We start from the raw sequence: 72,089 nt of genomic DNA on the forward strand, positions 1-72,089 counted from the left end.
TGTCTTTCACTGAGCTGATAGTCTTCCAGCAGCACCGGACGTTTGTTGTGGTATGTATGTCTGTAGATCAGAGAGTTCCCTGTTGCACAGCGGCTTGGGATGAACCTCGACAAGGAAACTGCATCCTTCTCCAGTCCTTCTTCGTAAATGCACAGTCCACAACAATTGTCACATCCTCTTTGCAGTCATCTCAAGGTCAGCGTGTGTTGGGAGTGAGACTCCAACTGTGCAGGAAGGATCTGACGGAGATCATGAGCTGGAGCCAGGCCCCCAGTGCAGGACACTGGCAGAAACAGCAGGAGCAGACAGGGTGCTGATATGAGGGTCAGTGTAAGGGATGTCCCATCGTGTTCCAGTACACCGAGTGCCAGGGATGAGATCCGGAGACAATGGGTTCCTTATTACTCATGCCCCAAGTGTTGTCATTATCTATTCACACTGCCTTAGCCTGTGAGTTTGATCATACATCTGAGGGACTGTCAAAGTCTCCAGCTGATTCAATTTGCCTTTCACAATTTACTCACCGGATTCACTCTCACGGTCTCTGAGTCTGTTTCTCGGTGACATGATCTCATCTATAACCATGAACCATGGATCCACAAAATCACAGTCAAGACTAGCGGTTCAATGCATTCCCAGAATTACATATGAAGCAAATAGAAATGTTTTTTCTGCTGAGTAATTTGTTCTCTAAGCATTAAATTCATCCCGCACTATTGACGTTGTCTCTGCGGTGTCTTACGTCAAACTTCAAAGATCATTCCTTGACTTGCTGAGAGGGCTTTGTTACTACCTACTTAAGGATAGTTTTTGTCCAGGAAACTTACTTCTAATTTTCAATCCATCTGGATACAAAACTCTTGAAACCATCATCTGAGTCAGGGTCAAATCAATATTGGCCGAACCTATTGTGACCCCAAAGTGCGCATGTGCAATGTTTCTGCTCTGAGAATAAGAGGGATCAAAGATGCAAACGTCTTACAGCATCTCTGCCAAACTTTCCAACGTCTGTGAAATCTTTGGACACTGTGATATCCTCCCTTCGAATTTCAGGGCAACGCTACTTTTCCTGTAGATTTGCTGATCTTTAGTGATACTTTTATCTGGTGCTGTTAGTAGAGAGTGATTTCAAGCTTGTTTCCTCTTTTCTATACAAACCTTTTCCTGTCAGAGATTGCAATATTTACACCTTCCTGTGAACAGCAGTGGTGCAGACAATCACAGTAACAGTTACTGCAGCTGCTGCAATTAATTGTGATGTCATTACTGAGTGATTGATCCCGAATCTCACTGAGTATCTCTGCGCCGTGAAACACTCTTAGTTTGGCCATTTATTGACAGGAGGTTGCCACAGGTTGATATTTCAGTAAAGTATTGCCATGTGCAGACAATATCAATGTAAAAATGGAAAAGAGTTATGGGTTGGAAGTGCTTTTTATTTGCCTCAGGATGGACAGGAGGAGCTTATTGCTCATTGTTTACCTGTTGGAATCAAAGCCTTTGTTCTCTCCGTGTGAAGTGTATTTGGGGGAGCACTCAAGCTCTGATCACTGGTCCACATTGATAATTGTACCTGAGAAGTCAGGAAGGATGGCTGATGTGGAGGGGAAGCACATGATTAGAGCCCTGATAACAGCTTTAAGAATTAAATACAATCATAACATTACAGAGCACTGATGTTGCCTGTGACCCTTTCTTCTTGTGCTAGCTTCCTGACATGATTGTCCAGTTCTATCTGTTCCTCTGCTCTTGCTTCCTGTAAAAATATAATGGTCTACTATTGTCACAGGTACCAAGATACAGTGAAAAGCTTTTGTGCTATCTAGACAGATCATTCTGTACATCAGCACATCGAGGTAGTACAAAAAGAAAAAGAATTACAGAATGCAGAATATAGAGTTACAGTTGCAGGGAAAGTTTGGTGCAGGTAGACAAATAAGGTGCAAGGGCCATGACGATTTAGATTGAGAGGTCAAGAGTTCTTTATTGTACCAGACGTCTGTTCAAGAGAACCAACTTCCTTTCAAAACATTTAACTGAATGTGCTTCCACTGACTTACCATGCAGCATGCTCTGCACCACTGCAACTCACTGCATGAAACAGATCTCCTGAACTCATTCTTGGCCTTCCCCCAATTGCCTTAGTTCCATGTGCTCTGGTTACTGAACTGACTCCCAGTGCAATGCCACTGCTGACTACCTATCATTCCTGGGACCTTCCTGGTAAATCTTCAAAACACCCTTGGTAAGGACTTGACATTCTGAAATATAAGACCTAAGTTGGGACAGGCTATCGTGGCCAAGGTCTAACCAGTGAAGAGTGCCACAACTTGTTGCTTTTGTACTTTATTAAGCCCAAGTCCTTTTCTTGAACATCTTTATCAAATTGTCCTGTTTGTTTCAAGGACTGGTGTGCATATTCCCAAGGTCAGTTCATTCCTGTACTATATAAAGTTCCCATTTGTTTTGCTTCTCAGTTGCCCTCCCCAAGTGCAACCGGCTGAGTTTCCCCTTGATTTGGAAATTCTTACAATGGCCCTGGCCCTCGTTTCCATAATGTAAAACTCTCCCTAAAATGGTCCCAAATGCGTAAAGTTCAGTTTGAGGGCAGGAGCACGAATGGGGGACTTCAGTTCCCTGGAGTTCCCAGAGAAGCAATGGATTTCCTTATCACAGAGCAGGTTTTAACAAGTGTAATCACAATGGTGAAGGTTTTTTCCGAGTAGGTTGGAAGATAGTTAGTTCCACTGGTCTAGGGACACACATTTGCAAAAGATGGAGATGAGATATTTTTCCTCAATGTGTTGTGATCGGGAATGTGTTGCCTGAAGGGATGGTGGATGCAGATTGAAATGGAAGAGAAAATTTGCTGGAGCAGGAAAAGATTTGACAGGCTCTTTGGGAAGGCAAGGGGCATGGGATTCACTGGATAACTCTTCCAACAACTGGGCACAGATACGCTGTGTCAAACAACCACATTCTGGACTGCAGAGAAGTCTCTTTTAATTTACTTCAGTTTACTAGATTTTCACTTCAGCATTACAGTTGCTACTTTGGTGTCAAAACATATTGACAATATCATGGTAATTTTATGGTAATGGTTATCCACTACCAATGCCGGCACACGGGCAGTAAATATCTTTCCACTATGTCCCTATGTACACTATTTTAATGGAGGTGTTTATTTAAATGTTTTAGATTGTTTTATGCCAGCACTTACAGAATGTCTTTTGTCCATGTAATACTAAATTCAAAGCCACAAGACATTGACTTTTTTTTAAACTAATGGTAAGCTTTATGGAATGTGACTGATAACATTACTTCACTGAAGGTCAGCATCAATCATTCACTCACAGATATCAGCAGACACTTAGGTGACTCTCAAGCTGTGGTAAATCAGGACTACTCTTGGTGGAATGCACTAAATTAGCACTGTGCTCCTCATAGAACCAGTTTTATTTGGATAAACATTGTTCTGATTGAGGAAGGAACCCTGCATTTTTCAACCAGGGTAGAAATGTTGAATACTAGAGGGCATAGCTTTAAGGTGAGGGGGAACATTTAAAGGGGATGTGAGAGGCAAGTTGTTTTTTTTAAAAAAAAGAGTGGTGGGTGTCTGGAAACAGGCTGCCAGGCTAGTGGTGGAAGCAGATACAATAGTGGCATTTAAGAGGGTTTTAGATAGATACATGAAAATGGAGGGATATGGGAGTAGTTTAATTCAGCATCATGTTAGGCACAGACATGGTGGGCTGAAGGGCTTGTTTCTGTACTGTACTGTAGTGTTCTATGTTCTAACTCTCATTTAGTACATTCCCATTCCAGGTCACACAACACAGTGCTTGAATACCAGCAAAGTCCAATGCAGAGCAAGAGATCTACGAACTTCAAGCCTTAAGCTGGTATACATTAATACAGTATGCATTAATCAGAGCCAAGTTAGCAGTTAACTGTGGCTTCATGGACATACAGAGCTATTGGGCTGTGGATTGCTGCACTATCAAATGTGCCATCCTTCACATGATAAGTTAACCTGGGGTCCTATTATTCCCTCAGGTGATTTGTAGAAGATCACAAGGCTCTATTTGAAGAAGGGGGATGAGAATTCCCCTCTGTATCCTGGGACAAAATGTTGCCCTCAACAAATGTCACCAACAGGTGATCTGTTAACACCCACACTGTACTTTGTGGGATCTCCCTGTGCATAAAGTGGCTGCAGCTGCTGTTGCTACATTACAACAGGGCTACAGGCTACACCAAAAAGTCCTTCATTATCTGTACAGAGCTTTGGGACATCTTTTCATTATACACAAGCAAGCTTTACAGGTTTTGTCAGTTTTTGTTTAAAAGGGTTAGCACTAGCAAAATGTGAGCAAGATTTTACAGACAGGATGCATATGACACTGACAGCCCATTAGTCCTGAAGGAATCAGACCCACAGTAAATCCACAAGTGACTGCTGCACTTCAAAAACAAACATTTCTTTCCCAGAGACCAACTCAGACCTTTGTGAAGATCTTTTGTTACTTGTCATTGTACATGACATCAATGCATTCTATGGCCCAATGTACAAAGCCAAATCCTTGGGGTTATGGATGGACATTACCATCAACATTTCTCCCACAATGTTGGAATGTGGAGGAAAGGAAGTGGATCTCCCAGAACACCACAAACTCTCCCAGTTTTAGTGCAGACTGCTGGCACTGTAATGTTGCACAAAGAGCTGGAAACATGGCAATTTACTGCAGGAGAGCAATGAACAGCTCTCTCCAAAATAAAGGCAGAGAAAACAGTCATGCAAACAAGGGCTGCAAAGCCATTCTAAGCAAATCCAGGTGAACAGTCACTCTATATGTCAAGGTCGAGCAAAGAGCAAGCTCGCAGAGAACCCAAATGCAGCACACCGGTACAAGACTGAAGTCAGGATGCTTCCAAAGAACCAAACACAGGCAGCAACCAGAAGGAATTTTGCCTCAGGGCTCTGAGGCAGAGTCCCAACACAGAAACTGGATATCCAAGGGGAAACAGTGAAACCAGGACTGCTCTAGAGTTGCCAGCTCTAAGCAGTCAGGAGACAAAGTATACCCAAAGGTTGACCAATACTCTGGCAACTAGTGCTAGTGAAACCAGGGTTCTTATGCAAGCCTCCTGATGGGGCTCAGGTGTGTGTCATTATGTGATTAGTAGCGCATGGACTCCACGTGCTGCACAACAAGGCCCCATCAATGGAGCTGAATCAAGGGCCAGCACACGGAACCATGACAGTATAAGCTTGTGGTATACACTGGAATCTGGTTTCACGATACTAGAACTCACCCAGACCTTGAAATCAAAAGTATTCTAGATATGCTTTAGGCTGTAACTGTAATACAGGCATCCACTTCACATATCCAACACAGTGTAAAATGAAACAATATAATAACAAAATAATTCTCACTTTACCTCTCCATTGTGGAGCTTATGGTTGCACTTAAATCTCAGATGGATTCACCTGAACAAGTACCTTAGGATTTTTATTGCATTAGAACTTTCGAACGATGCCCAAAGTTCAAAGGTATATTTGTTCATGGAACAGCAGTGCACATGGGTCGAAGCTAATCAGTGTGTTGCTATCGTGTTAGGGGCACAGAGTACAAGACCAACAAGGCAATGATTCACTTGCAGAGGCAAGGGCCAGCCACAGTTGTAAAGCTGTTTCATGTAACTTATTGCACAGAAGAGGTTAAGGTTTAACAGTCTTCAGGATAGATTTACCGGGATGTAAACAAGGAAGAGAAATTATTGTATGGGGAAAACTTTAAAGTTTAACTTTAACTGGAGGAAAGAAATCAACAAGAACATTTAATGAATCTAATATTGGTGAGGAGTCAGTGATAAGGGGTCAGTAATTTCAAATTGTCACTAAGCTTGAGGAGAAAGTCTTGGAGAAATGCAGAAGATTCGGGTGGTAAGGTTTAGTCAACAGGGATGACTGAGGCGGAGATGATTGCATCTTTGGAGGAAAGGTTGATTTGTCACATTCTTTTTCACAGGGCAGGGGAGACTAGAACCAGAGGGCACAGGTTGAAAGTGAGAAGGGAGACATTTAAAGGGGATCTGAGGGGTACGTTTCTCACACACAGGGTGGTGGTAATCTGGAACGAGCTGTCAGAGGCAGGTACAATTACAATGTTTAAAATAAAATTTACAGGTTCTTCGACAGGAAAATGTTGAGGGTTATGGGCCTAACACAGGCAAATGGGAGGAGATAGGCGTGAAGGTTGGCGTGGGTCAGCTGGGCCAAAGGGCTTATTTTTGTGCAGAATGATTCTATGATTCCGATAATTTTCATTGGCTTAAATGGAAAAGCGAACTAAACCTGGAGAAAAACTTTCTTCACGTACTGTTGTACGTTGTGCTGCTGCCCAAGGTTAGTTACAACCCCAGTCACTTACCAGAACGAGAGAATTCCACCAATCAAGATTCTGTAGGATGTTGTACTGAGTAGTTGTTCTGAATAAATTGAAGCAGCATGAGTATTGGAATGGAGGCTGTATTTACAAATTATTTTTTAAACCTATTTATTCACAAGTTATGGGTATTGCTGCTGAGGCAGAATTCATTGTCCATTCATTCACTTTCACGTACAGCTCAGGTGGATAAGGATGGCTGGTTTCCTTCCCTGAAGGATTTAGTGAAACTCAAGGGTTTTTATGACAAACCAGTAGTCTCATGGACACTCCAACTGAGACTTACTTTTTACCCCATAGTTATTTAATTAACTGAGTTTAAATTTTCTGGTTGCTGTAGTGGATTCAAGCTCAGGTGTAAATGAGTTTTATCAGCTCCACGTATTTCCCTTTATTGCCTGAAGTATTCCTTGTTCTTCCTAACCACATCCGTTCCTAGAGAATTTATTTGAACACAGTTGTTATGGCAATGGAACAAGCTTAGGTCCTGCTCTACAAAAGCCGAGTGCAGCCTTTAGGGGAAACTGCGATGAGAAGGGAGTGGACTCAGCCTAATGAACAATGTTCGCAGGGTTACATGTTGGTTTGCTGACTGAAAGCTGTATTGTAAACCTGGAGCAACTAAGGTGCAAGTGTCCACCAAATGACTGCAAGATTGATTGGATAACAAAATATTCTTCAGCCAGTCAGATCCCACCCTTACAGAATTCTGCCTAGTTCTTAAAAGAGGCAGGTCTCCTGGCTTCAGCCACACTTCCCAGCAACCCATTCCAGCTGTCCTCAGCCTCTGTAACAAAATGTTTCCTGATGTCTGCCCTACATTATTTTTAATCCCATTTTTAATGAAATCGTACATGACATGTTGGAATGATCTGCAGCTGTGCTGCCTTCTGTTTGGCAGGGAGGAGATCCAAGCAGGAAAAGGGAAACTGTCCTGATCATCCATCAATCTCCTGGGTGGAGCTTCATATCTGCTGGAGACTCCATTTCCCACCATGTGAAGTTCAAGCTCCAGGACGTTGGAGTTGAAGATTTCCCCTCAAGTCCCACAGATGGAGAAATTCAAACCAAATAAAGATGACTAACATTCAGATTTAACAAGTTGCTTGGCAAAGAAACTATGTCTTTATTTACCATCAGTGGTGCCCCAAACAGGTAATTGCAATCCCCAGCACGTGGACATCAGAGTCCTCTGGCAGAGATGGCCCCTTGTACAACAGACATAATTATGTCAAATTGTCATCCACTGTGCACGTTTACTATTGGAAATGGGATATTAGGGCATGTTGCCCTGGAAGCAAGTTATACAACACTGCTTCAGGCTGGGACCCCACATGATAACTATCTTTACTGAGATAACTACCCTTATTCAGATAACTGCTTTAATGAAATAACTATCATCGGATTGGAGGCCTGTAACCAGCGGTGTGCCGCAGGAATCAGTGGTGGGTCCTTATTGTTCGTCTTATATATTAATGATTTGGAAGAGGCATGATTAGTAAGTTTGTAGCTGACACTAAAATGGGTGGTATAGTGGACAGTGAAGAAGATTGTCTGAGGTTACAACAGGATTCAGATGAACTGGGAAAGTGGACAAAGAAATGGCAGGTGGAATTTAACTCAGACAAGCGCGCAGTGATGCATTTTGGGAAGTTAAACCAGGCCAGGACATAGACAGTGAATGACAGGCCCCTGCGGAGTGCTGTTGAACAGAAAGATCTTGGAGTGCAAGTACATAGTTCCCTGAAAGTGGTGACACAGGTAGACAAGATGGTGAAGAAGGCATATGGCACGCTTGCCTTCATCAGACGGGACACCGAGTATGGGAGTTGGGACATCATGCTCCGTTGTACAAATGGTTGGTTGGGCCACACTTGGAGTACTATGTGGAGTTCTGGTCACAACACGTTAGGAAGGAAGTGATTAAGCTGGAGAGGCGGCAGAAAAGATTCACAGGAACGCTGCTGGGACTGGAGGGCTTGAGTTACAAGGAGAGACTGGATGGGCTGGGACTGTTTTCCCCGGAGCGAAGGAGGCTGAGGGGTAACCTGATAGCGGTTTGTAAATTATGAGGGGTGTAGATAGGGTGGACGGTCAAAGTCTTTTTCCCAGAGTAGGGGAGTCTAAAACTAGAGGGCACAAGTTTGAGATGAGAGGGGGAAAGGTTTAAAAGGGACCTGAGGGGCACGTTAATACACGGAGAGTGGTGGGTGCCTGGAATGCGCTGCCAGGGGTGATGGTGGAGGCAGATACGATAGAGGAGTTTAATAAACTCTTAGGTAGGCACATGAATGTGCAGAGAATAGAGGGATCGGGACATTGTGTAAACAGAAAGGAATAGTTTAGTTAGGCATTTAATTACTAGTTTAATTAGTTCAGCACAACACTGTGGGCAGAAGGGCTGTTCCTGTGCTGTACTGTTCTATGTTCTATGTCTCTGGCCTTTAGCAGACAAATATATCCCTTCTCCAACAGTTTAAGTATTGCTGGGGATGATAGCTGATGAAAAAACTAACACCCAGATGTTGCATGATGTAATCCTTGTAAATACATTCCAGGAAGGAGGGCAATGACCCCAGCTGTCAAAACATCTGTAACTGTGAGATTTAAAATCGAGCAGACATCATCGTTGACACCATCTTCCATTCCCCTCCTTTTGTTTGTACAATGGCTTCGGATTGAGCTTCAGGACATCAGGCCTTTCTGGGTTAAAGATCAGGAGCATGGGGTCTGGTTGGGGAAGGTCGGGGATGAATGGTTCTGTCTGAGTAGTTCTCCATTCTGCCCACCAGTGTTGATCAGTATCTCACACTGGAGCTCACAGACCAGCCAATAACCTTGGTAAAGTAGGTGTCCTGTAATTCCCATCATGATATTTGGATGACTCTTCCCTGAGCAGAGGTTTTAGCCTAATGTGAGCCTTTGCCACCTTCAGACTTTGTTTAAGCAAAACAGTTAACCAGGGTTTACTGCACAAACTGAAAGGAAAACAGTGCTCAGAAATGTTAGCTTCCCACTGCAAGAAACCAAAACGTGCCAACTTCAGATAGCTCTGGGCTAGGAAAATGCAATGATTCTTCTTCTTAATACTTAACAAACTATTAAAGTTTCCACAAGTGAATGTCTGCAGAATAACCCTTGGAAACAAGCCCTGAAGTCTGGCTGGGCACCATAATTGTGCAACTGTTCAACTAGCAAAGGCTTGGAATTTGTGTCTTACACTTGGCTTGGCTGATTGGCAATGCGATGTAATGCCTCATTTATTTGTGAACATTCCTTATTTGCTGAAAACAGCCAAGATGTTTCATTGGTGCATTGTCGGGTACAGTTTGGCATGACCACTGATTAAGGAAGTGGATCTTATGGAGTGATTTAAAGAAGGAGGGAGAAGCAGACAAATGGAGGGACTTTCAGAGTGAATGCCAGAGCATATTTTGGGTAAACATATTAATATTGAACATTATATGAACACTATTTTCTCCACTGTAATATTTCCAATGTGTAATTTTGAATAAACTGTTCATTTGACATTCTCATTTTTTTGATGCTACAGAGGGGATTTACTTGGGATTAAAATGAAAGACTGGGCAGGTATAACATCAGTCATCTCCAAGTCTCTAACTATTGTCCTTGTACCGACATGGAAGCAAATAGCATCAAATGGAGCTTCCCACTGTGGGAAGCACAAAATTGGTTAAAGAATTCTGAGTATTTGAAGTGTTGATTACACATTTGTGAAGCAATGTGCAAACATTTTTAATTAATTTCCCACATCAAGACCCAGGGTTGGAACTGCATGGAGCATCCTAATGACCTGATGTAGACTGTAAGGATGGCATGTAGCAAAGGCAAAATCCTACTGTGTAAAAACAGAGCTACTTCAGAGGAGGGAGATGTACCTGCTATAATCTGAGTTTTTTCAAGATTCCTTTATCTCATGACCTGGGCAAAAGTCATGCATGCACATCCCACTTATTAACTGAAACCTGCCCCTTGCTGTTTATCTGTGGTAGATAAGTATCCAGGTAGACAGTGATCCCTTTCCCCATTGACAGGGTGATTATGAATATAAAGAGATCATGAGGCTCACATCTTATGAATAGCAAAAAGCAGCATCACAACAGATTGTCAGCTCAAGCTGCAAGTATTCACTCGTGTTCACAAAGAAATAACATTAAATTAAATGAGATAACACAATCAATTTCTGTAAATGATAATACGTCAGCTGACAGCACAACTGAAGTGTAACGCAGATGATATTTCCCCTCCTGGACTTCAGTTCCCAGTACAGGGGTGGAGAGACGACTCTCCAGAATGGCACTTTCAAGACATCACAGTGGTGACATAACTATAACTGCTCACAAAAATGGATCAGGTTCACGCGACTTGAACCAGAATGGAGTTGTGTGACCGTCACGCAGAAATAACTGTCCCAGCTTTTGCAGTGGGTAGTAGACTGATACGTTAAGCCACATCCACGGACCAGAACACACTTCAGCTCTGAAAACACTCAATGTTTTTGAAACAATCAGTAACATTTAAAAAAACTGAAAACACTTCAACAAACTTTTTAAAATTGTAAAAAAAAGCAAACCCCTTGAACACCTCAGAAGTATTTAATAAAGCTAACTTTATACGTCATTAGAGAAATTTTAAAAGTTTTGGAAAAGTTTGAATTTTCTCATTACATTAATAAGCAGTACTAGAGCATTGCCTGGATCTCTCAAAGCCGTTCCTGTCTGTTAAAGTCAGCGGGGATAAGCTGTTCCTCAGACCTGGTCAGAGACCTATCGTCACAGATGGTCGCATTAAGTTTTCCATGAATGTTTGTCACTAGGACAGTAAACTTCCCTGCCAGTGTTTGGTTTTGGCCATAATAAATGATAGGCTTCTCCCAGTAACAAGGCTGGTGAGATGGTTGGACAATATTGAGACACAGGCGGCCAGACGTGCCAGTTTATCGAAATATCGATCTTCAGGAAGAATCCTTCTTGTTCCGAACTTGAAGCTGCTCCCCCTTCCGCCGCTGACCCCTCAATGAGGACTGGTGTGTGTTCTCCTGACTTCCCCTTCCTGAAGTCCACAATCAGTTCCTTGGTTTTGCTGATGCTAAGTGTGAGGTTGTTGTTGCAACACCACTCAACCAGCCAATTGATCTCGCTCATGTACGCCTCCTTGTCGCCATCTGAGATTCTGCCAACAGCAGTGATGTCATTGGCGCATTTGTAGATGGCGTTTGAGCTGTGCCTAGCCACACATTCATGAACAGCAGAGTAGTGGGCTAAGCATGCATCCTTGAGGTGCGCCTGTGTTGATAGTCAGCGAGGAGGAGATGTTATTACCGATCCGCACTGACTGTGGTCTCCCGATGAAGAAGTCGAGGATCCAGTTGCAGAGGGAGATACAGAGGCCCAGATTTTGAAGCCTGTTCGTTATTACTGAGGGGATGACGGTGTTGAACATTGAGCTGTAATTGATAAACAGCAGCCTGACGTATGTACTGTTATTGTCTAGGTGCTCCAAAGCTGCGTGAAGAGCCAGTGAGATTGCATCCACTGTCGACCTGTTGTGGCAGTAGGCAAATTGCAGCAGGTCCAGTCCTTGCTCAGGCAGGAGTTAATTCTAGCCATAACCAATCTCTCAAAGCACCTCATCACAGTAGATGTGAGTGCTACCAGGCAGTAGTTGTTGAGGCAGTTCACCCTGCACTTCTTGGGCACCGGTATGATTGATGCCCTTTTGAAGCAGGTGGGAACCTCCAACTACAGCAGTGAGAGGTTGAAGATGTCCTTGAACACTCCAGCCAGTTGGTTGGCACAGATTTTCAGTACCCTGCCAGGTACACCGTCAGGGCCTGATGCCTTGCGAGGGTTCACCCTCTTGAAGGATGTTCTGATGTTGGCCTCAGAGACAGAGATCACAGGGACACCGGGTGCTGCGGGGATTCGCACATCTGTCATGTTATCCTCCCTTTCAAGTAAATAAGTGAAATTTGCTGAAAATCTGAAACAAAAACAGAAAATGCTGGAAGTACTCAGCAGGTCAGGCACATCTGTGGGAAGAGAAACATATAAAGTTCTGAAGAAGGGTCTTCAGCCTGAAATCTTGGTTCTGTTTCTCTCCCTGTGGACACAGCCTGACCTGCTGAGTATTTCCAGCATTTTCTATTTTTATTATAAATGAACCTACAAATCTACTTTGATTATTACAGAAACAATCAATAACATTTATCATAGAGTCACAGAGTACTGCAGCACAGAAACAGGCCCTTCGGCCCATCCAGTCCATGCCGACCTGATCTTCTACCTCGTCCCATCTACCTGCACCCAGACCATATCCCTCCAAACCCTTCCCATCCATGCACCTATCCAAACTTCTCTTAAGTGTTACAATCGAACCTGCACCTACCAGGACAGAGAGAGGCAAATGCCCAAAACTTTCCTCCTCTGATCCATCTGTAGGTATTGAGATGATTCAGTTCATGTTCAGTGCATCTTGTGGCAAAAAATTGGGTGAAAATTAAAATGTAGATGCATGACTTTGAACTCTTGTGTCTTTTATGTAAATAAACCTTATTAATTTTAGTCTGATTGTATCAGACTGACCAAATAATCAGAGAGGGCATATCACCAAACTTCCAGCACAATATACTACAGTATGCTGATACTGTGGAGCTGCCAGATACGTCTGAGAGTAAATAATAAAAAGACAATTTCAACAAATTATTTTGGTGATCTTCATGGTTTGGATGGTGAATGGGTTGAGGATATCTTCACCACTGTTATGTCCAAAGGAAACGGCATGATGTGATATAAGCTTGTGCTTGCAATCAGCAACATAAAGTTACGAACTTGCCTAAGTGGTGCAGCAGGTAGTGCAGCTGCCTTCCTGCTCCAGGGACCAGGGTTCGATCCTGACCTCAGGTGCTGTCAGTGTAGAGTTTGCATGTTTTCTCTGCAACCACATGGGTTTTCCCAGGTGCTCTGGGTTCCCATATCCCAATGACAGGCTGGTTGATAGGTCGATAGCTGACTGTGAATTACCCTGGTGTATGTCGGCAGCAAGAATATCGAGGAAGGTGACAGGCGTGTGAAGGAGAATGGGTTATGGGGAAACAAGTGGGGCAATGGGACCGATGCGATTGCTCTGAGTCTGCATAGATGGCTGAATGGCCTCCTTCTCTATTGAAAGGAATATGAGATACGAGTGTGATACCAGAATTGGACTACCATGGCCCTAAACTTGGTGCAGCATTCACCTTTACTCAGACGTGCCTCAGCCCACTTAATCCTGAGAGTACCTTGGACCACAAGTTGATGAGCTACAGACAAGACAGAGGGAAACTGGTCATCTGGCCAAACAACTTGGCATCTCCTCAACAGATCAGACTGAAGAGCTGTGAAATTGTCAACAGGACTACCAAGGCAGTGTAATTAAAAGCATCTGAATGTAGTGTCAGTTTCCCAAGACAGTGCAATAAAGAGAGAGAAAGCAAAGTGGGACCCAGAGAGGAGAAAGGAAAATTACAACAGATATATAGGCCTAGAGTCTGTGGTAATAATGAGGGTGAAACTATTGTGAAGCTGACAGCAGATCTGGGATTTTCACACGTATAATTCATCATGGAAATCCCAGAGTTGGGAGCTTCACTGTGCTGGTTACAGCCTTCTCCAGCACAACCAAGGGAAATGATTTGAACTGACTTGAATGTATGCTGTAGATGAATTACTTCTGCTGGAAAATACCTGGAAAATCATATCCTTTACTTCTTGAGATTGACCTAAGCTTTTAATGATGTTCTCAGTCATGGTTAGACCTTAGCAAACTTCCTGGAACGATAATATTAATTTTATGTTATGTGGTTGTAATTTTCTGAAAGTAGTTTTTCAAGTCATGAGGGATTTTAAGACTAGAACAAATTAAAAAGTCAATGTATTTATGATATCTCAAGACCTAGCTCAATCACATGCATGCCATCCAAATCTTTATTTAGCTCTCGATTTGAAAAGTTAATTAAAATTGCTTCCTATGCACCAGTCTGTGAGAATTCTTCAGCCAGCTTGATGAGCTCACAGCTGCTGGGTGCCAGGGTCCTCTCGAACTGACATCTGTCAGCAGCAGGCACCAGGAAGGAAAAGCTCTTGTTGGATCTTTGTGAGTGGCTTTCTTTGAGGCCAGAGGAGAGCTCCATTGTTGCGCAAATTCTGGTCCATTAAATTTTACACTTTTAAATTACCCAACATCAATTAACACTTGGAATGATATTCCATATTTGTATCAATTAAATTTTAATGCCAGAACAATTCTTGGTCACAACTGATGTCTTATACATGGTTAGAAGAATCTCTGTTATTCCGACCGCATCTCCCAAATCTGTCCCTCCACCACCAGGAAGGAGAATGAAGCAGGTGCATGGGAACACCACCACTGTGGGTTCCCTCCAAGCTGCACATCACCCTGACCAGGATATAGATCACAGTTCTGTCATCATCACTGGGTCCAAATCCTGGAACACCCTACCTGACCACAGCCCTCAACAGGAGAATAAGGTGCAGGCAATAAATCTTGGCTTTGCCAATGATGCCCACACTCCTAAAAGTGAGTAGATAAAACGGAGATAAATTTGCATAGACCAGACATTTTATAATGGAGAGGACATTACTTTAACCCCTATTTCAAGAGCAGATTTCACATCCAAAAAGCAAGACAAAATTATTCTTGTGTTTACTTCTCTTGCCATTCATTTGTGACATCATTAATTTACAGAACTAAATGCTGTTACAAGGGTGAAGTGCCCTGACCTGATACAATTGGATTTTCCATAACTTGCTCATAGCAAAAAACCCTGCAGTAGAGAACAGGTTAACACTATTTCACACCACTGCTTTACATTTCTAACTGCATTATATTTGAGCTATGAGCATTATCTAATTATTAACATGTTGTTTTAGTCTACATAAATAGCCACCTCAGTCAATAATAAGAACTTGCTGCTCAATTCACATCTTTCCAAAATATATGCTGAAGGAATGATCAAGTGATAACACTTTCACAATACTGAGGATTCTTGCTGCCTTGGAAAAGCAGCTTAATATCATCAAAGACCCCATCCACCCCAGACATTCTCTCTTCTCCCCCCTCCCATCGGGCAGAAGATACAAAAGCCTGAAAGCACGTACCACCAGGCTCAAGGACAGCTTCTATCCCACTGTTATAAGACTATTGAGTGGACCCCTAGTGAGATAAGATGGACTCTTGACCTCACAATCTACCTCATTGTGGCCTTGCACCTTATTGTCTGCCTGCACTGCACCTTCTCTGTAGCTGTAACACTATACTCTGCATTCTGTTGTTACTTTCCTTTGTACTACCTCAGTGCACTGATGTGATGAAATGATTTGTATGGACGGCATGCAAAACTAAGTTTTTCACTATACCTCGGTACATGTGACAATAATAAACCAATTATCAATATTGTGGGGATTGACAAAAGTTGGGGTATACTCTCAGTTATAATCATAAATGTGTGAATCCTTTGTCAATATTTGAAGTTATATAACGGGTTTAATGTACAAGGTATTTAAGGAGGATCCACAGAATGTGTAGGGAAGATGCTTGTTTGGACAAGGGAGGTTGTAAAAGTTATTATTGGAAACATTGTCAATGAGTTGGTTTCATGAGAGTGTAAATGCAAGGAGACTGGAAACAGGGGGACCGAAGACAGAATTTGAGAATTTGATGGAGATGAAGATGAAGTGCCAGCGATGGGATAAGGAGAGAAGGACAGAGACAGACTGAGAGAGTTGGAATGGGGAGAGTTGTATTGCTGGAGGAACATAAGGATCTACAGGGGGCAGAGGGCAAGGAGACAGAGGGACTAAAATACAAGCGTTAGATCTTTCAGTCATCCCTGGAGAAACCAACAGCTGACCAAGGTAACTGGGCAAAGTATGAAAATGCTTTCCATACTGTTAGTAGATCTTGAATGGTGCAGAGTCAATGAATTAGCCTTTGTTAAAAGAGGTCGTTGTTTTATCAGAGCCAAATTTGGCAGTCAATTTGAAAACTAATTTACTCCAAGGTGAGCACACTGTCCCTGACCTCCTCTCCATTATGTGTGCCTGTGTTTGCCCGATATGTCCCACCAATTGAGTGATGCTCCCCACTCGTATTCTGAGTACATACATTCCACTCTCAATATGTATCTCACATAATAAACCAGCACATGACTCCCAACCCCTGACCCCAACCTATCCCAACCCCACCTCAGCTGTACTTCTTGCTTCCATTCCATCACTCTGTCGGGTTTCATGCTAATCTTATTTTTCCTTCCAACCTCAACATTCATTGTGTCATAACCGCAATGCATGAGGCATTCTCCTTTCAATGGCTTGTATATTGCAGTGACTCATTTGTATTTAATCAGATCTTTCCGCTACACTTTTATACTTTCCTGTAAGGATAAAAAAGTTCAATAAAAAATTATTAAAAATCAGATGAAAAAAATGTATAGGTGTCCACAACCTCGCTGTGATGAGTTAAGAACAACTGCAAGTGTAAGCAAGTAAATGGGTTTTGTGAAATGTGAGAAAAAATTACATTTCCTTATCATTTCAAAACGGTTCTAATCTCTCTAAAACACTGCTGTCATTGAGAGGAGCTTTAACCTGCATTCCTCGTGTTCAGAACTTCTCCTGTGTTGAAACCAGGGTAGCTGACCCTGGTGGTGTGATGACTAAACACTTGTGGTTGCAGGTACTGGATCAGGATAGTAGCTGATTCACCTTTCCCAGCCTACGGGCACTTGTAATGCCCCAGATACCAGGGCTCAGTGTCTTCAGAACAGAACTTCAGAGATTCAGGCAGTGGGCCGGGAATTGCAAGATAACGATTGACAGTGGTAAAGATGTGGTGAAATCCATCGTTTGCGGAATGATGTTTGACTTGGACTGGTGCTGTTCTCACTTACTTTGTGGGTCATAGTGTGGGACAGTTTGTTGAAGAATCTTTGCAGGAAATCTACAGGGCATCAGGGGAATTGAACAGCCGTACAACATGGAAAAGGGCTATACAGCCCATTGTGTCCGTACCAACCATCTCATACCCATCCATACCAATCCCATTTCCCAGCACTTGGTCTATAGCCTTCTATGCCTTGGTCTGTCAAGTGCTCATCTAATGCTTCTTAAGTGATGTGGGAATACTTGCCTCTGCTAACCCCCTCGGGAAGTGTGTTCCAGAGTGCAACCACCCTCTGGGTGAAAAGTTCTTCCTCAAATCCCCTTTAAATCTCCTGTCCTGACCTTCAAACTTTGCCCTCCGGTTATCTGGTTATGGACACCTCTGCTGAAGGGAGAGCTTTCTCTCTATCTACCCCTATATGTGCCCTTCATAACTGTATATACCTCAGTCAGTTTACCCTCAGCCTAACCCTAACCCAAGGAAAACAAACCCAGCCTCTCCTCACAGCTGAACTGCTCCATCCCAGGCAACATCTTGGTGAATCTCCTCTGCACCCTGTTCAGCACCATCACATTCCTGGAGTGTGGTGACCAGAACCACACTCACCACTCCAGCTACGGTGCTACTAATGCTTTAGATAATTGTACCATCACCATCCCTGCTCTTATATCTGTGCCCTGGCTAATAAAGGCAAGGATCCCATATGTCTTCTTAACCATCCTACCTACCTGTGCTGCTGCCTTTAACGATCCTTGGACACATACAAAGTCAAAGTCAAAGTCGAGTTTATTACATGTGTGCACAGGTGCAATGACAAACTTAGTGCAGCAGCATCACAGACGCAGAGCATCAGAGACACAACACTCACAAGAAAAACATATTAAACATAAATTATTCACTTTAGGTGGATTGGCACACACAGTGAGACTGTAGGTGGAGTGGTACACGATGAGACTGTAGGGGTGGTGGTATACACAGAGAGACTGTAGGTGGGTTGGTACACACAGAGAGACTAGTTGGAATGGTACACAGTGAGACTATAGGTGGGGTTGGTACACACAGAGAGACTATAAGTGGGATGGTACACACAGCAAGACTGTAGGCGGGATAGTACACCCAGTGAGACTGTAGGTGGGGTGGTAGTCAGAGTGTAGGTGGGGCGATGGTACACACAGTGATATTGTAGGTGGAATGGTACACACTGTGAGACTGTAGGTGGGATGGTACACACTGTTAGACTTCAGGTGTGGGTGGTATACACAGTGAGACTTTAGGTTGTACACACAGTGAGACTGTAGATGGGGTGGTACACACAGAGAGACTGCAGGTGGGGGTGGTACACACAGAGAGACTGTAGGTGGGGTGGTACACACAGTGAGACTGTAGGTGGTACATACAGAGAGACTGTAGGTGGGGGTGGTAGTGAGCCTGTAGGTGGGGTGATGGTACACACAGTGAGATTGTAGGTGGGGTGGTATACACAGTGAGACTGTAGGTGGGTTGGTACACACAGAGAGACTGTAGGTGGGTTGGTAGGCACTGTGGAGAACCAAAGGTACTTTGTATAGGGTGTCCTGCTCTGTCTGGGACGCTGGGTGTGGCTCGGACGGTGGTCGCGTGTGTAGCAGGCGGCTGGGGGCGTTGGGCTGCAGTGGACCGGTCAGTGGTGTCCCGGGGAGGGCACAGGTCTCACGGGCAGTTGTTGGCTGCGGATGCCGGAGTCAGATTGCCAGTCTGATACCAAGTCTCGGGACCCAGCAAAGTCCCCACAGCTAATCTCCCTTCTCAAAATGTTTATGAAATGAACGCGCTTCGACCAATTTACCCCTGGTTTACTGCAATGTAAAATACACAGATAATTGAGGACTGATACCCCTGGAAGCTACGGGACCATCTGTCCCGCGACGTCGCGGAGCTGCCGGTGCTGGGGTCCGCTCTCGCCTCTCTGACACACCAACAGGTAGCTGGTACACCCCGACTCTGGGCAGTAATTAACGCTGACAGGCATCTCCTTGGCAACCCCTCCCTCCCTCCCTCCCTCCCTCCCTCCCTCCCTCTCGCAGTCTCCTTCTCTCATTCAACCTCTCTTCCCGGAGTCGAGCAGGTCTCCAGCTCCTCGCCGTCTCCCGCTGGTGAGTGCCGGGTTTTCGGGGCTGTGGGGCTGGCGCCTGAGCTCCCGCACATCGCCGCTGCCGCCTGCGCTTCGGGGTTGGGTGGGGGGTGGTGAGCGGTCGCAGCTGCCCGCGGCTGATCGGGATGGTCTGATGGATGCTCAGCACGGTCTCGCCGCCGGCAGCAGCGGTGGGCGGCGGGCGGTGGCTGGGAGCGGGCGTCGCGGTGAGTGCGGGCGGGGGTCTCGGAGCCGGTGCACGGTCGCCGGGAGGGGAGGGGCGGCCTCCGCCCGTGCGGATGCGGAGACAATGGGGCCGGGGGGGCGAAGCTGCCTGCCGACCCGCAGCACCTGGGAGGGGAGAGAGCCAGCACTCCCCCCACCCCCTCCCTGGCGCGGCTCCCGGCGACCCCCCGATCACCCCCTCCCCACCCAGCCCCTGGCCCAGACCCCCACCTGTGGACACAGGGCTGGCTGTGCCCGGGGAGCTGCCTCCACACTCGGTGCCAGCGGTGGGCTCGCAGCGTGAATGGTCTTAAACCCGGGCGGGACGGGGAGAGAGAGACGGGACCCTCCCAGCAATGGGCCCCGGGGTCTGCTCCCTGAACTCGGCTCTCTGCCTCGGGCACGGCTGCTGCTCACGTTTGACCATCTCCTCCTGCCGAACAATGAGCCGCCGCCCGTTCATTGTGCTGAAGAACTTTAACGTCCGTCCGATCCGCCGCGCCGGTTGGGGCGGTGCGGTGTGCGGAGTGGAGCCCGCTGTAGGTGCGGGCTGTCTCCGAGGGCCCGGAGCTGGACAGGGGGGGACGAGTGAGGACTCTCCACTCAGGGGCTGCCGGATGTTGGAAGTTGGTTTGGACCAAGGTGGACACAGATGATGATGAGGTCTGGGGGCTAAACCCGGCGTCACAGCCTCCGGGATTGGATATTAGGGAAATCGATGGTGCAGGAGGGTGGGTCTGGTGTGATCTGCCGCGTTCTCACTGAACGGCAGAACAGACGTGACGGGCCGAATGGCCCCCTGGTCCTATGTGTTGTGTTGGCGGGCGTTGGGCTGATTTTTGAGGGGGAGTTCGTTCATCACCGCTGCTCGGTTGGGTTGATGAGACGTCTCACGGTGTGCGGCCAAGTGTTCCAGGGTTAGAGCGTCGCCTGGACGCCAGAGGGGTCGGGCGGCCGTGCACAACGGGCAATGAGATGGGGTACGTACTAAAGGGCTTGTGACAGTCTGTGTGTGGCAGGACTGAGGCTTGATGTCCATGGACTGGGAGCACAGGACTGAGGCTTGATGTCCATAGACTCGGAGCAGTTCACCTCCTGAAGATTCCGTCATTTGTTTTCATGCTAAAAATAACTATCTCAACTTAGAACTTTTTCAAATGTTCTCATCTCATCAGTAGTTGGTGTCACCAGTTGGCCAGCGACCCAGGGGGCTGATGGTGTGACTTTGGACGGCTGTATTTGAGGAGGAAGAACAGGCAGTGAGCGCTGACGGCGGAACAGGCATTGCACTGAGCTCACAGCCTGGCCTTCGGGCAGGGGTCAGTGGCTGTGATAACTCCCCCCACACGAGGTGTAGCAGAGTCAATTATTCCACTCTGAATTTAAAGGAGACCATCTCATCCTCGTCTCCCACCCTCCACTACAAATGATGCCAGCTTCACCTCTGCAACACCGTCTGGCTCTATCTGTCTCACAGCTCTGCTTAAACCCGTACCCTCAGTGGGATCCTTCCTCACGACCAACACCTCCCAGACTGGTCACCCATACTTCACCCTCTGGACACTTGAGCCTATTCAAACCCCTGCTGACGGTGCCCTGACCTGCCCATGTTCTGCCTCACATCAATCCTGTGATTCCAACCTACAGAACTTCCTGGGATTGCCAGTGTCCAAGATATAAAATCCCCCTAATGTTCACCCCAACCCCTACAGGTCAAACCCTCCCTGTCTTGTAACCTCCTGCCCCACATCTTTGTGACCTTGTTACCTTGGTTCTTGCTCTGAATTATCCCTTCACCTCACTGTTGCAGATGTGTCTCAGTGGGATTCAGCCATAACTCTGGATCGTTCTCCCTGAACTTTGCACCTCTCTGCTCCTTTAAACCCCCTCCCTCCCCACCCCCATTAGAATATACCCATTTGATTAAGCTTTCAGTTATCCCCTTCCTTGCTTCTGTGCTAGTTTTTGTCTGCTTACCCTGCTGTCAATCTCCTTGGGATGTTTTCCTGTTAAAGGTGCAATACGACTGCAAGTTGTTTCAACTGCCTCAGATGACTTAGTGTCGCACGAGGCACTGGGCAGTGCTTTACCAAGCACCAGAGGAGCTCAGTGCCTGTAGATGCCGAGATGATTCTCATCATCCAACATACAATTTTCAGTCTGGAATTCCCATCCTCACATTATTTATCAATAACCAGACTTCTGTCAATGCCAAAAGTCCTGCCCTGGTTGGTTACAAGTTGCACTCACTGACCTGGAGTCACAACAACCAAAATGGAGCAGCACCTTGAGCACAGCTCTTATTTCCCCCCCCCCCCCAGAAAATACATGGCACAGGCAGCCCGTGAAAGGCAAAATATGCACAATCTTTGATAGCAATAGAAGGCTAGAACCTTGAATGACAGAATGTAATGTTGCAATATTCCTGCCGCAAGCAATGTTCCACCATTCTGGGATGTAACAGAAGGAGGCTTGATCATAAGAAAACAAAACAGAACAGCCATTTGTATTTATATTATTATGATAAGGAATGTTCCAAGGTGCCTAACAATAGATATACGGAAGAAAATGTGGAAGTATTGGGACTGGAGACTGCAGGTTTGATCAGAGAGTTGTGCTTTGAATGGGGGGGGGGGGGAAGGATTGTAAAATCCAAACATTGTCTTATTAAGAGTTAATGTGGTTGATTGAACACAAAAGTGAGGTTGAACTGCACATCTGTCCACTGATTACAGAGTAATATCACAAGGAATTTAACTTTGGATTATAGCAGGATGCACAGAAATGATACTTGAGTTTACTATTGCTATTTGCAAAGAAAACATTGCTGAAAGGTTCAGAGGTACCAGTCAGGATTATAGATGTCAGGATTATTATGATAATGACTTTAAGATCTTGCAATGTGAAGGTTGCGGATGGATGTCATTGTGGTGATTGAAAATTAACTAGATGCAGAGTAACAAAAGGACTGGGTATCATATAATACCCTGTTGAGAAGGTCACCCATCCTCTCCAGTGTACTCGAAGAACTTGTTTCTCATTAGTGTCTCTAGCCTGCATAAATTGGTGAGACAATATTCACCCCTTTGTTGCTTGAAGCTAAAGCTTCATAGCCATAAACTGCTATTGTCAGATCAAACAGAAACTAATTAGATGAATGTATAAGGCAATGGAATTTTAAGAATCTCATGGTGTGGGGATTTGTCATGCTTGGACTTCAGGCTTTGCATGGTAAATGCTTTCCATTCAACATTTTCAGCTTATTGCTTTTTTTCCTGAAGATCATCTAGTACAAACTTCCTTGTGCATCGCACAAATATCAAAACTGCTTTGCTGCTGAGTGTCATCGTGCTGTGGTATAATTATTTTAAGGGAATTATTTTAAAGTGCAGTATTATGTGACAGTTCTACCAAGCCAACCAACCTTCCCTGATTTTGATTCTGTTTTGGAGCCTGACCCTAGCCCTAAATTCCACATTGTGAGCTCTTAAAGTCATTATCATAATAATCCTGGCTTTTATAATCCTGACTGGTACCTCAGAACCTTTCAGCAGTGTTTTTCTCCATGGAATAAGATGTGACTTTGCTGCAGTCGGGGTAGGAACTCTTGTCAAGATTTAGTGTTAGGATAAAGATTTACCTCTTCTGTAAGCAGAAGGTTGCTGTACTGACAGATGATTTGTTCACACGACTTCCGCCACTTCATGACAATCATTTTCAGGCAAAATTACCTTCGCAAAAGTAAAAATCTAATTGCCTTTTGATTCAGTTCATTTATTTAAAATATATTTCCATTCCATTGCATTAATTTTGAAAGATGGGTGAGGTCTTGTGTTTCAGAATGGAATTGGGTAATGGTAGCAGTGGTTATGTTACTCGTAGATAGATTAATGATCATGAGTTCACAAGAATGATCCTGGGAATAAAAGGCTTAACGTACAAGGAGTGTTTGATGTTGTTGGGCCTGTAGTCAATGGAGTTCAGAAGGATGAGGGGGGATCTCATTGAAACCTACCGGATACTGAAAGGCCTGGATAGAGTGGATGTGGAGAGGATATCTCCATTAGTCGGAGAATCTAAGACCTGAGGGCACAGAATAAAGGGACGTCCCTTTAGAACTGAGATGAGGAGGAGTTTCTTTAGCCAGGGGGTGGTGAATCTGTGGAATTCATTGCCACAGAGGGCTGCAGAGGCCAAGTCATTTGGTGTATTTAAGACAGAGATTGATAGGTTCTTGATTGGTAAGGGGGTTAAGGGTTACAGGGAGATGCAGAGGAATGGAATTGAAAAAATCAGCCATGACTGAATGGAGGAGCAGTCTCAATGGGCTGAATGGCCTTATTCTGCTTCAAATCTAATGGTCCTATATGGTGATTTTCACAATCTTCAGATATCCCAACGTGCTTCATAGCTAATGGAATGCTTATTGAAGTGTAATCACATTGGGGAAAAAATATAATGTTAATTTTGGAAAGCATCGGACAGTGAACAACTGTGTACAGGATGGTATGACTAGTAGTGTAGCGGTTAGCGTAAAGCTTTACAGCGCCAGCGACCCAGGTTCAATTCCGGCCGCTGCCTGTAAAGAGCTTGTACGTTCTCCCCGTGTCTGCGTGGGTTTCCTCCGGGTGTTCCGGTTTCCTCCCACATTCCAAAGACGTACAGGTTAGGAAGTTGTGGGCATGCTATGTTGGCGCCGGAAGTGTGGCGACACTTGCAGGCTGCCCCCAGAACACTCTACGCAAAAGATGCATTTCACTGTGTGTTTCAATGTACATGTGACTAAGAAAGAGATCTTATCTTATCTGATGCTCATTCACACAGTGGGTTATTCATCCCAGAAGAAGCGGCCTCCGTGCTCAGACCTCCATTAGCTCCTACCAGACCGCTGTGGTCACTGAGCTACGGTCACCAGTAGAGGCCGGGAACTGGGAGAGCAACTGCTCACTGCTTTGATTCATCTCTTGGCAACTGCCTTTGAAGAACCGTCATAGAATGTGGGCAATCTAGTTCCTCAGGAAGTAGGGTATCAGGGTATGGGATCACTTTTGAGGTGCCTTCTACATGATGTAGGGGATCAGACAAAGCAAAGAAAGTCACTTAGACCCACACACAGCTCAGCAAAAAATACCCTTCACAGAAACCGCCAAGCCTCCTGCGGATTGGATGTAGATCATCGATAGACATGGGCAATGGAGACTTGTTAGTTCACCACTGTGGGCATGACTGGCGTTTATTGCCCTTCCCTCAATGCCCTTGAGTAGGTAGTTAGCCGCAGAGAGCTGTTAAAGGAAAAGTCTGGAATCACACAAAGGCCACACCAGGTAAGTATGGCAGGTTTCTTTCACTTCTGTGAGAATCCTGTAGTTTCACAATCACCATTACTGAAACCAGTATTCTGATTCTAGATGCAGTTAAAAGTTGAATTTAAACCACCCAGTTGCCTCTGGATACTAATCCAGTAATAACTGATACCAGGCCCCTACTTAGAGCATGGAGTTAATTCAGTGCCCATGTTAACTATGTGTTCAATCTGCGAGACAGAATTGTCACCAAGGTTGTGTGATGTGAGATTGGCAGGAATACTGGTGTGAATGGCTGTGTGCATTGCTCCTCCAGTGCCTCTGCCAGCCTGACACCTAAATTACAGTGGGAGAGCTGCCACAGCTTCCCCTGCAGTGCTTTGGTTTGATGTGAAGACAAAAATAAAAGCTGGAATGGTGAGAAGCAGTGCTCGTTTGGAACTAGGAGTTTCTCTGCAATACAAAGAGCAGGATGACAATGTTGAGGCATAAATGTTCTTGGGACAGAGTTAATGTGGACAGAGTTTGCATGAGCAGTTTCCATTGTTCGTGTGGCTTTATGGTACATGAAGGTGGCAAAATGTGAGACCAGAGAGTTGGGTTTTATAGTCAGGAAAGAAACACACACGTAAGACAGCAACTCCGTTACAGTCAAATTCCAGTATCAGTATTTGGCATCATCTTACCTTTTTGTTTCTAAATTAAATTTTAAATTAAATTAAGTTTTATTCACAGCGTGGTAACAGGCCCTTCCGGCCCAATGAGTCCGCGCCGCCCATTTTAAACCCAATTAACCTACCCATACGTTTTTGCAATGTGGGAGGAAACCAGAGCACCCGGAGGAAACCCACGCAGCCACGGGAGAACGTACAAACTCCTTACAGACAGTGACGGTAAAAGTCCCATTGAACTAGATAATGTGTGAAGGTTAAGATGAGCTGTTTGTGATAATGTGCTGAGTTTATAACATCTGCTGCCACATACAGTTGAGCTTTTCACACTTGTGCTTTATTGTTCAGATCAGGAGTCACTTGGTTAAGCTGGAAGGAAGGGTATAAGCCACGTGGAATAAGAACCCACACTTAGAAAGTGGAAACACAAGAGGCTGCAGATGCTGAAATCTGGATCAAAGAGCAAACAGCTAGAAGAATTCAATGGGTCAAACACACTGCTGGAGGTAAAGGGATGATGGACATTTTGGGTCCTGATGCAGGGTCTTGACCTGAAACATCAACCACATCCCTTTGCCTCCACAGATGCTTCCTGACCCACTAAGTTCTTCCAGCAGTTATAAAGCACCTTCATCCTAAGGCAGGGCATGTCATTTTCAGTGAGGGGTACAGCTGTGGAGCTGTGTGGGGAGGGTGTGAGACAAGGCTGTGGAAGAAGAATGACTCTGAGGGTGCAGAGGGTAGGAAAGCTATGAGGAACGGGTGATGGATGAAGACCCTTCCTGCAGCATAAAGAAACGACAAAGCAGGGAAGTTCTGAGTAGTGAAGAGCTTTTCTTTACCTTTCCATCATGAAATCAGCAGGAAAGAGTGTTTTTCTGTACAATATGTTGCAAAACTTTAAAGTGCTCTTTAGAAAGAAACCATTTTCAATGGACACAACATGTGGGGGAGATCTTCCTGCTGACTGGATATTAAACAGACTTGGTTATCCAATGATATGTAAATGGCTGAGTTTATTGTTGCTAAGCTTCTGGTGTTGGAACTGGTGTGGCAGTTGTAACTGGTCACATCTTGGCCACAGGACTAGTTGGGAAACCCTCCCTGGGTCCTTTTAATATTTTGTCAGGTGTAGCTTCTTCTCTGATCTAACGGTGCCAATGTCTGCAAAATCACTTTTTCACGACGTCAGTTCTCCATGGCATCCTTCAACTTGAGCAGTAGCAGGTTGTTTTAGTGTAGGGGAGGCTACGTTGAGCATCATCACCCCTTCACCCAAGGGCCATGTATGTGAACCATCTGGAGTCAAGAATACCTTTAGCTGAAGTCGTCTAGCTCAAATAACCTTGGGATTGAATCCAGACTTTCCCGTTTTCTAAGACAAGACCTGACAGAACACTTGCACATGGAACCACTGAAGGAGTAGCATTGCTACATTTCCTTAAACAACAGAGGAAGGCCATTCAGCCCATCGAGTCTGTGCTGGCTCTCAGAGCACACCCATCAGTTCATTCCCCCACCTATCTCTCAGTAACCCGCCTTCACTAGGGAAATGTACAGCACATTTTGGGATGTGGGAGGAAACTGGAGCATCCGGGGTAAAACTGCAGGGAGGACATGCAAACTCCACACAGACGGCACCGGAAGTCAGGACTGAACCCAGGTCACTGGAGCTGTGAGGCAGCAGCACTACCTGCTGCACTGTTTTGCTGCCTCCAAGTTGTTAATGGATGTTACGAGAATGTCATGGGGTATGAATTGCTTGATTCAGGAACATAACAACAGAGGCTAAATAATCTTCAGGAGCTGCCATGTTCCAGCCACGCATCAGAATCTACTAATTACCGACAGACAATCTATTCAGAAAACAATTTATTCCAATAGGAACTTTGAATTTTTTTAATTCATCAGGATCAAGATGACGTGGCAGACAAATTCTGTTTTATTTCTTTCTAATGATCTTCTTGCCCACACCCAAGCAACACTTCCACCAGTGGGAAATTTCCATTCCTTCAACAACCACAATTTATGGCTTGTTGAAAAAGATTTCTCACAAAGGCCAGTTGTTGCCCTGAGTGAGTGTGGTGCGGCGTATGGTTGGCGAGTTGTGGTGGTACGAACCCTGATTTTCCATCCTTTAAACTGATGGAAAATGGGCTTTGAGGTTTGTGAACTCAGCACAAAGAGCCAGAGGAAGGTGCCCATGATCAACAGTTGGTGATGAACAATTGGTTTCCATTCAGAACTAAATGAAATTTTGCCAAAATTAAAGGGAGCATTAACACCATGGAACCTCATATCCAGAGCGAGATAATCTGTGTTTACTTCTGTTTGACTCTGATGATAAATACTTCCAACACATCCCAATGTGAATAAATGTGACCTAAACACAACACATGACTCAAGATCTGACTGTCAGTGAGCTCTCCTTAGATCATGAAATCTGAAGGGAAGGTGTGCGTGTGCTATTTGTAGTGAATTGTAAATGAATTTCTTACGAAGGCATTCATGCCTTTAGTAGTAATGCACTCAGCTGATTGGGTATCAAGCAGAATATCTCAGTGTTACTGAAATGAATGCCTTATTGATGCTGGGCTGATGTCATGCTGGATGGAAGCAGATACGATCAGCATCTGTTTCCCACATCATTCAGCCCATAGTCTATTCTTTATGAGAATGTGAGAGGACAGGTAATGTGGTCTTGAAATGTGTCCCCTTCGGACGACGGCTGCTGCAGAACAACTGCCCAAGGCATAATGCACTACTGAAAGAACAGTAGACATGGAAGAGACCTTCTGTTCATGTGCTGGTCTGTTCTGGAGCATGCAAAGGCAGCTCAAATGTCTGGCAGCAAGACCTAGCCAGAGGAGCCCTATGTGCAGAGGGCTGGCAGACAGCGGGTTTTGGGCTGTGGATGGGAGCTTGAGCACTGAATGGGGTCATGGATTAGGGCCTGATGGGGGGATCTGATTGGTGATAAGTCTATCGGGTGACGGGGTATTGTCCTGGGGGATTGTCAGTTTGGTGCAGTGGTGGAGGTCAGAACCATGGGGGGTGAGCCCCAAGGAGAGTTGGAAGGTAACTGGATAATTACAAATACAAATTCGCCAATGACACCACTGTTGTTGGACAAATCACAGGTGGTGATGAGTCAGCGTACAGGAGCGAGACAGGGCACCTGCTTGAGTGGTGCTGCAACAACAACCTCTCACTCAACGTCAGTAAAACTAAAGAGCTGATTGTTGACTTCAGGAAGGGGAAGGAGGGCAAACATGTGCCAGTCTACATTGGGGGATTGATGGTGGAGAGAGTCAGCAGCTTTAAATTACTGGGTATTAACATATCAGATGACCTGTCCTGGGTCCTGCACACAGATGCAATCACAAGGAGGGCATGCCAGCGTCTTTACTTTCTTAGGTGGTTAAGGAGGTTCAGCTTGTCACCAAACACTAACAAACTTCTACAGATGTGCTGTTGAAAGTATCCTGACTGGTTGCACTATGGTCTGGTATGGCAACTCAAATGCACAGGAATGCAAGAAGCTGCAGAGAGTAGTGGACTCAGCCCATGAGCACGTCCCTCCCACTATCGATAGGTGCTGCCTCAAGAAGGCAACATCCATCATCAAAGATCCCCACCATCTAGGCCATGGCATCTTCTCACAGCTACCATCAGGCAGGAGGTACAGAAGCCTGAAGTCCCACACCACCAGGTTCAAGGACAGCTACTTCCCTTCAACTATTCGGTTCTTGAACCAACTGGCAAAACCCTAATCACTACAGTTTAGCAATGCTATGACCACTTTGACCACTTTGCACTAAAACGGACCTTTTTTTAATGTTCTGATTGTGTTCTTTCTTGTAAATATTGTATATAATTTATGTTTTTCTTGTGAATGCTGCTTATCTGATGCTATGTGCCTGTGATGCTGCTGCAAGTAAATTTTTCATTGCACCTGTGCACACATGTACGTGTGCACATGACAATAAACTCAACTTTGACTTTGACTTTAATTGAACAGCTTCTCAGCTAACTCTGTTTCAGTCTCCCCAGATATTGCCTGACCTGCTGAGTATCTGTAGGCTCCTCAGTTTTTGCATTACTGGCCACCCACCTACGTTAGTATTTCCAGAACTGGGCTGGCGTGGGTTCTGCTCAGAGAAGCCTTTCCTAAGCCCATGCAGCAGCACGACGGGAAGGTCGCTGTTCTGAGAATGGTCTACAACAGACATGCTCAAAAGTACATACCCCAATTTACATTGACAACGTCGCAGTGGAGCTTTGCACAGGAAGTGACATCATTCTATGCACATTGAACACTCACATCATTGGTGGAGGTATGATTCACTGCAGATGTGCTGGGTGCATTTCTCAAGTGGGACATTCAACCTGAAATGGTGGCAGTCTTGTTCCATTCCAGAAATAACTGATTTATGTCCCAAAATGGAAATTCACCAGTGCTGTGTGACTGAATTTCTGGCCCTGTGAATCTTTTCTGCATCCCTGCCGTTTAGTGGCATGTTCAGTCAAACTTGGGTGTTACTATTGGCTGATGTTACAGTGAGGCAGCAGTAGGCTAACCTTCTGCTTTCTCCTTGATAAAAGTGTTTGTTTACTGGTTCCCTGACTGTAATCAGATTAACGATTGTGGGTTAAACAAACAAGGCTCTGAATTCATCAGCTAAACCGTCAGAACTGAAGGCAGGGCAGCTGCAGAGCACAACCACGGGAGGGGGATGGACATAAGCAGTGTGGTCAATAGTAGACCCTTCAAACAACACAATAATAAGGTCTGACCAGAAAGGGAATCCTGGCAGTAAGAAAAGCCTCCGATCAAAACACTGAATATAAACATAAGATAGTAAGATGCCAAACAATATTTTCCCATAATACAAACGACAGGGCACACTATCCATGTTAATCCAGATAAATGCACTGGTGGAACAGACAGGGCTAACTAGATTAACCCAGAGGGATGTAATTATTCCCAAGCAGGAGAGAGAAACATAAACCTTATGAAATGCTAAATACCTTTGAGAGTGAGTCAGTATATGCTGTGGTTGGTAGGAAATGGCAAAAATCCAAAGGCAGGTGCTAGAAATCTGAAATAAAAACAAAGTGTTGGAAATACTCATCAGGTCAGGCAGCATCTGTGGAGAGAGAAACAGGGTTAACATTTCAAATTGATATTGCCTGACGGGCCAAGTATTTCTCTTCGTACTTCAGGTGGAATTAACAGTTCAGGTGTTTGGTAGAAAGGGCATGAGTGGTTGCAAAGTCCCTGTCATCAACAACTGGAAACCTGTTGTAAAACACGGATGAGGAATTGGCTGATGGGTTGGGAGAGAAACAGGTGTTTGTCCAGGGAAAAGGAAGTGAATGGAGAAGGGGGCATGTGGAGGAGGTGGGGCTGAGTGTGCCCAGGCACTAACCAGACTTTTTAATATTCATTCAAGGGGTGTGGGCTTCATAGGTTGAGCCAGTGTTTAATCACCCGTCCCTAACTGCCCTTCAGAAGGTGGTAATGAGCTGCCTTCTTGAACTGCTGCCGTCCTTGAGGTGTGGGTGTACCCACAGTGCTGTTAGGGAGGGAGTTCCAGGATTTTGACCCAGCGACCGTGATATATTTCCGAGTCAGGATGGGGTGTGGCTCAGAGGGCAACTTCCAGTGGGTGGTGTTCCCCGTGCTTTTGGTGCCCTTGTCCTTCTAGCTGGTAGAGGTGGTGGGTTTGGAAGGACTCTGAGGAGTCTCGGTGAGTTGTTGCAGTGCATTGTGTAGATGTACAAACTGCTGCCACTGTGTATGGGTGGTGGAGTGAGTGGATGGGTGTGGATGGGGATGCCAATCCAATCCAATTCTCCACTTGCCTGGAAGCTGCACTCAGACGGGCTGCTTCATCCTGTACGGTGTCAAGCTCCTTGAGTGTTGTTGAAGCTGCACTCATCCAGACAAGTGCAGAGTTGGATCTGATGGAGCAGCTATAAACCCGAGGGGTTACACTTTCCAGGGATGATTCAGGGAAAGCAGGAATTGGACTCTTGGGGTGGGAATGATGGACCTTGGAATGTTCACAGTGGGAAGGAGGTAACCAACAGGTGGTACAGAGACACAACAGACAGCACACAGTTGAGGTGTTGCAGACCGAGCCACAATGACCGGCCGCGCTGTGGTTGCTGAATCTGCAGGTGTCCATAGCGTTCACTGCCGTCCAGCACCAGGTCTGACTCACACCGGAGGTTTGGAGAGGGAGGAAACCGGCATGTCTGCTGGTGCTCAATACAGCTGTGACTCCTCTCTGAGATCAGTGGGCTTCCCCCGGGACCAGGCACATCCTGTGTCTCCACCTCAGTCTGTCTGTGTGACCTGGGCCTGACCCTTCACCCTCTGCAGTGGAGGAGACTGTGGGCTTTGCACAATTACACAGGAGCTCCTCGTTAACGGGGGGGGGGGAAGATTCAAACTGCCAGAGGAGCTCAGTGGGTCAACTGTCCATCTCCCCCCACAGATGCTGTTCGACCCACTGAGTTCCTCCAGCAGTTTGTGTGTTGCCCCAGCAGAAGGTGGATTGTTGGTGCCAGGGGTATGCTCAGACCTGGGTGGTGTGGGGCTGGAGGTGTGGGGACCGAGCTTGGTGTTGGTGGGAAGGTCCCACACTGGCTGTTTGGATGAACTGTTGAAACACAATGTGACCCGAAGGTTCAGAGGAACTGTCACAGACTGTTTCAGGAAGACTTCAGGCAGTTGGAGCTCTGTGGCCTGTGGTTATACTGGGACGGAGTGTAGGAGACCGGGTGTATGGGACAGGGTGTAGGGGATGGTGCGTATGGGACTGGGTGTGTGGGACCGGAGTGTGTGGGATGGGGTGTGTGGGACGGGGTGTATGGGACGGGGGTGTAGGGGACCAGGTACATGGGACAGGGGTGTGTGGGACAGGGGTGTGTGGGACCAGCGACCAGGTGTATGGGACGGGGTGTATGGGACGGGGTGTATGGGACCAGCGACCAGGTGTATGGGACGGGGTGTATGGGACGGGGTGTATGGGACTGGGTGTATGGGATGGGGTGTATGGGACCAGCGACCAGGTGTATGGGACGGGGTGTATGGGACGGGGTGTATGGGACTGGGTGTATGGGACTGGGTGTGTGGGACGGGGTGTGTGGGACGGGGTGTGTGGGACTGGGTGTGTGGGACGGGGTGTATGGGACGGGGTGTGTGGGACGGGGTGTGTGGGACTGGGTGTATGGGACTGGGTGTATGGGACGGGGTGTGTGGGACGGGGTGTGTGGGACGGGGGTGTGTGGGACGGGGGTGTAGGGGACCAGGTATATGGGACGGGGTGTGTGGGACTGGGTGTGTGGGACGGGGTGTATGGGACGGGGTGTATGGGACGGGGTGTGTGGGTCGGGGTGTGTGGGACGGGGTGTGTGGGACGGGGTGTGTGGGACAGGGGTGTATGGGACGGGGGTGTATGGGACCAGGTGTAGGGATTGGGGTGTAGGTGACCATTGTTGCTGCTGCAGTCTCTGCCAGAACCCAGGGCAGGGCAGGGCAGGAGAGGAGATAAAGTTACCCTCATCCCTCTCCCAACACCACGCTCCCCCCAGCCTGTGATTGAAGATCAGAGCCGTATAGAGAAGGAATGTGAAAATTTAAAAACCTGCAGATGCTGGAAATCTAAAATAGAAACAGAATCTGCTGGAAACACTTAGCAGGTCAGGCAGCATCTGTGGGAAGAGAAACAGAGCTAAGGTTTCAGGTCGAAGACCCTCGTTCAGAGCTGGGAAGGAGATAAGAGAAGCTTCTCTGGTTGCTTTCAACACCATTTATTTCCTTCTCCCCTCTGTGGGAGGAGGACGTGCCCCCACCTGACCTGCCAGACCTGTCCTCCTGCTCTGCGTTTCATAGCTCCCGTCAGTCCTGATGCAGGGTTTTCGACCTGAAACATTGACAATTCCTCTCCCGCCCACCACAGATGCTGCTCGACCCACTGCATTCCTCCAGCAGATTGTTTGTTGTTCCGGATTCCAGCATCTGTGGTCTCTGTGTGTCCTCCATTCCCTTGTCTCTGCCCTCACCCTCTAGCTGCTCGCAGTCACTCACTGACCAGATAACCTTGTTTACAGCTTATCCCCATGGTCACCCCGGTTTTACCCCATCAGCGACATCCCCCTCCCCCCTTCCCTGTCATCTAACGAGCTTCTTCCCTGTTCTGACGATGGATCTCTGACCTGAAACCTTAGCTCTGTTTCTCTCCCCACAGATGCTGCCTGACCTACTGAGTACTTTCAGAATTTTCTGTTTTTAGTATAGAAGGAATGTTTCAACTCACTGCTCAGGTCCAACAAGTGATCAGTAGAAATGCATCATGAAGTAATGAAGTGACTTGCTTTAGAATTCAAAGGACACTCACCTGAAGAAGGGAAACGTGTTTATACAACACCTTGTGATGTTCCAAACTGCCCACAGATGATTAAATACTTTTGGATGCATGGCGATAGTTCTAATGTGGGAAACCAGAGCAGTTTGTGCACAGCAAGCTCCCACCAACAACACTGTGATAACCATCTGCTTCTGCTGGCATTAATGGAGGGGTTGTTGTCAGCAGAATGCTGCAGGAAACTCCCCTGCTCTTCTAAACAGTGCCAGCCACCTTTTGCATCAGTCCTTCCCCCTCCCCCAACAGAGGGAGCCTCGACATCTGAGAGGCATTTGGACGGGCACGTGAACAGGCAGGAATGAAGGGATATAGACCATGTGCAGGCAGATGTGCAGTTTAAATTAGCATCATGGTCAGCACAGACATGGTGAGCTGAAGGTATTGGTATTGGTTTATTATTGTCACTTGTACCGAGGTACAGTGAAATACTTGTCTCGCATACCGATCGTACAGGTCAATTCATTACACAGTGCAGTTACATTGGGTTAGTACAGAGTGCATTGATGTAGTACAGGTAAAAACAATAACAGTACAGAGTAAAGTGTCACAGCTACAGAGAAAGTGCAGTGCAATAAGGTGCAAGGTCACAACAAAGTAGATCATGAGGTCAGACTCCATCTCATCCTATAAGGGAATCGTTCAATAGTCTTATCACAGTGGTATTGGTATTGGTTTATTATTGTCACTTGTACCAAGGTACAATGAAAAGCTTGTCTTACAAACCGATCGTACAGGTCAATTCATTACACAGTGCAGTTACATTGAGTTAGTACAGAGTGCATTGATGTAGTACAAAGTGTCACAGTTACAGAGAAAGTGCAGTGCAATAAGGTGCAAGGTCACAACAAGGCAGATCATGAGGTCGTAGTCCAACTCATTGTATAAGGGAACTGTTCAATTGTCTTATCACAGTGGGGTAGAAGCTGTCCTTAAGTCTGGTGGTACGTGCCCTCAGCCTCCTGTATCTTCTACCCGATGGAAGAGGAGAGAAGAGAGAATGTCCTGGGTGTGTGGGGTCTTTGATTATGCTGACTGCTACACCAAGACAACGAGAGGTAAAGACAGAGTCCAAGGAGGGGAGACTGGTGTCCGTGATGTGCTGGGCTGTGTCCACAACTCTCTGCAGTCTTTTGCGGTCTTGGGCAGAGCAGTTGCCGTACCAAGTCGTGATGCATCCAGATAGGATGTTTTCTATCGTGCCTGTTCTTGTGCTGTACTGTTCTATGTTCTATGTTAAGGTGTCATCTGAAAGTCAGATCTGACAGAGAAGCACTCCCTTCGCACCGCACCAGTGTGTCAGCTGAGAGTTTTGTGCTCAAGTCTTTGGAGTCAGGACCACAACATCCTGCCTCAGAATGATGCCAACTGAGCTGTGGCTAAAGCAGTCAGTGCCAAGCATGTTTGCCTTTAAGTGAAACGGTGTGCATTTAAGTAAATTCATCCACTTGCATTTTTCACTTAGATTTGTCTGTGAATTAAAACATGTTGATGTCAATTTGGTAAAGTTGTCATCTGACTGCTTATTTACACTGAAGTAAACATTGACAGAGTGAAGAACTGGGGAGATAATGTCAGGTTTTGAGAACTCTCTCAAACTTGCCAGTCATTTAGAAGCTGGTTTTACTGGTCCTGAAGTAAAGTCACAAATATCAGCAGGTGGGACACCTGTGGAAGGAGATTTGCAGCACTAACTGCCAGAGTTTGTACCATGTGAACTGACCCAAACCACCTTCAGTGATTAACAATTACCCCCTGCGTAGAACTGGGAATACATCCTTTAACTGCTAATTCAGAGCTACATTAAAATAATGGAAGTATCTATCAGAGAAAGCTCCTGGTTAACTCTCTCCCTCTTTTACAGGTGGGGTTAATCATTCCAATCAGACATGGTGAAGCCTGGATGCAATTTCTCTGAGAAGGCAGAGAAAGAACAGGGTGTGGAAGATGGCTTTGATAACATCCCCTTGATAACTCCACTGGATGTAAATCAGCTTCAACAGCCGCTCCCCGAGAAGGTACATTGTAAAACAATCCTGTGCGTCTGGGTCAAACGAAGGGAGGTCACGCCACAGACAGGCAGCTCATGTGGGCACTACTGGCTGAAAATGTACATGTGCACATGAATTAAATAATTAGGACTGAGATTGCATTAATTTCCGTTGATATGGTTTTAGAAAGAATTAAAAAAGGCACGGATTAAAAGCTCCCTTCTGTGGAGGCTCCAGCCCCACATCAGCTCCCTGCCCGAGCCTTTCTATCAAGTGAGCCGCCTTGGGGAAATTTTTTTCCCCCAGGGAGCAAGCAGGTAATGAAAGGTAAGTGTCCACAGACATTCCCACAGCACACAGGGGCAGAACTGAGGGCAAACCATTTGACAGAATGAGATCAAAGAAGGAAGAAAAAGGCAGTAAAAATCATAAAGGCAACCTCCAGCAACTAGGCTTGATTTTTTAAATGCCATCAAATTTGCATTCTGTGCAACCTTGCTGGCTGCCCTTGGCCAGTCTCTCCCAGCTGGCTTCCACACGGTGGTCCCCATGGACTCTGGGCAGTCTCGAGCAAAACTGCAACTGTTTCCCAGCGTTTACAACTTTTGATAGTTTTTGAAAGTTTCTCAATGTTGGAGGAGTTCAGGAAATCTCTGGTTAAGCCACACCCATAGTTTAATTCGCTAACAAAACTTTTTTAGCTATTTCAAGGGTAGGGTTTGTTCTGGTCCAACTCCAGAGTGAAGACAGTTTCACACATGAGGGCCCCGTCAGTGAGGACTGTAGAAAGCACTCACCACCAGCTCAGCAGCAAATAGCGGGTGGCTCACGGCTAGCGGGAAATCAGAGCATCGCCTGTCCTGGCTGCACTTATAGAAGGGCTTTGACAGCCGGTGAAAGCCCATCCCCAGATGCTGCCAAATCTATTGAATGTTTGTGGATGACTTTGCCGTTCACCAATGTTCAGTATCACACCCTGTTAACAAAGAACTAAAATAACCACAAAAAATTACAATTTAAAAGTCAAAGGACTGGAAACAATTAAAAACATTTAAACTCACTTAAATAAATCAAATAAAAATCTTTGCTGACCTTTGCCAAGAACTGATATTTCTCAATCACTTCTATGGGTCTACTGTACTTGTGGCAGATTACTGGAGCTATGAAAATCAACACTGCCAACCTTATGTTCATACCATGCTTACTGATCACTAAAACTCAGTGATCTGTGGTTAAACATTGTGTTTTGTAAATAATTTAGAACAGAGGGAGACATTTTACTTAAAGAAATTTTAAACCAATATCAGCTTTCCAATAGAAGTTCGTGAATAAATAATGATAGGTTATTGATGGACTTCCTCATCTTCTGGACCTCATCAACACAGTTGGCTTCCAAAGGGGCTCCTCCAGTTGTTCTAGCTACAGTGGTTACAGGGTGTGGTGATGTTTTGGTTCTGGTGGGGACTTTCTGGGCTACCAATCCAAAGGCCTGGGCTACCAATCCAAAGGCCTGGGCTAACAATCCAGTTTAGATCCCACCATGGCAGGCAGAGAATTTGATTTTGACTAACTTAATGATGATGACTAATTTAAAAGGAAAAGCAAGCATTGGTAATAGTAACCACGTCGACTGTAAAACCGTGATGACTTAAGGAAGGAAATCAGCCATCCTTGGAGCCTAGACGTGAGTCAGAGTTGCAGCGATGAGGATGGTGCAGAATTACTTTCTCTGGAAGGTGAAATGCTCATATCCACAAAAAAATCACTGGGCACAAAGTAGACTTTTGTTGTCATGTTATTGTGCACAGAATCATTTCAGCTTCCCACATTTGTGAGACTATTTCTCCTCAAATCTTTTTTCACTCCTCCCCCATTCCACAGGGCAGCTCTCTGCCTGCAACTGGACTGCTGGTGCCTTCCTGTTTGCATGTGTCAGTGAGTGAGTGCAGGTCAGTCAGTGGTTGGTTAACCTCAGGAAGCAGCACCATGCAAGTTAAGTTCATTGCTGTTCTGACCATGATGTACCTCTGGAAGTTCAAAACAGTAATGAGGAGGAGTAGCTCAAGAAGGCGGCATCCATCACTAAGGACCCTCACCATCTGGGACATGCCCGCTTCTTGTTACTACCAGCGAGGAGGAGGTACAGGAGCCTGAAGACCCACACTCAATGATTCAGAAACGGCTTCTTCCCCTCCGCCATCAGATTTCTGAATGGTCCATGACCCCATGAACACTACCTCATTATTCCTTTTCTTGCACTATTTATTTATTTTTGTAATTTATAGTAAATTTTATGTCTTTGCACTGTATTGGAATTGGTTTATTATTGTCACTTGTACCGAGGTACAGTGAAAAACTTGTCTTGCATACCGTTCGTACAGATCAATTCATTACACAGTGCACTGAGGTAGTACAGGGTAAAACAATACAGAATGCAGAGTAAAGTGTCACAGTTACAGAGAAAGTGCAGAGCAGCTAGACAATAAGGTGCAAGGTCATAACAAGATAGATTGTGAGGTCAAGAGTTCATCTCATCGTACTAGGGGACTGTTCAACAGTCTTATAACAGCGGGATAGAAGCTGTCCTTGAGCTTGGTGGTACATGCTTTCTAGTGCTGCCACAAAACAACAAATTTCACGTAATGTAATGATAATAAACCTGATTCTGATTCATAGAGCAATACAGCACGGATACAGGCCCTTCAGCCCAACCAGTCTATGCTGACCCAGCTAGTCCCAATTTCCTGCGTTCGGCCCATACCCCTCCAAGCCCCACCCCTCCATGTACCTATCCAAGTGCTTCTTAAATGATACTGCCTCACCCACTTCCTCTGGCAGCTCATTCCACACACTCACCACCCTCAGCGTGAAAAAGTTGCCCCTAAATCTATGTCCCCTTGTTTTGGACTCCCCTACCCTGGGGAAAAGACTGTTGCTGTCCACCTTATCTATGCCTCTCATAATTTTAAACATTTCTATAAGGTCGCTGCCCCATTCTCCTACGCTCCAAGGCCAACCTCTCCCTATAACTCAGGTCCTCGAGTCCTGGCAACATCCTCGTAAATCTTCTCTGCACTCTTTCCAATTTAACCACGTCTTTCCTATAACAGGGTGACCAAACTGTACACAGTGCTCCAAGTGCGGCCTCACCAACGATTTATACAACTCCAACATAATGTCCCAACTCCTGTACTCAGTGCCCTGACTGATGAAGGCCAATGTGCTAAACATCTTTTTCACCACCCGGTCTACCTGCTTTCAAAGAAATACGCACTTGTACTCCCAATTTGAAAAGGAACAGGCCAATGTTTTTGCAGTGTTTACAGCTTCCATCTGCTCTGTTCTGGCTTGAACAGACATTTTGATATGTTTCTAAACGCAATAATGATTTTCGGAAATTATTCAATAACAATTGGTTGAACGATGGGGGAGATTGGCAGAAGGTAACTGAGGCCAACTGCCTGAGATTGTTTGGGCTGACAGGGTTCACTCCCTCCACGTCCCTCCATGGCCTTCCCCTGTACTTTGTATCCCTGGTGTCAGGTTGCAACACAAGAACATTGTCCTCACCTGTTGCACCAATGTGCCATTTCCAGCCCAGTCATATCTATTAATTAGCTACTATAGTTTGCATTTTCAACATTGATAAGAAAAAATGAGGTCTCATATTGCTTGGAAATTAATTTGGATCCCAGAGTACAAATCCACAAATCACCAAATTAGGTGACAAATATCACTGTGGCCCAAAAAGGAACTGAATCACTAGAGTTTGTATTTAGAGGAATAGAGTTGGGAAGTAGAAGTTCTGGTAAAGCAGCACTGGATCTCGGCTGACCACAGTTGACAAGTGCTAATTGTCAGAGTGTGAAAAGGAGGGAGTGAACTAGATCCAATAAAGATTTACAAGACTTACAAAGATTTACAAAGATTTACAAGGGTTATGTGAATGCAAAAGGCTTGATTAGTAAGTTTGCAGATGACGCAAAATTCAGAGGTGGTGTTGATAGTGAAGAAGGTTACTGTAGATTATGGGGGATGTTGATCAGTGAGGGAAGTGGACCAAGGAGTGGCAACTGGATTTCAATACAGATAAGTGTGAGGTGATGCATTTTGGAAAGTGAAACCAGCGTAGGACTTATACTATGAATGGTAGGGGACTAGGGAGTGTAATGGAACAGAGGGAACTAGGAGTACAAGTACATAGTTCATTGAAAGTTGACCTGAAGGGCCTGTATCCATGCTGCATTGCTGTATGACTCTATGATGAAACCAGAACAACAGTTACATCTCTCAGGAATGTATGAGCAGGTTGGGCCTCTGCTCTCCAGAAAGGGGAGAGCTGAGGGTGAGCTAATGGAGACCTTTACACTTGGGAAAGGGTTTGCAGAGCAGACCCAGAGAGCAAGTGGGAAGAGAAGAACTGGGCCCAGTATAGATAATCATAAGTCAAATAGATAATTCAGAAGAAATTTTTTCCAGGTGGTGTCAGAATGTGAAATCTGCTTCACATGGACTTACTTAAGCTGAATGAGCACATGAGAGTAATACACAAAAAATGCTGGAGGAACTCAGCATGTCAGGCAGCATCCATGGAGGGAAATAAACAGTCAACATTTCGGGCCAAGACGCTTCATCAGGACTCCAAAGCACATGAGAGGATTCAGATTCAGATTCAATTAATTCATCGTCATGTACACCCATACACCAATGAAATTCCTCGCTCATATGAAACTCATAGAGTAAACAGTGTGTGTGGTATTAATAAATCCAACAATAAATACAGTGACGGGCGCAAAACAGCAGAACGGTGCCGAGACTGCAGTGCGGTCTGAGGCAGTGCAGGCAGAAACACTGAAGCGACAATAATGGAGTAACCGAGAGAGGGAGAGTTCAGGGTTCGAGAAGGTGGCAGCACCACCGGGAAGGGGGTGTGAGAGAGGTGACTGGATAGGAGTCTGACAGCAGTGGGGGAGAATCTGTTCATGAGTCTCGACATCTGGGCTTTCTGGCTCCTGTATCTTCTCCCAAAAGGTAGGAGAGAGAAAAAGGAATGGCCAGGGTGGCAGGTGTCCTTGATGATGATAGGGTTCGGTGAGGGAAGATGGGAGGAGTCAAGGAGCATAAACCTTGCTGTGATTGGGTCAATGGTCATTTTAGGTGCTGTGACATGTATCGATCTGCCTGACCTTCATTTTCCCACTGATCCCATGGCACCTGTGCCAGTGTTCCTGAACCCCACAACTCCTCAGAGGATAAGGAGAGTCCATAACAATGGGCTAGGGCAATCTCTAAGCATGGGGAAGCTGGAGTCCCCAGCTTGAAACGTTGTACAGACCCACAGTCACAATCAGCAGTAAAGGTCTCTGGTTGTGGGGCTCCCACCTCACTACCTTTATTTGCTTCCTCTTAAGAGTCCCTGCTTAGGACAGAACCTGCCTTCCTCACAGCCCAGCTAACAGCTGGTGATGCCTTTCCAGTAAAGGTGGGGCAGAATGTCACACAGCTGGATCATGGAATCAAATAGAACTACAAGGAAGGAGGCCATTTAGCCTATTACGTACACAGATCAAGCCAGTTTAGATGGAAAAGCTGGAACATTGCTTCATGGAGACAGGAAGACCAAGGGGAACTTGATGGGTCCCATTTCACTTTGCTGCTGCCTCGATCTGATCTCTTTACCTTTCATCCAATGCCCAGGTGGTGGTGAAGACCAGGACTGAGTATCAGATCCAGCAGAAGAAAAAGAGAAACCTGCACATCCCTGGGATTAAGAAGCTGAACATTAACCTTTATGATGAAGTCTCCGAAAAAGTCAAGGTAAGTGGCACTGCTCATTGCTTGTTCACACGTTTGGTACAGTCATTTCTTATTCACTGCCTACTGACCTCTTCATGGGAAATTTGATTTGATTCCTACAGCTCACTGGATTGATCCTCATTACTATGGCGTTCCTTGCCTGCCTCTTAATGCTGGTCATGTACAAGGCATTCTGGTATGATCAGTTAAGCTGCCCTGAAGGTTTTGTATTTAAGGTAAGCTCATTGTCAGTATTTCTTTTATTTCCATACATTGCCATACTGATTAGGGAATGACTGAAATACCATTTGGGAATGTTGTGAGGAAAGAGCATGTTGTCACAGTAAGGTCTTCAGATATTCCATTTGTCTGTGATAACAATGTGCAAACTCTTCCAGCCACACAACTGAAGAGATATGTAATGGGGAGGGAGGAGGGGTGAGTAGGGTGAGTGCTGCTGTTCACCCCAAGGGAGTTTATTCAACTATTGCTGACTGGTCCAGAACAACATGAACATTTTAACAGGATAATCAGAGGACAGGAATCTGTGGAGTGAAAGATTTCATTAACCTCTGTTGGCTGAGTGGTGAACTGTGTCAAGTGTGTTCCTGTGTATATATCTCAGCTCAGTGTTACACCATGCAGCATCGTAGTGTACAGCACCCTGTCTGACAAGTGCTGCCACACCACATCATGCACGCCATGTGGCATTGTATAGGGACTCTAATGCATTAATATTCCACTGTACATTGTCTCTAAATGGTGTAATGTATAATTTCACAGAGTACCAATATAGCAGCATATGGACACTTCCTACAACACTGCGATGTATCTACACACATTATATATATATGTATATTAAAGTGCTTCAAAGCATAGTTCAATGCACTTACCGACATTCAGTACAACTCATTGTGTGCTACAATGTGCACTAAACGACTCTTCAGCATCCTTTACAAAGTACTGTACAATACCATGATGTAATGACACACTGTATACAATATCAACATACCACAGCTCACTGACAATGTACAGATACTCAATGAACTGTTCAATGTACATTGTCCACAGTCTGTGACCTATGCCTGTAGTTACAGCACAGATACAGCACACATACTGCAATACATTCACATTCCACAGTGTTCAGACAGACCAAACTTCCATCCATTACTGGGCATCTTCCTCATTGTAAATCTTGTTAAAATCAATATGGTTGCCATTGTGACAAACTAACTAAATTTGGCTTCCCTACATTTTCTTTATAGGTGAAAATGGATGCTTAGAGATTAATCAGTATTAGTTATAAGGAGAGGTTGGACAAACTTGGACTGTTTTCTCTGGAGTGTCGGAGGCTGATGGAAGTTTATATAATTATGAGAGGCAGAGATAGGGTAGACAACCAGAATCTTTCTCCCAGGGTAGAAATGTTGAATACTGGAGGGCATAGCTTTAAGGTGAGGGAGGAAAGTTTAAAGGAGATGTGCAGTCAAGTTTTTTACACAGAGGCTGGTGGGTGCCTGGAACAGTCTGTCAGGAGTGGTGGTGGAAGCTGATATGACACTGGCATTCAAGAGGTTTTTAGACAGACACATGAATGTATGAAGATGGAGGGATATGGGTCATGTGCAGGCAGAAGGGATTAGTTTAATTTGGCATCGTGTTCAGCATAGACATTGTGGGCTGATTGGCCTGTTCCTGTGTTGTACTGTTCTATGTTCTATGTAATCTCTTCCTGTTGAATCACTATCTTTTCCATTGTGGCCATCTCAGAGGGCTGCTAATTAAGATCACTACAGCTTTTCACATCTTTGTGGCTGGGTAGATAATCTCAGTTTTCTCAAACCCGGATGCTCCATTTTACAGACAGAATGAATCCAAACTGGCTGTTATCACCTTGGCTTAATTCCCCCAGGTCCTGTGTGATTACCTGAAGGACACAAAAGTTCATTTCATTATAGGTCAACAACATTCATTCAGAAACTGAAGGATGACATTTGTTCAGTGACACTCGAAGCAGTAAGTCCTGCTTGAGATAAAACTGATTCAGAGTGAAGGAACCAGTCTTGTTCTGATACCAGCCAATGCAATGGTATTTGACTGTGATGATTTGTTCTTTTAATTAAAATATACCAATTATTTAAAATGTAGCTTGATATACGAATTGATAAATTTCACGTGCCTTTGCTGTTCAAGCCTATGAGGTTGATTTAGAATGGCAGTTCTTGTTAAACCATCACAATCAGAAGGAAGATCCAGGCAAGTCTGAAATATAAACAGATCAGGCAGCACCTGTAGAGGGAGAAATAAAGATTTCAAGTTGGATGAAGGGTCTTTGACCTGAAACATAAGCTCTGCTTCTCTCTCCACAGCTGCTGCCTGACCTGCTGAGTATTCCCAGTAATTTGTATATATTAGTGTATTTATTGATGAAGTTGGAGAGTGTGCCCAAGGCAATGATTGGGTAGAGCAGAGGGGGCAGAGAGTGTGATGCACAACAAATCTCCTTTAAACTTACCCCCTCTCACCTTAAACCTATGCCCTCTAGTATTTGACATTTCCACCCTGGGAAAAAGACACTGATTGTCTACCCTATGTACACCTCTCATAATTTTATAAACTTCGATCAGGCCTCCCCTCAGCCTCTGACGCTCCAGAGAAGACAATTCAAGTTTGCCTAACCTCTCCCGATAGCTCAGATAACATGCTGATCAACCTCTTCTGCACCCTCTCCAAAGCCTCCTTATCCTTCCTGTAGTTTGGAGATCAGCTGCAGCATGGCTTCCCAACGTATATACTCACACCAAGGATTGGTGTTTCTCCAGAAAAATGTAGTGAGTGGAGAATAGATACGAATATTTTATCAGCATAACATCTATCTCAGTGACGTACAGCAACATGGTCACCAAGTTTTATTGACAGGGCAATTATCCAATCACTTCCACTCTGGCTGTGAAGAGTATTGTCACCATGCTCCAGAGTAAAGGCTTCATTCTTCAGGGAAAGTCAATCATCCTTTCACTGGAACATCACAAATGGCATTTCACTGGGAACTGGGCTACTGAACTACACAACAGGAAGGGGTGACAGAACAGGCTGGGCTCCTTTCTGTAGAAAAGAGAAAATTAAATGGTGATCGAGTTAGAATGTTTAAGATTGTGAAGGGATTCAATAGAGTAGAAATGAGAAAAGACAGCTGGAAGAGTCAGGGTCTATAAATATGAGATGGTCACCAATAAATCCACTGAGAACAATATTAAAAGTTCTTTATACAATAAAGGAAAAAAATAACCTGGAGAGCCTTCTGCTGAACTTTTGATGAATTCAGCAGATTTTTTTGCCTGTGATTCCCACACAGGTGAATTCCAAATCGAAAGTCTACTGTCTGCAAGAGGTGATGTGGGAAACCTCGACACCACTGCTCAGGGAGATGGGAAAGTTCTGTCAATGTATCAGTTGTTGGTGATCCATTGTAATCTAACTATCTAGTGCCGCCTTTAATGATCTGTGGAGGCAAGCGTGATAGTGGGAATCTGAGGATGTGAGGAGAGGTTGGGGGGGTTGTTGGCCTATGACTTTGCAAAGTTGATTAATACCTTTGAAGTGGCTAACTATGGTTTTCAATATTGTTGGATAAATAGATTAAAACAGTTCACAAACTAAAACATTCACTGGATAGCAAAGTAAAGGGTGATATTTCTGTTCCTCCACTGCTTCCAGTCCTGATATCCCTCCTCAGCTTTCTGCTTCTTTTCTGTGAAGCCTCCTGGAGACCAGCATCCCTCATCTTCCTCCAGCCTCTTATGCTGCCCTTATCCCCCCACAAAACACTGCTGAACATCTGGATTTCTGGATGCCTGAGAATGCACAATGCAAACTACATCACTGAATGAACGAATGTTCAAGCTATGAATGTCAAAAGTACTAGAAACATTAATTATGTGAGATTAAACCTATGGACATGTTACATTCTACATATATGGTCTTCATTGTAAGACAGGTGAAAGACAAACATAGGGAAGTCTTATCACATTTGCACAGGGCTTTGCTGAGCCCACACCTGGAGTAGTGAATACAGTTTGGAATTTTGCTTTTCTTATTTAAGGATTGACTTATTACATTGGGGGAAGTTCAGGGAAGGTTCACTGGGTTTATTTCCAGGTAGAACAAACTGTGGAGCAAGTTGGACTTTTGACTACAGGGAAAAGAGAGGCCTTATTAAAACATATACGATTCTGAGGGGGATTGACAGGGTGGGTGCCGAGAGGGTGTTTCTCCTAGTGGGAGAAGGTAGAACTAAGGGGCGGGGTTTCAGAATAGGGAGCCACCACTTAAGACAGAGATGAGGAGGAATTTCTTCTCAAAGAGGGTTTCAAATATTTGGATTCTCTCCCCCAGAGCTGTAAAGGTTTAGTCATTGAATATATTCAAGTAGAGAGAGAGTGACCTTGAGTTGAGGCTGATAGGGAACAAGCAGGAGAGTAGAGCTGAGGCCAAGATTGGATCAGCATGATCCTACTGAATGACAGAGCAGTCTCGAAGGGCTGGGTGGCCAATGATAATTACGAAGAAGATGAAGGGATCTGGAGATGGAGTGCGGAAGTGCTGTGTTTGATCAGTCCCTTTCCACTGAGAGGCAAAACCTGTTTGAGGCTTGTGTGCTCAACTCCAATTCTGACCTTTCTATTATATTAACGTCTCTGTTACTGGTGGGACACAGATTGGGGATCATGGGGTTGGCTCAGTCGCATGGATCTTCCATTTAGTTAATTGTTCACTGTAATCATTTTTGTGCTTTTATGGCTTTTCAAAGCATGTAAGGGATTCTTGGTTTGATAAGCAGATGGATAGAGTGTGAGAGCAGGGAGCATGTGATTGGTCCAGCTTGGGCTGAGAGCTACCCCAGAGTTAGAAAGTTAAATGCTGAATAGTGTGGAGAGGTGAGAATCCCTTTGCCCTGAATTAAGGTGAAGTGGCTTCAGTAAGGAGACACAAGAGACTGCAGATGCTGGAGAAACACTGGGTCAGGCAGCATTTATGGAGGGAAATGGGCAGTCGATGTTTCAGGTCGAGACCCTTCCTCTGGACTCGAAGAGTTCGTTAAAGCCTGTCTTCTACCCAACACAGCTCACATCTACGCAGCCTGTGTGTGCTCGCCAACCTACCCAGTCTCGCACTCTGATGCCTTGACTCTAAAATCCCCTTACTTATTTTGAATCCCCTCAGTGGACCCACCCCTCCGCCCCGTGGCGAGCCTGCTGATGTCCTACTCCGCTGATTCCAGCCGCCATCGCTGCACCATTGGCAGCCGTGCTTTTAGCTGCCGGTGCCCTAACCTGCAGACCTCTCCTCCCGTGGCTCTCCACCCCTCTACCCCTCTCTCCCCTCAGCAGCTCCTTAAACCCTTTCTCTTTGTCCACCTGCCATGATATCTCACCCTCTGGTTCCATTCTAAATGTCAACTTTTTTTTTGTTTGGTAGTATTTCTGGTAAACATGAGGAGTTTTCCAAGGTAAAGGAGCTATATGAATGCAAGCTGTGTTGTTGTTGGTCGCCATGGAAGCCCTTGGTGAGGCCAGCTTGTCCCTGCATAGAACTCCTCTGGCTGCCTGAAGGCAGCAGCTCCAGAGCCACCTCCGGGGAGCCTCGCTCCACCTTTGCTGCAAAATCAGGTCAAGCCTGGATTCCAAATTAGCATCAGTGCCAATTGAGAACTGCTTTCTACTGAGCTAACCTTGGAGGATGACGTGCCCTAGATTCGGCATAGATTGCTTGCACTGAATGTCATTTAAGGTCGTGTTTGTATTTCCTTAGAGCTGCTGGTAATTTTGTGATTTACTCTCTTCGTGGGTATAGGATGTGATGAGATGGTGCGGCCAAGGTAGGTCAGCAGAGGGGTGCTGGATTAACAGGACATCGCCAGTCAGCAGGTCGAGCAACAGAGTTTTGGATGTCCTCCAGTTTATGGGCAGAACAAGAGAGTCCGCTGGGGACAGGCTGAGTCCAGTCCGGAAACAACAACAGCAGGGCGAGGGTTTCAGTAGTGGATCAGCCAAGTGGGGTGGGATTGGGGGATACTGCTGAAGTGATGGTACCAAAGTGTCAGTGACAGCTCCTCTCTGAGCCCAGTATGTCAGCAGCATTACCAACAGCCCGGTACACTATCAGTTATAAATCTGTAGAAAACAAGGATTTCTGATTGTCACAGATGCACCATTTGATTGGACGAGCAACACACTGGAAGGAGATACTACAAAGGATTTGAAGAGCATTGTATTGTCATGCCTAAAAAATGAAGCCTTACTTCCATTGTTCTTTTACAATATGGGCAAGTCGAAGTGCAGCAGTGAGATGTGTCGTGTTGTGAAGCTGTTTGAAAATTCATGATTCACCATAGCAACAGTGGTGCAACAGGATGTATTGTCAGACTGTGCAAGCTAGTTCCCTCCAGAATGTAAATTTATAAATAAATTATTCAGGGGAGAGAACGCTGTTGGTGTCAATGCAAATACTGAGATATCTCACACAATTGCCGTGTGACAGATATGCCAGTGGGTACCAGAGTGGTGCAGTGAGATTTCTTACACTGCTGTTGTTCAAAGAGCAAAGCAACAGAACGAAATCCCTTACACATTTGTTGTGTTAATATCACGGGAAATATTGCTCATCTTTTGTCCAGTTATGCCGTGTGCATGCCCCATATATGGCCAGCATAGGCTTGTGGGCCAAATGGCCTCCTTCACTGTGATAAGGAAATATGAGAGACATACTGTATATCATTTCTGGATCAGATGCATACCTGTCACGGCAACAGATATCACACCTACTGAAGGCTTGGAAACTGGGCAAGATTTTCACAGCTTCACCTGAGTAGCAGCTAGTTCAAACTTCTTGAAGCCCCTTTTTCCAGAACGTGATACGTTCCTGAGAATCTCTCGGTGAGCTCCGAAGTAGTTTGGGAGAGATCATTCTGCCTGCCAGCCGGTTGTCATGGTATGTTTTGTTTCTTCCTGCAGCATAAACACTGTACCCCTGCCGCTCTGGAGATGTATTACTCAGAGCAGGAGGCAGGTCCCCGCGGAAGCCTCTACACGGTCATTAGCCACTTAAGTCAGGCTAAGAGAACCATTCCTGATCTCTCATCACCATGGCTACCGGTGCTTCCTGCCTTGAAAGGAGCAGCAAAATCAAAGGAAGAAGCTAACAACCCTCATCAATAGAAGACTCAAGGAGGAAAATAAATTCATCTCATTGTTTATTAAAGTACTCGAGCATTCTATAAATCTCCTTACCAGGACAAATCTTTCTCTTAGGGATATGCGTGTGTGAGTGTGAGTGGATGTGTGTGAACGTGTGAGGGTCCGTTTGTGAGGGTTTGTCTCTGCGTCTGTGCAATATAGGTGTGCACACACACGCATGGTGTGTGTGGTAATTTGTTTCTGTCTGTGTAATAGTGTGTGTATGAGAGTTCATCTGTCTGAAATTGTGTGTGTGTGTGTGTGTGTGTATGTGTGTGTGTGTGTGTGTGTGTGAGAGAGTGTGTCTGTGTTTGTGCATACACATGTGTCTGCATGTGTTTGTGTGTGTGAGTGTGTTTGTGCATACACATGTCTGCACGTGTTGTCTGTGTGTGAGAGAGTGTGTGTGTTTGTGTGTGTGTGTGTGTGTGTGTGTGTGTGTGTGTGTGTGTGTTTGTGCATCTATCTTTGTGTACTTTTGTTTACCTGAGTCTGTGAATATATGTTGGTGTATCTGAGAGAGAGAGAGAGAGAGAGACTGGGAGAGAACCACAATCAAATCACATAATATAATAAAATTCGGTTGGTTTGCCCAAGCTACTGTTGGGGTGAAAGTGAAGGTTAATTTGACCAGTCCTGACAAATCCAATCTGACTCTCAGTAGATAAAGAAACAGCAGGGCTGTACTGTACATTTTCCTATAAATTGGCTTCAGGGACCAGGTTTGAAAAAGGCCTGTGGACATGAATCATGAAATCCAGTAATGCAGATAGGGTACATTTGGCCCATTGTGCCCATGCTAGCTGTTTGAAATGCTCACCAATATTTCTGTGGCTGTGTTGTGATTGTTTACATTGTTCGACCTGACTCCAATTCCCAAATGCTATTTGGATACTTCTCCCCAAGTCCCAACTTCATTATTGCACATCAGAACTCAATGGCAAAGTGTTTGTTCTCCCTACGGACCCCACTGTCAGAGGATGAGATGGTGCCTGAAATAAATCTCTTCAGGTCAGGGTTTAGAGCTGAGAAAGAATGATGAGATGACTCATAGGTGCAGCCTCAAATGAATAGATTTTGTTCCACTTGCCTTAGTCAAACACCCAGACTCCTTGCGGCTTTGTTCTGGTAATTGAACTAACCATGGATGGGACCTTCCAATCAGTACAGCTACAAAGGGGGAAGAATAATTTGCTCCAACAACGGTGTGGATGGCAAATGAATGGATCCTTACACTGCAGATGTTGGGTGACAAGTATGTAAGTAATAATGTTTAGTGCCCCATTCCTTTATTGAAATAATTAATGTTATATGGTTTACTCTCCCTTCTAGTTTTCCCACTGAATGGGCTAATGTATCTTGATAACTGGTCTATGACTGGGCCACCACACGGTGATTACTTTTGTAAATATCGCTTTGGCCCAAAGCCAGAATCTCAGTGAGTTACTAACTGTGGCATCGCCATGTCAATCAGCAACAATTAAAGATGTATTGATTTGCAGTAATAATGAAATGTAATTTGTTAACGTTCTGTTACTTACCATCTACAAAAAATTTTGGTCTTCAGTAATACTAGTTAATTTGAAGTCCTGTTTCCTTTAGTCTCAGCAGGATCCAGGACTTGGCACCATTTAGATAATTTGGTAATTTTTCTTTTCTAAATTCCTTGCCTTTCAGTTGCCGACTGTTGGGAATAAGATGAAATGATTGTGGAAGTTTGGGTTTAGCCACCTACATGATCAAAATCAAAAGGATCCACATGCTGGAAATTGGGAAAAAACAAACTGCGGGAAAATGGCAGGTCAGGCAGCGTCTGTGCAGAGAGGAACCTCTAATGCTTCACAGTGAAGACCTTTCCTCAGAATTGGGAATGGGAGTAAACAGATTAGTTTGAAGTTGCAGAGGTTTTGTGGGGGAGAAATGGGTAGGTCAAAGGGAACATCTCTGGTAGGGCAAGGCCAGGATTGTTGTGGTGATAAGCTGCTGATGAAGCATCTGGTTGACATTAATGAGGTTATTAGAGAGAGAAAGCAAACAAGTAAACATGCAGAAGCTGTGGTGCAGGTCAGAGCTGCAGGTCAGAGCTGTAGGAAATACTCTGGTCCTTTATCCACAGACACGGCCTGAGATGGTGAGTGTTTCAGCATTGTCTGCTTTTATTCTCTGTGAATGTGGTCACTGTTATTCTGTTATTTCCTTCTGTTGTGTGAGCAGAAATCGAAGGGATGTTGTCCTCAGTCTCGGCTGGGATGCCTTGGTCACCCCACCTGTATGCCTCTACAGAGAAAGCTATATCCCAGACACAGCTACTTTCATTCCAAGGCCTTGTTGTCTTCCTTTAAGGTTTCCACTGCTCCACTCTGTGGTAGTTTCCAACCATCTACCAACAATGGCCTCTCTGAAGCCACAGTAGCAGTGAGTGCAGAACTCGTGCGCCTCAGTAGACATCAGATGTGCAGTAGTTTGTGTTTGCTTTCATATGAAGTAGACAGTATTCCATCTGGCAGATATTACGCAGGGAGCTGGTGAACTGGTCTGTAGTTGGGTGGCAAGATTCATGTGAACACACCCACCAGTAGATTCAAGTAGAACAAATAACTGTTGTCACATTAGATTCATGAAGGCTAAATCCAATGGAGTTATTTCAGTCATGTGGGAAATCCCTGGAGGAGCAACTGAATAGAGCAGAATCTCTACCGTAAAGAGGCAAAGTAACAGACACAGTTCTGTATGGCTGGTTTAGGAACAGAGTCTTGGAGTGGTGAGTGAAAGGCAATGTCCAACGTACACAAGAATTCTGAGCTACAGGGCAGACAGTCATTTCAGACAGCCCTGACTCTAACCACAGCCTTCACATTCCCAAATAAATAGATTCTATGAAGCTGGGTCAATCGACCATGTCGCTTGGAGCTGCTCTGAGCACAGGTACTTGAAATTCAACACCAGTTCTTGCAAGACTATGCACGTTGGGAGTTCCTAGCACTGCACTCTGCCTGATCTCTGCAAGCTGGCTTTCCATGAATGCAGTGGAACTAACTTCAGACCCAAGGAGAAATATGATGGGGACAGTGCAGGCTGGGTGGCTTTGGGGGATTACCACTGTCTAAAAGACCAACAGATTGGTCAAGCTTTGGGTGGGTATCTGAGAACAAAACTCTGCTCCAAGCTCTGCAGCAATTGCTTTGTAGACAGGTTAAGGATGAAACCTCTCTGGGACAGTTGTGATACAAAGTAGTGCAGACTGATGAAAGGAGCTTGCAGCAGAGGTGCTGCATCACGGCATGAATGTCAGATTGACCTGCTGTGGAACTAATCCATTCATTTCTCTCTGTAGCATTCACTTGCAAGTAGCAGTACAGAAGCTGACAGTTTTTAATTAAGTTGCTGCAGGTTGCCTTTGTTTGTCTAAAAATCTAATGAGATGTTGCTTCTAATAAGTATAATGAATGTTGTAATACTGTTGTGATACCTCTGTCAGCATTCGTCCTTAGTACCAGCAATGTTCAATGTATGACACTGTTAATTTAGCAACACTTTGTATGTATTTATAGATCTTGTGACTTTCACATTGCTGCCAGCACGTTGGAGTGGTTTAAGTGCCAAATGGAGATAGTGATTACCTGCTTTGAAACCAATAAAATAAATGGACAGTTTTCTCTTCAGATACGAGTCTCTTGGCTTCTTAACATGCATGAACAGCTCCTCCAGAGCCTTTTGTGTCCACATTAAACAGCAGCCAGAATCACTGCCCTGACACAGCAGTCAAAGGACAGAAAATGGCTGGGCTCCATCTGCAACTCATCAATGCGTCGAAGGGGAAGCTTTGTGAAGATGTGAGGGGGAATGGAGGAGAGGTTTATGCTGAAAGATGGGCTGGAGGTCCTATAAAACTCTTCAGCTTCTATCTGTAGCACTGACTACAATGGTACCAAATATAGTTCCCTAATACATCTCAGAGAGATCTGGGTGTCCTTGTGTATGCAACACATTCAGGATCATCGAGTAACTAAAGGCAAGTGGAATGTTGGCCTGTGATGCCAAAGGTGGAGCTGAAGAGTAGGGAAGTCTTTCCATAACATTACAGGACACTGGTGAGAACACAGCTGGAGTGCTGCAGAACAATATCTTTACTGATCGAAGGGTACACTTGCTTTGGAGCCAATTCAGAGAAGCTGGAATCCTGGGGTGAAGGCGTTGCCTCGTGAGGAAGAGTTGAACGGGTTGGGCCAATACTCAGTGGAGTTGAGAAGACTGAGAGGTGACCTTGTAGAAATCTGTAAGGTTTTGATGGGGCTTGATGGGTGATGCTGAGAGGAAGGGGTGTGTTTCCCAATTCCCTCGGATCACTGCCTGTTCCAGCGTGGTCCCTAGTGCAATCTTCTGTAGGGATCCAATCTCAGTACAGGGCAGGGGCGATCTCAGTGCACACAGCACCTGCTCCCCACTGAAGGCTTTGACAGACGATGAGGTCCCGCCCCTCCCCACAGTTGTCAGTGAGGCCAGGTCCATGGAATGTCTGGGGACCTCTCTGACAATGACAAACATTCATGTTGGGACATGTTAATATTGCTTAAAATATTTTTGTGTTGACATTTATTAAATCAACTAGTACACCCATACACAAAAACTGTTACAATCATTTGAACTACCAAAACAATAAAGCAATGACTTGCCCTTCTCCCACAGCCGTGTATCTCACCCTGTGAAGAGAGATGGATGAATGGACCAGGTTTAACCAGGAACACCCAGAGTGGACCTAGCCTGGCAGCTGGGAGACCGGTGAAATGTGGCTGCTCAGGGCAGGCGGATGATGGCACTGTCATGGCTAATCCTGGAAACTCTAGACATCTGTGGGGGTACTCTGTAAATCCTGAAATTGGGGCTGGTGTACGGTGGAATTTCTGCCTCGGTGGTTTGCCTCACAGGGAGTCTAGAACCGTACAGATAGGGCATTGTCACCATCAGAACCATGAGCCATCTGCTGTGATAGTGTTCACACTTCAAAGACTACACCACAGGCTGTGATACACCTTGGGAGCTCCTGACTAGTGAAAGCTGCTTCGTAACCACGGGTCTTTCTTGCTTTTCTAACACAACGAAAAGAAATGAACTGACCAAATGTCTCATTTGCATATGATGGCTCTTTGGATTGCACATATTGGACACTGTTTACCAACAGTGAATTGCACACTTCAATAGGAATTCACTGGCTGTGAAGCATTTTAGGGTCAAGAAGGGTAGGGACATGTTCGGCACAGCTTTGTGGGCTGAAGGGCCTGAATTGTGCTGTAGTTTTTCTATGTTTCTAAGTGCAATGTTAATCTGATTATTTCTCTCACACACAGCCCTTCAGTCCTGCTTGTTATCTATCTTTGGGGCCTAAGTCAGTGGTAGGTCTTTGCTCACAGTCTGAGTGTGTGGAAACAGTAAAATTCTTCCAATGATTTCACCATCTGTCAGAATTACTGGAAGGAAAATCCTCAGTAAAAGGAGCAGAGGCTGCAGAGAGATACTTCCCTTAGGCCAGAGAGTCGAGGATCAGGGGTGCAGTATCAGGATAAAGAAATGGCCATTCCGGACAAGGAAAAGGAATTCCTTTCTGGGAGAGGGTTGCTGTAAATTCTCAACCCGGTCCTGTGGATACCCAGATGTTATATTCTGGGATGCTGGGATTTGGGGCCCTATGAGAAGCAGAGGGCAGAGGTTCAAGAGAAAAGTGGTGAGGTGTAGGATCAGCTGTGATCTCACTGAATGTGGAGCAGGTTTGTGGAGCTGACCAGCTAACTCCTGCTTCTATTTCAGTTTTCAAAGTTAGAAGCTGGGAGATGGACATTTTTCTGTTGTCCGTTACTGCTCAATCTACACTCCTGTCTAATGTGCAGCTTGAGGTCTTTCAGCGAATGATGTGAGACAGGCAGAGACACGGATGCCCACATTCCTTTCTGAAGCCGAAGGAATTCTAAGATGGTTTTTTAATCTATACTCCAAATGTGAAAACTGATTGGAAGATTAAGCAGCGTCTAGAATTGGAAACAGAATTTGCTATGAAAGATCACCACAATTTAGTGACATTTCCCAGTAGAATCTCTACTGCATTAAGCCTGATACAATAATGGTTTCAGTGCAATAACAAATCAACAAAGTCTCTGATGAATTCAACTGTGTGAGATGCTCCAATAAATCAGAACCTTCAGATAAAGTTAACTTTTGCGTATTTATTGGATAAGTGTGCATTATATTTATGAAATACACTGAGGCATTGACTGAGGCATTGAGACAGACACATGAACAGGCAGGGAATAGAGGGATATGGACCACACGTAGGCAGACGGGATTAGTTTAGATTGGCATCATGGTCGGTGCAGACACGTTGGGCTGAAGGGTCTGTTCCTGTGCTGTGCTCTTCCGTGTTCTTGGACTGCATTCAGTTTTTGACACAAAAAACAAACTGCAGGAGGAAGTGGACGGGTCAGGCAGCATGTGTGGAGGGGAATGGACAGCTGATGATTGGGGTTGACACCCTTCATCTGGACTGAAAGATAGAGAGGAGATAGTATGAAGTGGTGAGGGGAAGGGGTGGGGCAGGAGCTGGCAGGTGATGGGTGGGTCCAGCTGAGGAGGGGTGATGGGCAGATGGGGGAGGGAGAGTGGACATAGTGACAGAGGTCAGGAGGTCAGAGGTGGAGGCCACAAAGGGGCTGCAGATGGTGGAATCTGATAGGAAATGAAGGTGGAGCTTGGAACCAAATAAGGTGGTGGGGGGGGGCAGATGGGAACAGTGGTGGGAGGGACTGAGTGGGAGGAGTGTGTGGGTGATGGGTAAATGGAGTAAGGTGTGGGTGGGGAAAGGAACTGGGTGATGGGGGGCTAGGGAGGGATGGGGTGTCTGTAAGGAGATTGGGTAGAGCAGGAGGAGAGAGAAAGAGACAGCGAGGGAACAGGTTGCCTGAAACTGGAGAATTCAATGTTCACTACCCAGGCAGAATATGGCATGCTGTTCCTCCAAATTTCTCGATACCACCGATCTCCCCTCTACTCTTCCAGTCCAGATGAAGGATCTCGACCCGGAACATCGACTGTCCATTTCCCTCCAAGGATGCTGCCTGACCTGCTGAGTTCCTCCAGCGGTTTTTTGCTCCAGATTCCAGTGTCCACACGCTCCGTGTCTTCAGGTTTTGATATTTGTTTGAGCTGATTTTGATATGCTGGTTTCGAACGGCACTGTTTTTACTGCAGTGGAGAATGTTGCAATCTTTCAGCAGGCTGCCCAGCATCCATGGGGAGAGAAGCAGAGCTGACATTTCAGGTCAAGGACTTCTCATCAGTTCCAGATGTTCCAGCATCAGTAGCTTTGTGCATCAACCAGCCTTTTCAGTTTTGGATTTGTGAAGTCAGAGAGGAGCTGACATGAAGAACAAGAAATCGAACAGAGTATTCTGCAGGAACAGGACTGAAGAGTTGCAAAGCCTGCAGTTCTCGTGCTTCAATGGAAGTAATGAGAAGATCATGCTGGGTGAGGGGGAAGTGTAGAGGAATGGGGCTGGTCTTGACTTTGGACCCTAAGACCATAAGATATAGGAGCAGAAATAGGCCATTCAGCCCATCTGCTCTGCCATTCAATCATGGCTGATTTTTTTCCAAGCCCATTCTCCTGCCTTCTCCTCTTAACCCTTAACCCTCTTACCAATCAAGAACCTATCAATCTCTGCCTTCAATACACCCAATGACTTGGCCTCTACCATCCTCTGTGGCAATAAATTCCACAGATTCACCACCCTCTGGCTGAAGAAATTCCTCCTCATCTCAGTTCTAAAGGGACATCCCTTTATTCTGAGGCTGTGCCCTCGGATCCTGGACTCTCCTACTGATGGAAACATCCTCTCCACGTCCGCTCTATCCAGGCCTTTCAGTATCCAGCAGGTTTCAATAACTTCGCCCCTCATCCTTCTGAGCTCCATTAAGTACAGGCCCAGAGCCATCAAACGATCCTCAGGTTAAGCCTTTCATTCCTGGGATCATTCTTGTAAACCCTTTCTAGGGCCAGCACATCCTTCCTTAGATAAGGTGCCCAGGATTGCTCACAGTATTCCAAATGCAGTCTGACCAATGCCTTATAAAGCCTCAGCAGTACAACCTTACTTTGATATTCTAGTCCTCTCAAAATGAATGCTAACATTGCGTTTGCCTTCCGATGAGGAATCCAGAGGGAACCACAAGATTCCAGTGAGGAGTCTGACTCTCTTCTTGGAAATACTTCAGCTGATGATCGGAAACAAATTACAGCCACTTATTACATGGGATCCTTTGGTAGATCAGAATTAGTCCAGACTGCAAACCTGCAGAAATGATTGTGGCATGTAATTGGCCCATTCCAATGACACAAGAAATGACATCACTGGGTGTCTGTGGCAGCTTGCTGTACATAAAATGGCTGTCATATTTCCAACATTATAATGGAAACCATTCCACAACAAGGGTTTGATTGCCTGTAATCACAATGCAGGGTGGATGCGGGGTGACTGTACATGTGGAACTAGGAGTCATAGTTTCACAATAAGGAGTGAGCCATTTTAGATGGAGGAATTTCTGCTGTTAGAGGTTAGTGAACCTCTGGAAGTCTCTACCCAGAGAGCTGGGAAGGTGCAGTCACTGAATATGTAGAAGAGGAAGACTGACAGATATTTGAACATCAAAGGAGCTAAACCTAGAGAGCGAGAAGGTGGAGGCCGGGATTGGATCAGACATGATCTTATTGAATGGGAAAGAAGGCTTGAGGGCCAATTGGCTCCTTCTGTGCCTGTTTCCTATGTCCTTATGTAAACTGTTGGATTTCCTGTGGATATGAAGGGCTAGATGAATGGAAGTCTTCCCTAGTTACTCAACAATTCACACCACATTTTCCCTTGTGTGACAAAGACCAGTGTCACTCCAAGTTTTACACAGGCTTTTTGGCTGAGGGAAATTTAATTTACATTCTTCAGGTTTTGAAGAACCCTTTCTAATATAACTCACAGGGTGTCTATTGTACCCACCTTAAGAACACAGTGTATTTCCTTTTTAAGAACCCTGTGCAAAGGTTGTGAGCATGTGCATTGGATAGGGTGAGCCAATAAAGAAGCAGCATGATGCCTCCAGTTTATTGAGCAAAGGTGTGTGTGTGTGTTTTAGTTACTAATATTGGAGCTAAATAATCAGTTTACAGGTGCTACCTACTCTGGGGAGCTCATTGACAAGCTCCTGACACCACTGAACTATGGTGGAGACCCCTGCTCCTACAGCAGGAACTAGGTCTGTTCTGGGCTTTTAATGAGATCTTTTCACTCAATCAGCATGCCATCAAAGTAAAGGAAACTTATTTCCTGTATAATCAGTAGCTAAAAGGTGTTTTGAAACTTGCAAGCTGGACTTCAAAAGACGTCCTGTGCTGCAGACTTACTGGAAAAATGTGCAAGTTTTTAATTGAGATTTCCTTTCATATTTTGAGTTTTATAAACTGTATTTCTGATAGGGATGAAGTTCAACCAGTTCAAACAGAAACTGCCCACTAACTTATTCTGAGATCTGAAGGGTGCTGGAAAGATTGGCCACTGCACTCACATCCCAGGGAAGATCAAACCAGAATCTGCAGACAGAACCAGTGACAGTTTTGCTTTCTTGTAAATCTGACATGGGAGCTTCTTGTCATTATTATGGGCTGACAAGCTGTTTATGGTTTTGCCGCTGTGTTAACAGGAAACTAATGGCACTTCTCACAAGATTTGGCTATCTTGTGGCATCCCAGTCAGATCCGGCACTCCACTACCAGGAAGCAGCCCAGCTCCTACACTTGCTCTCCATCTCTCAGGCTGAGCTCAAACACTGCTGTCCTCTGTCGAGCCCCCACTTCATCCCTTCTCCAAGTTGATCTGATTTTTACGACTATGACAAATATGTGTTCTTGCCAAGACCAGAAATAATCTGCTGAAATCTACCAACTGATCCTTATCTGTCCTCTGCCTTGCAATACCACCCAGAGTTGGCTTTGTGCCATGCACCATTGGCTCAGGATTCTGGTCTCAGACCTTTTGTGTATGAAGGAACACATTGATTTCCCCATCGGATTCTGATGTCCTTCACCTTGAGCACAGCTTTAGAGGGAGCAAATGCAGTCTCAAGTAACATGCTTGAGATTAAAAGACAGTAAATGGCAGGACCCTTTGGAGCACTAATGTACAGAGGGATCTTGGGGTGCAAGTCCATCACTCCCTGAAAGTGGCAACACGAATCGACAGGGTGGTAAAGAAGGTGCACAGCATGCTTGCCTTCATCAGTTGTATAAAAGTCGGGAAGTCATGTTGCAGCTGTATAAAACTTTGGTTAGGCCACATTTGGAGTATTGTGTGCAGTTCTGGTCACCCCCATTACAGGAAGGATGTGGAAGCTTTGGAGAGGGTGCAGAAGAGGTTCACCAGGATGTTGCCTGGATTAGAAGGTATTAGCTATATGGAGAGATTGGACAAACTTGGGTTGTTTTCTCTGGAGGGTCGACCTGACAGAAGTTTATAAAATTATGAGAGGCATAGACAGGGCATATAGAATCTTTTACCAAAGGTAGAAACATCAAATACTAAGAGGGCACAGCTTTAAGGTGAGGGGGGGAAAGTTTAAGGGGAGATGGGGACAGTGGGGGCAGAGAGGAAGGTGGGGGTTGGGGGTGTGATTGTGTGTCGAGGGGTAGGGAGAATGGTGCTGTGGGAGTGGGGGTGCGGTGGTGATGTGGTGGGACAGAGGTGTGGTGGTAGTGGCGTTGGGGGCTGTCAGAGGAATTAGGGGTGAGGAAGTGTTTGAGGATGGAGAGGGTGGTGGAGGTTTGGGTGATATCATGAAATGAGAGATAAGAACAATGATGATCTGGGGGACAACAGTGCAGTGATAGAGGCTGGAGTGCAGGAGGAGGGGGTAGAGGGTAGGGTGTGAGTGGGTTGGGTTGTGAGGTTGAGGGCAGAGATAGGGTGAATCTTACCTTGGCATACTCCATCCCAATGACATCATCAAGCACAATGTTAGTTTTATCTTGGGCCCGACTTTCTGCCAGACCACACCAGGAGAGTGGAGGGTCAGCCTCTGAACATGGACTGCAGATTTCAATACAGTAGTTACAGGGATCCTTCCTGGGTTCCAGAGAAGGAGGTCTCCATAGGAGAACATCCACCTCCCCGGACTCTCCCCTCCCAGGAGTTACACCCCGGAAGCATTGCCAACATCCGCTCTGATAACAGCAGGTGTCCTTGGGTTGTTGGATGTTCCAGAGGCGTTTTCCACCAAATTCCCATCCATTCTGCAGAGAAAAATGACGGAACATAATATTTACAGTTCGTAATGCCTTGGATCTTGTTCAGCCACACCAGAAAATGTGCGGGAACTTTAAACAAGACTTTTTGAGGGGACTCAAAACAGATACATACACCCACAGACACCAGAGACTGCAGATGCTTGAATCCAGAGCTAAAAACAAGCTGCTGGAGGAACTCAGCAGGTCCAGCAGTACCTGTGGGGGGAAGTGGACAGTCGACGTTTCGGGTTGAGACCCTCCACTTGGATATAACATCCACGTACTTAAATTGGTTAATGACACTTGGGGACATGATCTTGTTAACCCCTCCATCCACCCACACCTGGGCACTTTCTTCCAGATGTCTGGGTGACAACAATGGCAGAGAGTGATGCCATCCTGTCAGAGAGGGGAATCGAATCCAACCCTTCCACGTGAGCAGCCTTTACCAGCCAGTATTGTGATGCACTGTCATCAGTTTGTGTCAGTAACCTCACAATGTACATGTGTGTGGGCTTCACTCATTTGACTTGTTTTGCATTGCACCCAGAATCATCAGAATTTCAACTTCAAAATACCAAGTCCTTTGTCCCATTGGCCATATATTGGTTGTTTCATCCTGTGATGGGATTGGTTATTTATCACTGCAGCCTCCCGACAATCATTGTCCACAGTAATCCTCCAATTTTGTGTTCCGTCAGCTCCCTGTGCCACCCCATCACTGAAGTGGGCACATGGCATGACCCACCCTGGGCACCGTGTGGAGCCAGCTGGCCTCAGTTCACCCAGTTGTAACAGGGCCTCTTCAACCCAAAGGCAACATACCCAGATCACACTGTCCAGCAACACAACATCACTCTTCTGCTGGAGAATGTAACATCACTTAAAATTGCCTCCTCAGTTTTAACCTGCCAAAATCTTCATGTTTATTTATTATTCAAAACAAGACCATTCTTAATTTGCCATGAATATGCTGAAGTATTCTGAAATTAGATTACTATCTTTATTGCCTTACAATTTAATATTCTGAAGATTTTCTCAAACATCTGTTATTTCCAATTAAGTGAATGTTTAATAAAATATTATAAAATTAATTATCATCCTTGAAAAGTGTCACAAAATACAAAACTAACTTGCTAAATTAAAATCCATACAGCAAACTGTCTTCAGACTCCCTCAAGGGATTTCTACATTTAAAAATATAAACAGAATTAGATACTTTCACTTCGGCTCTGTGGATCTTACTGTGTACATGGAGGCAGCTCTGGTTCTCTGCTGGGACCGAGACTGTCCATTCCACTCTCTAAATATGTATCCACATTGATTATGAAAGGCCTTCCTCAGTCCTTCCTCATCCACTGAACTTTCAGAGCTGGGTCCGCGACTTGTTCTGGTCTCATCTCCTCAGATCCAAACTTACTGACTTGATGCTGATACAATTATGCAAAATTATGTTGAGTTCACAGCAGAGAAATAGGCTATTCAACCCATCACTGGTCAATGCTGGTGCTTCTATACCACGTAAGCCTCCTACCACTCTACTACAACTCTTTCTATCCACATACCTCCCTCATGATCTTGGCTGGATTCCCAGTAAAAGGATCCTTGTTATCCACAGCAACTGCTCTTATTGGTTGCAACCTTAATTGGAATTCTTTCTGTGTGTGAAGAGTCTTGAATTCCTTCTTCAATTTATTTGTATGAAAAGGGGGTGACCCCTTGAACCTTTTCTGCATTAGAACATAGAACCAACAACAGTCCCACAGGAACAGGCCTGTCAGCCCACCACACATGTACCATGTATGTATCCATCAGCCTACCATGTATGTACCATGTATGTATCCATCAGCCCACCATGTATGTACCATGTATGTATCTGTCAGCCTACCATGTATGTACCATGTATGTATCCGTCAGCTCACCATGTACGGACCGTGTATGTGTCCGTCAGCCCACCATGTATGTACCAGCCATGATGCCCAATTAAATTAATCCCTTGTCAATCATCCTCATCACTATCTGACAAAACTCAATCAGATTTGTGAGACACGACATCCCCCACACAAAACCATGCTGACTTTCCCTAATAGATCCATGCTTTTGCAAATGCGAGTAAATCCTCTCCCTAAGAACCTTCTCCAATAATTTCCCTATCACTGATGTAAGGCTGACCGGCCTATCATTTCCTGGTTTGTCTCTATTCCTGTTCTCACACAAAGGAACAACATTGGCTGTTCTCCAGTCCTCTGACACCTCGCCTGAGCTAAGGAGGATACAAAAATCTCTGTCAAGGCCTCAGTTATCTCCTCCCTTGTCTCCCTCGGTGTTCTGGGATAAATTCCATTAGGCCCTGGGGACTTATCCACCTTAATGTTTTTCAAGACATCCAAAATTTCCTCCTTAATATCAACGTGGCCTAGAATTCAACAGACCCCTTCCTAATCTCACCGTCCTCCATGTCCTTCTCCTTGGTGAATACTGATGTGGTACTCATGAAGGACCTCATCCACTTCCTGTGGCTCCATGCATAAATTCCATCCTTTGTCCCCTTTCCCTACCTGCTCCCAATAGATCTACAAAATGTCTTGGGATTCTCCTTAATCCTATTTGACAAGGACATTTTGTGGCCCCTTTTAGCCCTCCTAGTTTGTTCTTTCCTGCTTCCTTTATATTCCTCAGGGTCCCTGTCTGAATTCAGCTTCCTAAGCCTTATATCTGCTTCCTTTTCATTTTTGACTAAATTTACAGTATCTCTTGTCATCCAAGGTTCACGAACCTTGCCATCCTTATCTTTCAACTGAACTCCAATCAACTGGCCTTTAAGGGACTCCCACATTTCAGATGTGGATTTACCCTCAAACAGCTGCCCCCAATCTACTTTCTCCAGTCCCTGCCTAATACTGTTGTAATTAACCTTCCCCCATTTTAGCAGTTTCACCCAGGGACCAGTCTTATCCATAACTATCTTAAAAGTTACAGAATTAAGATCACTATTCCCAAAATGCTCCCCCACCTAGCCAAGCTCATTCCCCAATACGAGGTTTAATATGGCCCCATCAATAGTTGAACTATTTACATATTGTTCCAAGAAACCGTCCTGGATGCACCCAACAAATTCTGCCCGATCTCAGTCTCTGGTGCTAAGGGAGTCCCAATCAATACTGGGGAAATTAAATTCACCCACTACTATAACCCTGTTGTTTTTACATCTTTTCATGATCTGTCTACATACCTGTTCCTCCATCCCCCACTGGCTATTGCAAGGTCTATAACCCCATCATAGTGACTGCACCTTTCTCATCCGATTAGATTTAATCTATACCCTAAATCTACCTTCCAATTCTCCATATTCCTTCATCCCTGAGCCTTTTCAACAAGTTATCCAATTCTCTTTGGGATGAAGATATTCCTACTGCTTCACTTCCAGTTGCTGCCAATGTCTTTGTTTGTAGCTACATTGTGTGTAAAGGATATTTTTCCTCCCAATCCTCCCTCTAATTCCTTTATTAATTATCTTAACAGATTTTTCAACCAGTGCCAATAAAAAGTCTCATTGCCAGTCTCACCAGGATCTTTCACCATATGGAAGCCCCCTCACACCTCCCACTAATTTCCTTGGCTTGAGTGGGACAAAATCACTCTTGAGTCTTTATAATTCAGATCACTCATCCGAGAGCCTCGAGAGTCTATGAAACATTTGCTTTAATACCTTCCTCACAGAACACAGGAAATCACAGAGAGTTGTGAACACAGCCCAGTCCATCACGCAAATCAGTTTCCCCTCCATTGACTCTGTCTACACTTCCTGCTGCCCTGGGAAAGCAGCCGACATAATCAAGGACCCCTCCCACCCCGGTCATTCTCTCTTCTCCCCTCTCTTGTCGGGCAGAAGATACAAAAGCTTGAGAGCACATACCAGCAGACTCAAGGACAGCTTCAATCTCACTGTTATCAGACTCTTGAACAGACCTCTCATACGCTAACAATGAACTCCTGATCTCCCAATCTACCTTGTCGTGGCACTTGCACCTTATTGTCTACCTGCACTGCACTTTCTCTAACTGTAACTGTAACACTATATTCTGTATTCTGTTTTCTTTTTACTACCTCAATGTAATTATGCTTGGAATGATCTGACAGCATGGCACGCAAAGCTTTTCACTGTATCTCGGTACATGTGACAACAATAAACCGATTACCAATACCAGAGGACTGCCCGCGACCAGATGCAATGGTCCACCTCTGGCCATACTAAGCTGAGCCTCACCTCTTTGATTTTGCTCTGCTATGTACAGGAGCACAGATCCCGTCCCTTCACCAGCCTTGTCCTCCTTCTGAGGTCCGGTGCCTCTACTTTCCCGAGGTCCAGTGTTGCTCTCGCTTTCCCAATTCCACTTCCAGCATGGGATCCAGCTGAGTTTCAGCAATCCTCTTGATAGCAGACTGATGAATAAGGAATGAGTCTTGTTCCTGCTGGAAATCCACCCATATTATTCACTCTTCACTTGTTAAGGTGAGTACCTTTGGTTTAGTTAAAGCAAATATCTGTTTCAGACAACTGTAGTAAGCAGCTGTGCCTGATAATTATAGATAAGGTCTCCCTTCCTATTTCTGGCCAATTCTGAGATAAGATTTCTTTATTATTCACATGTACATCGAAACACACAGTGAAATGCATCTTTTTTGCATAGAGTGTTCTGGGGGCAGCCCCCAGGTGTCACCACGCTTCCGGCGCCAACATAGTATGTCCACAACTTCCTAACCCGTACATCTTTGAAATGTGGGAGGAAACCAGAGCACCCGGAGGAAACCCACGCAGACACAGGGAGAACATACAAACTCCTTACAGACAGCGGCTGGAATTGAACTCGGGTCGCTGGTACTGTAATGGTGTTATGCTAACTGCTACACTACCATGCCTGAGGGCTGCCTCAGGAAAAATGCAATTGTAGTAATTCCAAATGAACATTTTTCTAAGATCACCATTGGTTCAAATCTTAACGATGAGTGCACAGGGAAGCTATCATCTTATGGTGTTCTGACTGGGTTTAAACTCTGCTGAAGCCTTTCCATGGACTGAAGTCTACAGAGCACCTGGAGGCAGATGAAGCAGCAGCTCCCTGGAGGTAGTCAGTCATTCACAGCACTGGCTGAGTGAACAAACTATGTGTGTCCACAGGGCTTTTAAGGTGCCTGAAGAAACTCTCTGACAGAGGTCAGTGGTTTCAAGCACCACTCCAGAGGTATGCACACAGAGGTGCAGTCTTTTAGCTGGAATTTAGAACAGAGGCTCTCCCGCTCACCTCACGCTCTCAGCACCTTCGGGTATTTTGGAGGATAGCAGGTCTGAGGATAGGGAATTATCCAGCTGGTTTTCTTATGACCACAAATGGAAACATAGCAATCATCAGGAGGTCACTTGACCTCTCAAGCCTGATCTATCTGTAACCTGAACTCCACAAACCCATCTATCCACAGTAACGTTTCATCCTCTTGCTTATCAATAATTGATCCACATCTCTCTTAAAAATATTCAAAAGCTCTGGGTCCACTGCCCTTTGAGGAAAAGGGCCAAAGGTTCGTGACCATCTGAGAGAAAAACTTTTGCCTCATCGCTGTCTTATAAGAGTGACCCCGTTAAACAGTGGCCACTAATTTTGGATTCTCCCACAAGTGGAAACACCCTATCACATCCATCTTATCAAAAGCTCTCAGGGTCGGATATATTTCAAACAAGTGCTCCCTCGTGCTTCTAAACTCCAGTGGATACAAGCAGAAACTGTCCAACCATTCCTCATAAGACAACCTGCCCATTCCAGCAAAAAACAATCTGCTGGAGGAACTCAGTGCATTGAGCAGCATCTGCAAGAAAAAAAGAATCATCAATGTTTCAGGTTGAAAGCCTGCATCATTGACAATTCCTCCCCCCCCCCCCCCCCCCCCCACGGATGCTGCTCTACCCGCCGAGTTCCTCCAGCAGATTGTTTGTTGTTGCAGATTCCAGCAGTGTCTGCGGTCTCTTGCGTCTCCACTTCCCATTCCAGGTATCAGTCTAATAAACTGCTTCCAAGTCATACACATTCTTTCTTAAATAAGGAGTCTAACACTGTACATAGTGCTCTAAATGTGGTCTCACTTATGCCCTGCATAACTGAAGCATTACCTCCTCACATTTGTAATCAATTTCCCTCGCAATAGTCAGTGACGCTCTGTGAGATTTCCTGATGACTTGCTGCCCAGCCTTGGCAGGACGTCCCCTCAGCACCTCAGGGCTCTGCAATCTCGCACCATTTGGATAATAAGCTTTTTTTAATGTTTCCTGCCAAGTGGGCAGCTTTGCATTTTCCCGCATTATGCACCATTCGACAGATCTTTGCTCTCTCACTCCCCCTTTCCATATCCCTTTGTAGCCTCCATTTGCCCTTTTCCCATGTTCCTTTCCTGTCATTAGCAAATTCAGCAACCACACCTTCTGCATCTTCATCAAAAACATTAGTGTAGATTGTAATAAGTCTCCAGCCCTCTTCGCTGCGGGACACTACCTGTTACATCTTGTCAGCAAGACGGAGACCCATTGTTGCCCACAGTCCATTCCCTGTTGTCCAGCCCATTCTCTATCCACACCAGCATCTCACCTCCTACTCCATCAGCTTTGATTTTCCTCAATAACTTTTTGATGAGCACAAAGATTTACGGGAATGTTGCCAGGACTCGCTCGAGGGCCTGAGTTATAGGGAGAGGATGGGCAGGCTGGGACCTGGAACATAGGAGACTGAGGGGTGACCTCATAGAGGTGTATAAAATCATGAGGGGCATAGGTAGGGTGAACACACACAGGGCTTTCCCAGGGTTGAGGAATCAAGGTCTAGAGGCACAGGTTTAAGGTGAGAGGGGAGAGATTTAAAAGGGGCAACTTCTTCACACAGACCGTGGTGGGTATATGGAACAAGCTGCCAGGAGAAGTAGTTGAAGGGGTTACAATAACAATACTTAGAAGACATTTGGACAGGTACATGGATCAGAAAGGATTAGAGGGATATGGGCCAAATGTGAGCAAATTTGTCTGGCGTAGATGGGGTCTTTGGTCAGCATGGACAAGTTGGGCCGAAGGTCCTGTTTCCATGATGTATGACTCTATAATCCAGTGGCTTTATGACCCTAAAGTGTTCTACAAATCTAAGTCCAACACAGCAGGTTTCTTCTTCAAAGAACACCAATAAATTCATCAAACATGATTCGTTCAAGGGACTTGCTACTCAGAACCTTCCCTCCTGCTAGAGCCTACAGGCTGGACTGTAGAGGCCTCAGGGTGGGAGGAAGGAGCTTCCTAATTTCTGCCCTTCTTACTGAGCTGCTCACTCTGAATGGGATAGCCACCATGCCACACAGAGGCATCAACGTAGAGGACTGGAGTCTTGGAGACTGGGCTCACCGCCACAGCTCTGTGGGACACCCGACCACCATGATCGTTTCACAAACCTGACTCCTTCATCACAGATGAGTTGTCCCTGGCTACAAGTGTATGGCTGCTCTCCTTACAGCCCTTACAGTTCATTCCACCTTCCTCCAATCACATTATAACTCCAAACAATAGGTGACCATTAAAAATGTTTCAGCAAATCCAAATTATTGGTAACAAACACAAGGTGTTGGAGGAACTCAGCAGGTCAGGCAGCATCTATGGAGGGAAATGAACAGTCGACATTTCGGGCTGAGACCCTTCATCACACCGAGATACAGTGAAAAGCTTTAGTCTGTGTGCCATCCATACAGATCATTCCACACATAAGCACATTGAGGTGGTATAAAAGGGAAAAAAAACAGAATGCAGAATATAGAGTTCCAGTTACCAAGAAAGTGCAGTGCAGGTAGACAAATAAAGTGCAAGGGCCACGACGAGGTAGATTGGGAGGTAATGTTATTACAGCGCCAGCGACCGGGGTTCAATTCTGGCTGCTGTCTGTAAGGAGTTTGTACATTCTCGCTGTGTCTGCGTGGGTTTCCTCCGGGCGCTCTTGATCTTGATGTACAGTGAGGCGTCTATCCAATTCTCACTGAAAACCTCCCTTCACTTCAAATTGGATCTGCTCTCTGTCAGTCACTGCCTGAGATCTGCACAGTGCAAAAACTGGACTTTAAAATTCACCGTGCGCTCTGCGAGGCGGGGGCACTCCCTGCAGATCAGTCATTTTTTTCCTTTTGTATAAAATGTTTATTAGCTAAAAGCACTACAGAAGACTACAAATATCAAATGTATACATCTAATACAGAAAGGATCATCTAATCAACTACAGAACTTCAGAGATTCCTGCAAACTAACACCCGCAAAAACACACATATGTCACTACGCCCGCTACCGCAACACTCAATACTTCATATCAAAATCGTATTGGAGTCCTCCACGACACACTCGATCCCCTGAGGGGCCCACCGAGCGCAGAGCTCGTCCAGGGCGCCTGCGGAGACGGTGTGCTCCCATTCCAAAGACACCCGCATGCGCACCTATGCATGGAAGACGGGCAGGCAGGCCAACCGGCCAGAACCCTCGGCTGCCCGCCTCCGCATCCCATGGATGGCCAGCTTGGCCAGGCCCAGCAGAAGACCCACCAGGAGATCCTCGGCGGGCCCCTCCCCACACCGCACCAGGTGCCCCTAAACCAACAGCATCGGGCTGAAGTGCAGCCAGAACTTAAGCAGCAGCCCCCACAGAGCAGATCAGTCGTTCCCACATCTTCACCCTGACAAGTGCCTCCCCGTGGCTGCCATCAGCTGTCAGCCGCCGCTTGTCAACTCATCAACTCCGTTTATTCTGGCAGCATCCATGCACAACTTCTGTTTAATGTTAACGGCTCGTACCTCGAAATATCTCAAAACCAAAATGTCTAGACCGAAATATTTTTAAGAGGCGATTTTTCACTGAAGCTGGTGGTTTATATTCATGCAACACATGAAGTGCTGGAGGAACTCAGCGGGTCAGGCAGCGTCTGTGGAAGGAAATGGACAGTAGACGCTTGGAGATAGTCAGGATTGGAAGGAGGGGGAAGGGGTGGGGCTGGCAGGCGATGGGTGGATCATATTCATGGTGGGTGTTAGCTAATGTTGAACTCCTCACTGGCGTGGGGAGGGCGCCAGTTATTTGGCGATAGAGTTGTGTCGCAGTGCTGCACTTTGACGACCCTGGAGCGCCCACTCCCTCATCGGCTGCAAACCTTGTCTCCTTCCTGCTAAACAGGACCCGACCCCTGCCCAAACGTGCGAGTGAATGCGTCCCCTCCCTCCTCCCTGCGACCCCTGCCCCACGAGGCAGCGCTCTTTCCCGACGCAGGACGTGATTCCTTTCCGAAAAAAATAATCAAGATGCCAAATCTGATTTTTCACTCATTTTGCAATGGGACCGAACCCCCACCCCCCAGAGCCTCCGCCCGCTCTTCAGAAATTCGGGGAAGTTAGTGCTGGTCTCCGGACACACGAGTCCTTTCACACCACATCAGGAAGAAAAAACATCTTGAATTAACAATCGACAAGAAACATGACCCAGCACTGCTTTGAATTTTATTTTTAGATTAGTCTTGTACTTTGGAATACAAATTAGAAATCATTCTTGCAAATATTTCAACCCCCATTATCGGTGGTGCAAGATTATTTTTAAAATGCTCAATCTGTTTTTAATTTGCACTTTACATCGAATACCAATGTGTTCGACTTGCAATTAGCAGATGTCGTGCTGGCGCACGCTGACTATGCTCCTGTTCTCAATAGCTCCGAGCTACCACCGGGTCTCTGCAGAACATCTCCCGGGACAGCAGAGGGTTGAAGTTTATGCATGTGATTTTCTTCAGGACCAAATGCTTTGAGAAGGTATGAAATCTCGCCGGCACACTGGGTTCAGCCGAAATCATTGAGAACATTCCGTGTGTGGCTGTCACAGGCAAAGCCTTTATTAGCTGCCTGATTAACCCGAGACACTGGAGCAACCTGGTTCACCAGTCGCTGGCTAGGTGCGGCAGGAAGCTCCCTTCTGTGCAGTCCCTGGGTCCGATGGTTCCGCAGTGACTGGCGGGGTGGTCACCGGCCGGAGCCGCGGGCAGTGTGGGTGCAGGAACCCGGGACCGGGGTGTCAACACTGCACACCCCGCCCCCAACAAGGACCTCACTGGAAATGGCACCGGCCGGGTGGGGGGGGGGGGTGAGTGTGGGGGAGGGGTTGTGTCGGGAAGGGGCTTGTGAGTGGGGGGGGATGAGTGGGGACGGGGTTGTGGGGTGTGTGGGGGGGTTGTGAGGGGAGGGGTTTGAGTGTGGGGAAGGGTTTGTGTGGGGGTGAGGGTTGAGTGTGGGGGTGTGAATGTGTGGGGTTTGTGAGGGAGGGGTTTGAATGTGGGGGAGTGGTTGAGTGTGGGAGATGGGTTGTGTGTGGGGGAGGGGGTTGAGTGTGGGGGGTTTGTGAGGGGAGAGGTTTGAGTATGGGGGTGGGTTGTGTGGGGGAGGGGGTTGAGTGTGGGAGGTTTGTGATGGGAGGGGTTTGGATGTGGGGAGGGGTTGACTGTGGGGAGGGGTTGAATGGGGTGTTTGTGAGGGGAGGGGTTTGAGTGTGGGGGTGAGTGTGGAGAGGAGTTGAGTGTGGGGAGGGGCTGAGTGTTTGTGAGGGGAGGGGTTGTGTGGGGGGCACAGGTCTAGTTGGTGGGAGGGGTCTCAGGTCTGTATGGAGCTGTGGGTAGGGGGTGCTCCATCCTCCTGGTGAATGGACGGTGAAGGGATTGGATGCGCGGGCGGTGGTGACCAAGTCCAGGTGTGCTCACTCTGAAGGACTGGGGTCACACAACAAGAACCTGTGGTCAGTGACAGGGATCTGCAAACTCAGCACGCAGCTCCCACAATCTTTCCGTTTCTTTTCAATACCAGAGAATAAGTGTGTGACGTGGACCTTCAGACCCAGTCAGTAAGTCTTTGCCTCCAGCATCAGGAAGGATCTCACTCCCCTGATGGAGGATCCTGTGTGGTCTTGGTTGGAGTGGCTCCTTTCGTCGAATGGCCAGGACAGGGTCCCTGACGTCTTCAGTGGGGACGAGAATGTTGCCAAGATTGGTGGAAATCCGGATAATTCCCACAGCTGGTGAACACCCTGGTCTAAACCTCCAACACAGTGTTGACCCTTCCCTTGGTCAGATGAATGACCACACAAATCCTCACTAATGCAAACTAGTCACAACTTCATTGTATCAATTTATTATATCAAATCCAAATATCCATGCAGTTTCTGAATTCTACTGTTCCCCTTGGACCCAAACTACATTTCTCACTGACACCAAAATAGGGGATCTCCTGCTGACCAGACGACTGATTCTTCATCTCTCTGCTCCACCCATGGGGGTCTTCCTTGTGATAGTTGGTCTCCCCGATCTCTCGCTCGTTATTCCACTCTCATTGCTCTACCTCAGAAAACTTTCATTATTATTCTTTTCCTTTGTCAGTTCTGCACTGTTCTACCTTGATTCTGTTGGCTTTGATTCATCAGGCCATCCTGTGTCCACCCCTCACCAGCACTGGCCCGAGGCTACAGGTGGCATCACCTCAGCGCGTACCTCTGATGTCATTCCTTTGCCT

General features: G+C 45.7%; 1 protein-coding gene across 3 annotated transcripts; it reads left to right on the forward strand.

The window, feature by feature from the left end:
• Positions 1-19,110: 19,110 nt before the first annotated feature.
• caly (calcyon neuron-specific vesicular protein) lies at positions 19,111-52,839 on the forward strand. Of its 3 annotated transcripts, none has more exons than XM_052041706.1 (5): positions 19,111-19,371; positions 36,020-36,173; positions 41,844-41,963; positions 42,065-42,178; positions 48,956-52,839. In XM_052041706.1, the coding sequence occupies exons 2-5, from the start codon at positions 36,045-36,047 to the stop codon at positions 49,157-49,159; spliced, it is 567 nt and encodes a 188-aa protein (XP_051897666.1). In that variant the 5' UTR covers positions 19,111-19,371; positions 36,020-36,044; the 3' UTR covers positions 49,160-52,839. The 3 variants fall into 3 exon arrangements, with proteins under 3 accessions (XP_051897666.1, XP_051897665.1, XP_051897664.1); XM_052041705.1 differs by lacking the exon at positions 19,111-19,371 and adding an exon at positions 19,465-19,543; XM_052041704.1 differs by lacking the exon at positions 19,111-19,371 and adding an exon at positions 19,569-19,748.
• The last annotated feature ends 19,250 nt before the right edge of the window (positions 52,840-72,089 follow it).

This window comes from Pristis pectinata, chromosome 30, assembly GCF_009764475.1.
Source record: "Pristis pectinata isolate sPriPec2 chromosome 30, sPriPec2.1.pri, whole genome shotgun sequence".
NCBI lineage: Eukaryota > Metazoa > Chordata > Chondrichthyes > Rhinopristiformes > Pristidae > Pristis > Pristis pectinata.

Coding starts and splice junctions, on each gene's coding strand:
- caly (XM_052041706.1), top strand. CDS start 36,045: ATGGTGAAGCCTGGATGCAATTTCTCTGAGAAGGCAGAGAAAGAACAG. Junction 41,964..42,064: donor AAGTCTCCGAAAAAGTCAAG/GTAAGTGGCACT, acceptor TGATTCCTACAG/CTCACTGGATTGATCCTCAT. Junction 42,179..48,955: donor CTGAAGGTTTTGTATTTAAG/GTAAGCTCATTG, acceptor TTCTTCCTGCAG/CATAAACACTGTACCCCTGC.